The sequence below is a fragment of the Crocodylus siamensis genome, chromosome 5, assembly GCF_052110815.1.
Source record: "Crocodylus siamensis isolate JL-2025a chromosome 5, ASM5211081v1, whole genome shotgun sequence".
Lineage (NCBI taxonomy): Eukaryota > Metazoa > Chordata > Crocodylia > Crocodylidae > Crocodylus > Crocodylus siamensis.
Window position 1 is genome coordinate 203,696,791 of NC_143399.1, and position 60,948 is coordinate 203,757,738.

General features: G+C 45.5%; 2 protein-coding genes across 8 annotated transcripts; one reads left to right on the forward strand and one right to left on the reverse strand.

The window, feature by feature from the left end:
• Positions 1-5,038: 5,038 nt before the first annotated feature.
• On the reverse strand, positions 5,039-46,431 carry SNAP47 (synaptosome associated protein 47). Of its 7 annotated transcripts, none has more exons than XR_016442409.1 (6): positions 41,615-41,633; positions 37,280-37,841; positions 28,237-28,721; positions 23,001-23,128; positions 6,766-7,628; positions 5,039-5,948 (listed from the first exon to the last, which is right to left on the reverse strand). XR_016442409.1 is itself a non-coding variant. In XM_090047960.1 (6 exons), exons 2-6 carry the CDS (start codon positions 37,774-37,776, stop codon positions 7,482-7,484), a joined length of 1,362 nt encoding a protein of 453 aa, XP_089904086.1. In that variant the 5' UTR covers positions 37,777-37,841; positions 41,615-41,634; the 3' UTR covers positions 5,039-7,481. The 7 variants fall into 7 exon arrangements, 6 of the variants coding, with proteins under 6 accessions (XP_089904086.1, XP_089904083.1, XP_089904085.1 ...); XM_090047960.1 differs by adding an exon at positions 19,413-19,517 and having other exon boundaries at positions 5,039-7,628; positions 41,615-41,634; XM_090047957.1 differs by lacking the exon at positions 41,615-41,633 and adding an exon at positions 46,353-46,431 and having other exon boundaries at positions 5,039-7,628.
• A 107-nt stretch (positions 46,432-46,538) lies between these two features.
• JMJD4 (jumonji domain containing 4) lies at positions 46,539-60,731 on the forward strand. The gene is made up of 7 exons (XM_090047962.1): positions 46,539-46,713; positions 48,896-49,600; positions 52,750-52,915; positions 55,290-55,415; positions 57,219-57,486; positions 58,552-58,698; positions 59,565-60,731. Exons 2-7 carry the CDS (start codon positions 49,336-49,338, stop codon positions 59,874-59,876), a joined length of 1,284 nt encoding a protein of 427 aa, XP_089904088.1. The 5' UTR covers positions 46,539-46,713; positions 48,896-49,335; the 3' UTR covers positions 59,877-60,731.
• Positions 60,732-60,948: the final 217 nt, after the last annotated feature.

The following is a 60,948-nucleotide window of genomic DNA, read 5'->3' on the forward strand; positions in this document are numbered from 1 at the left end:
AGGACCAGCATCAAAGGTAACTTTGCTCACTGTAGCCTGTCGGATTATATATATATGGGCTTCTCAATTAGAAAACCTAGACCCTAAAGCCTGGTGAATGGTGACATCACAGGGATCATAGGCAAGCTGTCTCAAAATGTTGGTATGCATTTGGAGGGGACCAACATATAGGACCCACGCCAGCGAGCCAATTATTTTATCTGCCTGTTCTTGGAAAAGCGGCCAAAGGACTGGATGAAATCCTTACCACCTAGAGCCTTTAAACTGAGATGTCTTGATGCCTATAGGAGCAGGCTCCCTGCATGTGTATGTACTGCAAATCCAGTGCGTCAGAGCAGATTTAATTAATAATGTCTGCTGGAGTCTGGAAATTAACATGCTCCAGCAGCCACTAGCATCACATACATCAGCATCCCCATGCTTAAAAATGGTGGCGGGGCACTTTAAACTAACGCTTATTCGATGAGCTTTAGTTTAAAGCGCCCCACTGCCAGATTGCAGCATGGGAATGCTGAAACACATGACATTTTGGGCACTTTTTAATTAAAGCACCCCCGCATGCCACCTGGAGCCCATATATAAACATCCAGAGGTACTACTTTTAATGCACATTAAATAAAGTGCATTAAAGCATGGGTAGAAGTTCTGATTTATACTGGAAGTCCATGTCTGAATGATCAGAATGGCTCCCTTCTAGCCTCAAAAAAACACTTCCTATGAGGCCATGAAAAACCAGGTTGCATATTTAGACAAACAAATATAAATATAGATGTCTAAGTAGAGGCACCCTTCAATTTTGACGCGCTTCACTTAGGTTATTTGGTACAACAGGGCAACAATTTTAACATAGTTCTGCAAAACACTCTGAGGACCTGTATTGCATACTCTGGGCTGCAGTAGTGTAGAAAAGCTAAATGCTCTTCACCTAGCACACAATAAATACAAATGGATTATTGTATACGTTTTTAAAATATATTACAAGTTTGTGGTTTGGTTTGATTTTAACTAGAAGTTACAAGCAAGGCAATGGAGGATAGCTATTCCTCCACCAGCCTAATAGATTTTTCTTCACAAGGAATATGAAGGCCTTAAAGTTATTTTACTTAACACTGTCTCTTTTTTTCCTACCTCTGGCACACAGGGAGTTGGCAGCGTCGTAACTGTGGAATGGAAGTGCTGTAATGGAAGGGAGTCCTTGGCTTCACTACATACCCACAATTACCTGCCCCGTCTCTATCTGTGACTTCATGGCGGTAAACAACGTTCACCACGATTAAATTAAAAACACATGCAACGTGGAACAAATCAGAACACAGCCGAGGATTTCTCCCCCCCCCACCCAAAACCTTAAAATCAACAGGGTGAAAGAATATTTCATAGATGCTTGCACACTAAACGGATTTCATTACAGTGAAATCAACCCAGTTGTTGCCTAATCTCCAAGCAATATTTCAAACTGCAGACACTGATCGCTCTTAGGGCAAATTCTACAGAGAGAAACAAAAGAGTATTTGCTGAAACTTCATCGCTAAAGGGAGGAAAAATGGACGATGGCAATGGTCTCCAATCTGGGCTGCGGGCAATGCTGTGTTTTGTTCTGCCGACTTCCGTTTTACCTCGTTAATTTTTTATGGCTACAAGCGATGATGGAGGGCTCCAGGGTAGGACCTTCCTGCAAGATGCGGGTCAGAATTCACTTTTTTAGGGGCTAGAATGCAGGATTGAGATGCAAAGAGATCTGACTCAGCCTTACTGCAGTATGAGCTTGCACCAATCCCTTGATCACTTGACCTCGGTTTCCTGACTGTCAAGCAAACAGGGGCATTTCACTGATTTCACAGTACATCTGCATGGCACAAATAGGAGGTGGCAAGAATACTTCCCCACTGTGACTCCAGGGCCTGCTTGTAATTCTCATGTCAGTTCAAAGACAGTTCCTGCCTCAGCAACATCTACTCCAGTGAGATCCAGATTCCCTTTATGAGGTCCTGTGCCAACATAGAAAGAGGCTGCCAACTCTCCTGACCATGTAGTGTCTAAATAGATGAGTCCCTCCTCAAAGAAAGCAAAAGACCCATTTTACAGATGGCAGCTGAGGCAGAAAGGGGCACAAGGCTAGATGATCAGCACTGGTAAATTCACCTATTTCTAATGAAGCACAGAATTCAACGGATCTGTGCTCAAAACCAGATCCTAAGCAATCTGCCCAGGGTCATATGGGGACCGCTTGCACAGCCAGGGATTTAACCTAGATGTCCCATGCCTAGGACCTGGCCTGTCCGCACTCCACCCCGACCCCAGACGCTGCCTGCTTTCTCCTCTTTCTCTCAAGCACTCTGTTCCCTCTTTCCCTAGAGACACCAGGTTTCCTCCCCAATCCTTCAGGAGCCTGTTCTCAAAGAAGACTCCTTGAGATTCAGAGAGTCATAGAAAATGAAGGTAGGAGGGAACCTCACATCTAGTCCAAACCCCTGCTCAAAACAGGACCAGCCCCAACCAGATCATCCCAGGCAAGGTCTTAACAACCCCGGTAGAACTGCCTTCTCTCCCAAATCCTCCTGGAGCTGCTAATGCAACCCACCTAGCGAAAGCTTCCCTCAAATCTGTGAGTTTAAGATAGGGACTGGCAGTACACGAGATGGTTGTAGCTCCAATTTGTCCTAAGCGCTGCTTCCCCCTTCGTCATTCTTGGCAAAAACTCTACCATCACCCCATACATCCCTGAAAACCCACAGATGTCATAACTGTGGTTCAATGGTCCAAGAGGTTGAGCCATCAACTCAGAAAGGTTAGGAGAGTGCCAGTGCTACCGCCAATTCCCTTCTTTATTAATAGATACTCTAATTGCACAACATTGGTGGTAGGTGGCAGGAGGAGGACTAGACCAGGGTGCACGGCTAGCATTTAGGTATCCGCAATTCAGTTGAAGGGTTAACGAAAGGCCCACCCCGAATCTAGGGGCGCATTGAAAGTAAGAGGCTTAACAACATACGAAGGGGCTAGACATCACATCCTCTTCAAACGGCCAGATACTCGGTCACGATTGGGCCAAGCCTGAGTTTGGAGCAAGGTTCGAACTCATCCCTCTGGATGCCACAGTGAGACTTACTTCTCCGACCTCCCAGGCTTTATCAGCCAGTTGAAAATTAAGCCATTTCTCAGAAGCCTGATGGACCGCTAAAAGGTTATGCAAACTGTGCTCCATTTAATGAGGACACAGATGAGCTGCTCTTCGAGCCAGGTGTTACTCATTTTTATCTTCAGCCCCCTGGCAGCTGAACAGCTGGACTCATGCACCACTGGCCTTCACGAGGCAAATGGGTCTTCAGAGCGAGCATGTCCTGGCTTTGTCCACAATGGGCTTATTCATACACTGCTGCTGCTGTCAAGTGATAGGCAGGATGGATGAAACCCAGGAAACTATGCAAGTTGGGTGACAGCTCACGCGACAAGGGGAAAATTGAAGCTGCCCTGTTAAAACAGTGCAGCACGCCATGAGCCACACAAGCTGACTGTGGTAGGGGAGCCAAGAGCTGTTTATTTTACAAACCCTTAGCTGTTAACCTTATGAATCAGGACAGTTACAGAATTATTTTTCATCCACCAAGCTGAGGTTTGACATAATTCACACGCACAATAGAAGGCAAGCGATGCTGCTGCTGAGTTTGGCTGGATTAAACATGCATCAGGACAGCGATGTCAGACGCCGTCTCTCATAATCACCGGTCCTCTACCCAGACTGAAGACTTACTCTGGGCAGACTTACTCTGTTGCCTTTGATGGGGGAGAAAACTTGGTGTTTTCAGAATATGTAGCCACAGAGAAACAAGGAGCCATTGTGGCTTAATTAATTAATTGCTTGTTAAAGCTCTTTGCAGCCCTCAGATGCGAAGTGTAAAGTGCTGTGTTTATGACTGGGGTATTTCACTGATTCCACAGAAACTTTAAATGGGTTTCCGCATGAAAGTCATTCTCCAGAAAAATAAAATCAGTTAGTGTGCCCGTGAACTTGGGAGCCAGCTGGCTGCATGATTTGGGGAGTTAAAACACACAGCTGAAGCACACTTGTTTTTCAGAAGGGATTCGTTACTCTTAAGATATAGCTCAATGTTTTGAGTAAAGTAATGGCTCGTTGCTCTCACTTGGGGAGGGGCTAGGCGAGGTAGACCCTTAACGACATGAAGCAGCCCCTGCTTCACAGAGCTCATGAACTACATGCACCATTTATGTCCCAAACAGCCTCCTTCTGCATAGTCTGAATTTATTTCAGAGAAGAATGAAAAACTGTTTAGTTCATGAATCTTCCTTTGGGTTCCACACTGATTTTTGGGAAAAGAAATCAATTCACAGTATTTATATCCATCACGAAGGGAAGGGGACTTGAGGGGGCTTCTTGGTATTACTTACCTTACTTCTAAGACCCCTTGCCAAGCAACAAGCATCGTCACTCACTTCATGCCCCTCACATGCTGAAAGATGTTGCATGGCTGTCAAAAGTGGGGCTGGGTGTGACCAGCCTCGCGTTAAAAGCCAGACCAAGGCCCAGATGCCGGTTGTGTGACAAAAAGCAGCCCTGTAGCACTTTTTAACAAGTAGCATATCCAGGATGGGAGCACGTTGGTGGGAAAGTGGTTTTGGGACTGCTGCGGTGGTGCTACAGATGCATCCGAGGAAGCTGAAGTGGCTTTTAAAGATGCAAGCTAAAGTGGTAAAAACCCTTTTCATTGCATGCCCAGTGAGGGTTCAAAGGACTGAAAATCTGAGTAAAACCTGTTGGTTAAGAATTCAAGTAGCCTTGAAGCATTACGCTATGGGACAGACAACCAGGCAGATTGTACATTGTGCCATCTTCCTTTGACCGAAGGTGGTTCAGCTCTATCTGGATATGAATTCATTTTCGAATATTTGGGATTTTCTTTGAGTAGGAAGGAAAAAAAAATACCAGTGTTAAAATAAAATTCTCTATTACACTGCGGTACGCATGATAAAAATAACCACTTATACAACCTTGGTAAGACCAAATGACCAGAGAAGCAGCTTGCTATTCCAAGATATTTTAATAAGAGTAAAGAATAAATTACAGAATAAAAGTGTGCTCCAAGCTGACGAATTCAACCAAACAACAAATATCCAAGTCTACAACGGTTCACTATTGTTGTGATATCAGAACGATTGTGTTTACGTATGATCACAGTAAACCGATGCAAACACACGGTACGGAATTAAGTGCTGCAACTTAAGTTAAAGAGTAGTGAATGATACGCCATGACAAAAAAGAAAAGAAAAGGCAGCTGCAGTTAAATACAAGTACTCCTGATTTTGGCAATCCTGATTTGGAATCCTTCAGGCGAGAAATCAACTTCAAATCAGCACCAGGTCCAAAATTCCCTAACGCAGAAAAGTACGTTTTGTGCAAAGTGCGTTTCTAAACTAATTCAATAAAATAGTCTTGTAAACATATTTTCCTCTCACGTTAAGACAAGGGTGACTTGGGACATTTAAAAGGAACAAGAAACGGACACCTCGGACAGTATAATTTACCATACGGTATGTACTTCATTTATCCATTTCACGTGGCCTAAATATCACTATATTCAGAAACATGTAGCAAGGCGTAAATGCATGCCACGGTCACAACTTAGGAAATGATCAAAATAGTTTCAATGCAAAAATACAAGTCACTTGAAAATTAACAAGCCATTACATTGAAGTATGTTGTCTGCAGATTTAAGTCTAGACCAGTTACTAGTTAATCCTTCAAAGATGAGCAGCATTACTCTGAAAGGTGGACAACTCCCTCCTTCCAGTATCCAGTTCAAAATGTCTGCATGTAAAAGATTGCACCTGTAAAACTGCACGCTGGATCTGCAGAAATGCATTGGGTTATTAGGAATCCCTTTGAAATCACAAGGTTTCACAGTTTTATTGAAAGCAAAGTGACTGGTGGGCTGTAGGAGAGAGAAAAGTGAGATGCACAATGGTAAGAACAACTCAAGCGCTCCGTTATAAGCAACTGATAAACTACATGGGACCTAGTTTATGCAATGCTTCTGCCTTGAACTGTAATAAATAACAGCTATATCATATATCATAAATTTACTAAAACCAGTACAGTTTAGATACAATATTTACAACCGTTCCCTTTTTATTTTTTTAAACACATTGCAGTAACACCAAAGACTTTCCTTTACAGGAACTCTTGTCCCCACACGTCATGGCTATTAAAAAGAAATAACAGACCAGAGGAAGGGCTGTCCGATCACATTATTTCCCTAATTATCAAGGGGCACTTGGAACATCTTCAGCATTGACCAGTTGACATTGAACCTCCAGACCTGGGATATAGTAATGATGCTCCAGATCTTTAGGGTCATTAGGGTTTCTTCTTCTGTATTCAAGATGGGTTAGAGAAGACAGAAACAATGTCCCTTGTGCCAAGGAGAGTCTGTGTCAATCCATCATATGTCTGAAGGGCAAAAGACCTTATGGCAACCCAGACTTGCTCTACATAATCCAGGATCCCTGTGGGCAGACACGATGTGCTCCAAGAGACTCACAAGCTAGACTGGCATGCTTCAGGCAATCCTAATACAACTCAATTATAATGCTCTCTGTCCTCGTGACGATGGCAGCAGGCATTCAATGTAAAGGTCAAAGTAGCAGTACATGAACATGAAAAGGTCAGATTTCCCTTTTGGGAAAGGGAAGCACCTGCTTTGCTTCAACACTTGTGCTCGGTAAGTACCTCATTAAATAGACACTTACCTGGGGATAGCGCTCAGCTTGATTTTGCACTGAATGGAAACCTCACCGATTCATGCAGGCAATGTGTTCATCCCTACTCACTTCCCGAAGAGCTGAAAGGTTGTGGTGAGCTCTTGTTCTGCTTAGATTTCTCTACCCTTACCAAACACTGTACCAGGAGGCAATTAAAACCATGCATGCACAACACACAGACAGTCTTCAGCATCTTGAATCATCTTGTTCACTTAGCTGCTAATCTGTGAACACGCAGTAATTTGCAATGGGGCACCTGACCTTTAGTGTTATTTAGCGCGCTCTGCATTCATCTCTTGGACAGCTAACAAAAGTTACTGGGGTGGCATTGTCTCAAATAGCCTCCTTTGTGCCTCTTCTACTCTTAATCTTCAACTCTGGCCAAGTTACTTTCCAAATGCAGTAACTTAACCTACAACACAGTCAAATCTGATGAAATCGCAGCCTTTTATAACTATTTTCTCCAGCACGGATTTTACTGTCACTGTTTCACCAGGATTCAAGGTTTAGGCCTTTTTCATCCTAAAACAGTCTTTAAGAATGACTCGTCTGAGTGTCTGCATGATGCCCTCCCCGCAGAAACTCCTCACTAGCAGCATGATTATTCGAGACAATCAAAGACTCCCTAAATAAACAGTCTGTTTAAGATGTGACTCCCCTATTCATCTGTCTTGCATTACCATCCCCACTGGCTCCTTGTAGGCCTACGTCAGCTTCCTGATTCTGCGGTTCTGCTTGTCTATGGTCCAAGTTGCCCGGTCCACCGAGGAAGTGATGGTGTCAAGAGTTTCATCGTGCCTTTCCAGTTCCGTCTCTGTTTCCAACGCAAGACTCTTCAGCTTCCTCAGTATCTATCAAAAGAATATGTCAAGAGTGGAAAGACTCTTTATTTCTCTTTGGACAGGAAGAGCAATGCACAGTCAAAACATTAAGCAATGATCTCCTACCTCCATGTTTCTGGCAAAATGGCTGAGCTAAACTGTCCGTCATTGGACACGCGGGGTGACAAGGCCATTGCCTTGATAAACTAGACATGATGCAATGAGTGATCTTACAAGGGAAGAGGGACAGACTGAAAAGAAAAAGGGGTTAAGAAAAGCAAGGTTATGAAGATCCTAAGTCAAGGCATTTGCTCTTCCTGTTGTCTCAGTTACAGCTGAGTTGCTACGTGTAGTTATTGCGGAAGCAGCAAGTCTTAAGCAATGATTTGAAAAGGGACAGGAGCGTGGCTTGACAGAAGACATCTGAGAAAGCAAAGGTGTGGAGATGGCTGCAGAAATCAACTGAAGAACTGCGGTGGGAGCAGCAAGACAGTGGTCACATGGCAAAAGACTACATGAAATGGGGAGGTTGGATGAAAGGAGGATGGACAGATAACTGGCTGGGGTATTATGATCCCAGCACTCGTTCCTGCCCAGGGCAGGGGGTTGGACTTGATGATCTGTTCAGATACCTTCTGACCCTAAGAACGATGAAATATTTAGGTAGGAGTGAGGAAAGATGGAGACTCCATGCCCTAAAAAACCTTGGTAGGAGTAGAGTGGATGAGATCTTAGGAAGATGGGACAAGTTGTTCAACCATGATGAAGTGAAGAATCAGAGAAAGTGAGGGCTGGAAGGGACCTCAGGAGGTCATCTAGACCAACCCCCTGCTCAAAGGGGGACCATCCCCGCCATGTCATTCCCTTCTTGGTGCTGCTCAAAGCAGGACCAAGAAGGGAAATGACATGGGCAGGGATTTGAAAAGAAAGAACATCAATGTTTTAATATAAGCCAGGAAGCTTGTACTCTGTGGGGTGGAAGGTGAGGAACTACGGACTCAGAGAGGCCAGCGGGACTGAGGTTGTAGTCATCAAAAATAAGAAACGAGTGACTGCCGTGCTACACCAGGCTACAAGCTAGAGACCCACACAAGCATACGATTACAAACAAGCTTCAGTTAACTCAGCAAATTACTATTACCATGTGTGACGGCACTCAAATACCCACTGCGACTACACGATAACCCCTTTGCGACCCTGCTCTCTGTAGTGCCGGAGGAAGCCTGGTTCAGATGAGGCAGAAGGCTCTGAGGCGAGGGGGAAAAAGCCAGGCTGAGGCAGGTTTAAAGCCAGAAGGCGTCATCTGAGATGACCTACTATGGCTTTTTCAAGCTCCAATTTCTATGATCTCAAAAGCAAATCCCCCAAAACAGTGATCCAAGCAGCAAAAGTATTCAAATCCCCTTGTCACTGTCCTAGCTCTTCTGCAGCCATCTCAGAAGGAAAATTACTTCCCTGCCTCTTCTATCCTCCTGGAGCATCTCCCTTCACAAGCCATCTGTTCAGCCTGGTTGATTTGTCCGACAAGACACTGCTTCCTTTCCTTGGACGAATGCATCAGCTGGAGGTTTGGGATGCTTGCTTCAAATCGCAGAGATTGAGGACTACATTTCTCATTTTCCCAGTATTAGAAAGTGGTTTCCTCTGCTGTTGTTGCCTATCCAGACGTACCCTGACTTCTTGTATAACAGCAAAGCTATCACAGCTTGCCTTGGTTGTAAAGGGTGAATTATTTGATCTTTTTTAATAGACTACTCTCTCTTTTTGGATTCTTTCACAATGGTATGCAGCCACTTAAATAATGGTTTCTTATTTGTAATTATTCTATTGGTACCTGTTGAATGTAAGGCTTCACTGTCGGGCACAATGGTTATAGCTGTGTTGGTCTAAGGGCATAGGCAAACAAGGTCCTTTGGGTAAATGTGATATTTTTTTATTAGACCAACTAAATAGTTTGAAAAATTGTTCCTTGCAAGCTTTTGGGTACAAATACCCTGCTTCGGGCACAGGGAGAGTCTGCTGGTGTTTGGGTGGCTTTTGCAGTATCAAGCACATGGGCAACTGGTGCCTCCTGAGTCTGGGGAGGCACCAGATTACCGATGGAGCGGGGGGTGCCCTAGAGAAACTGGAAGTGCACTTCCAGTTTTGCAGCTGGCGCTTCCAGGGGGTGCACGGTCAATCTCAGTGGGTGCGTGTGCACCCCCTACGCGTCACCAATGATCAAGCTGAAGGAGAGGCCTGGAGAAAACAGAGAGAGTGGAAGGAGAAGAGACGCTTTGATGATCTAAAATGTTCATTCCTAACTGGCATCTCTAATGACCCTTTAATCCAGAGCTCTTCATTTTTAAAATGAATTTTAATTTATTAACTAAAGGGATCAAAGGGAGCAGGGCACAAAAGCCCCCATGGCTCACCAAAAGCATCCGGGAATGTCTCCTACCTAAAAGGGAGGCGCACACCCAATGGCGGAGGGGGGGGGCCATCCCCAGGGAGGACTATACTGCGGTTGCTCGGGGCTGCGGGGGGGTCAGGAAGGCCAAGGCAGAGATGGGACTGGGACGAACTTCCCAGATCAAGGACAACAAGAAGTCCTTTTTTAAATACATAGGGGGCAAAAAGGAGGTACTGGGTAACGTGGGGCCCTTGCAGGACACGCTAGGACATTTGGTCATCAGACCAGACGACAAAGCCAACATGTTTAAAGATTTCTTTGCCTCCATTTTCCTGAGCAGGGACCGGATCACCCCCACCACCAAGCCCCCTCAGGCCCCAGGGGAGGCGCACCCAGGCCCAGGGTCAGGGAGGATCTAGTCAGGGAGCGTCTGGAGGGACCGGACATATTTAAATCAGCTGGTCAGGACGATCAAGAAGGGTGGCTGTGCCTTAAGGAAGCTATCCTTCGAGCACAAAGCGAGACGATCCCCGTGCGAGGTAAAAGAGGGAAAGGGGCCAGGAGGCTTCCCTGGCTGACCAGAGAAATCCAGGGCAGACTAAGGGCCAAAAGGGGAGCACATAAAAAGTGGAAACAGGGAGAGATCACCAAAGAGGAATATACCTCTTCTGCTCGTGCTTGTAGGGAGGCAGTTAGGCAGGCCAAAGCTACCATGGAGCTGAGGATGGCAACCCAAGTAAAAGACAATAAGAAATTGTTTTTTAGATATATAGGGAGTAAAAGGAAGGCCCAGGGAGGAATAGGACCTCTGCTAAATGGGCAGAAACAATTGGTGACGGACAGAGGGGACAAGGCTGAACTCCTCAACGAGTTCTTCGCCTCAGTGTCCCTAAGCGAGAGGCATGACAAGTCTCTCACCGGGAGTGCAGGGAGGCAGCAGCAAGGCACCAGACCTCCATGCGTGGACCCTGAGGTGGGGCAGGGTCACTTGGAGGAACTGGATGCCTTTAAGTTGGCAGGCCCGGATGAGCTCCATCCGAGGGTACTGAAGGCACTGGCCGACATCATTGCAGAGCCACTGGCGGGAATATTTGAACGCTCGTGGCGCACGGGTCAAGTCCCGGAGGACTGGAAAAGGGCCAATGTGGTTCCCATTTTCAAGAAGGGGAGGAAGGAGGACCCGGGTAACTATAGGCCAGTCAGTCTCACCTCCATCCTTGGCAAAATCTTTGAGAAAATCATCAAGGCTCACATTTGTGAGAGCCCGGCAGGACAAATTATGCTGAGGGGAAACCAGCACGGGTTCGTGGCAGGTAGATCGTGCCTGACCAATCTAGTCTCTTTTTATGACCAGGTCACAAAACGCCTCGACGCAGGAGGAGGGGTGGATGTCGTATACTTGGACTTCAGGAAGGCCTTTGATACGGTATCCCACCCCATACTGGTGAACAAGTTAAGGGGCTGTGACTTGGATGACTGCACAGTCCGGTGGGTGGAGAATTGGCTGGAGGGTCGCACCCAGAGAGTCGTGGTGGATGGGTCGGTTTCGACCTGGAGGGGTGTGGGCAGTGGGGTCCCGCAGGGCTCGGTGCTTGGACTGATACTCTTTAATGTCTTCATCAGCGACTTGGACGAGGGGGTGAAATGTACTCTGTCCAAGTTTGCAGATGACACTAAGCTATGGGGCGAAGTGGACACGCCGGAGGGCAGGGAGCAGCTGCAAGCAGACCTGGACAGGTTAGACAAGTGGGCAGAAAACAACAGAATGCAGTTCAACAAGGAGAAATGCAAAGTGCTGCATCTAGGGAGGAAAAATGTCCAGCACACCTACAGCCTAGGAAATGACCTGCTGGGTGGCACGGAAGTGGAAAGGGATCTTGGAGTCCTAGTGGACTCCAAGATGAACATGAGTCGGCAGTGTGACAAAACCATCAGAAAAGCCAATGGCACTTTATCGTGCATCAGCAGATGCATGACAAATAGGTCCAAGGAGGTGATACTTCCCCTCTATCGGGCGCTGGTCAGACCGCAGCTGGAGTACTGCGTGCAATTCTGGGCGCCGCACTTCACGAAGGATGCGGATAACCTGGAGAGGGTCCAGAGAAGGGCCACTCGTATGGTTAAGGGACTGCAGGCCAAGCCCTACGAGGAGAGATTAGAGGAACTGGACCTTTTCAGCCTCCGCAAGAGAAGGTTGAGAGGCGACCTGGTGGCTGCCTATAAGTTCGTCGGGGGGCACAGAAGGGAATTGGTGAGTATTTATTCACCAAGGCGCCCCTGGGGGTTACAAGAAATAATGGCCACAAGCTAGAAGAGAGCAGATTTAGATTGGATATTAGGAGGAACTTCTTCACAGTTCGAGTGGCCAAGGTCTGGAACGGGCTCCCAAGGGAGGTGGTGCTCTCCCCTACCCTGGGGGTCTTCAAGAGAAGGTTGGATGTGTATCTAGCTGGGGTAATGTAGGCCCAGCACTCTTTCCTGCTTATGCAGGGGGTCGGACTCGATGATCTATTGAGGTCCCTTCCGACCCTAGCATCTATGAATCTATGAATCTATGATCTCCACCCCCGAGTGCTGAGGGAATTGGCTGCGGTCATTGCGGGACCCCTGGCACGGCTGAACGAGCACTCGTGGGGCTCTGGTGTGGGGCCAGAGGACTGGACGAGGGCCAGCGTGGTTCCCATCTTCAAAAAGGGGAGGAAGGAGGAGCCTGGAAATGTAGGCCAGTCAGTCTTACCTCAATCCTGGGTAAGCTTTTTGAGAGAATTATCCTGGCGTATGTCCACAAGGGGCCGGGGGGGAGGTCATGCTTAGGGGCAACCAACACGGGTTCATCAGCGGCAGGTCCTGTCAGACCAACCTGTGGCCTTCTACGACCAGGTCACCAAATCCTTAGACGCAGGGGTAGCAGTGGACATCGTCTTCCTGGACTTTCAGAAGGCCTTTGACACTGTCTCTCAGCCCGTTCTCATTAAGAAACTGGGGCTGTGGTGTCAACCCCCCCACAGTCAGCTGTGTCGTCAACTGGTGGGAGGGCCGCACCCAGAGAGCGGTGGGGGACGGGTCATTTTCAGCCTGGAGGGATGTTGGCAGTGGGGTCCCCCAGGGCTCAGTCCTGTTCAACATCTTCATCAGTGACTTGGACATGGGGGTAAATAGCACCCTGTTCAAATTGGTTGATGACACTAAGATGTGGGGAGACCTGGGCACGCTAGAAGGGAGGAATAGGCTGCAATTGGACCTAGACAGGTTACAAGGGTGGGCGGATGAGAACGGGATGGGATACAACACTGACAAGCGCAAGGTGCTGCTGCACATGGGAAGGAAGAACCAGCACCACACCTACAGGCTGGGGAACTCCCTTCTCATCAGGGCAGAGGCAGAAAAGGAAATTGGAGTCATCATTGATGCCAAGATGAACATGGGCCGGCAGCGTGGGGACGTGGTCAGGAAGGCCGACCGCACCTTGTCCTGCATCCACAGATGCATCTCGAGCAGGGCCAGGGAGGTGATCCTCCCCCTCTATGCAGCACTGGTCAGGCCGCAGCGGGAGTACTGCGTCCAGTTCTGGGCACCGCACTTCAGGAGGGATGTGGGCAGCATGGAGATGGTCAGGAGGAGGCCACTCGCATGGTCAGGGGACAGCAGGGCAGGCCCTACGGGGAGAGGCGACGGGACTTGAACCTGTTCAGCCTCCACAAGAGAAGGCTGAGGGGGGATCTCGTGGCCTGTCACAAACTAGTCAGGGGGGATCAGCAGGCACTCGGGGAGTCACTGTTCCCCCGAGCACTGCCAGGAGGGACCAGGAATAACATTCACAAGCTGGCGGAGGGGAGATTCAGACTAGACATCAGGAGGTGCAACTTCACCATCAGGGCGGCTAGGATCTGGAACCAACTTGCAAGAGAAGTGGTGCTGGCCCCTACCCTGGGGGTCTTTAATACAAGGCTTGACAATCATCTTGCTGGGGTCATTTGTGAAACCACGTGTAACTACCCAGCTCATCAGTTTGGAACAGGAAGCCATATTTAATGGGAACTGCAGGGAAAGTGGAGAGAGACCATGCAGTTACTGGAACTGGATGTCAGCCAGTGGCAGGAGGTTTCCTCACTTCCAAAAAAAAAAAAAAAAAAAAAATTCTGGGACTATCTGTCACACGAGGTCTGAACCAGGGCTACATGAATCATTTTTGATTTGGTTACCAATTAAAAAATAATAATAATCTAATTACATTTCCCCCCACTTTTCCCCCCAAAAAGACTTTAAAAAAAAAAGTTTTGACCCTAAATCCATATTGCTTTGGCCTAAAGCAATGTCATATTATTGTGGGCCCTTTTTAAGGAAGAGACAACAAAATGAAGGGCTAGATTCACAAAAATCAGAGAGCGTGCAGGTAGTTAAGACATGGAGGCAGACTAATCAAGCTCAAAAACATGCTGTATTTGAGTGGTTCTCGATTTGTTTTGACTCAAGACCCCCTTTGGAAAATGCCAGCTCTTTGCTTTCATTTGGGTTTTTTTGGACTACAGAAAAATTACAGTGCCATTCTTCTGCTGCAAAGATCTTCCAAAGACCACAATGTTTTGGATCCTGTAATTTCTTTTTGAAAACCCTGGGTTTATCTTGTGAATCATGTTAGTATTTGCAAACCTAACTCTTCTAATATTACACAGCAGCCCCTAATTAAATTATGATGTTATTTAATAATTAATATAATATGAAAAGGCTCTCACAAAAGTCCAGGATGCCATGCCACCTTGGTTGACAATTGCTGTTGTACCTGATTCACGGAGAGCAATCTCAGAGAGTCCTAGCCATGGGCAACAGGATAATCTGTGACAGGTCACTCATTTAAGGTCTGTTACTAATTTATTGTCAGTGATCTTATGTACCAACCTGGCCGGATCCAGCTCAGTTGGCAGATCCACAGAGATCACAGCCCAAGGCAACATTGCTGCAAGGATGTCAAGCAGAGGCTTCAAATCACATCGGCAGTTTAAAAACCAAGTGATGTAAGAGGACTCAGAGGAAAGAATGGCATTTTCCAGATCTCAAAGAGATCATTTATATTAAAACTACGTTTGTATTAACTATAATTTTCATTTCATTTAATATTTCATTTATATTAAAATTACACAAAAGCAAACATAGGTCAAGCTATTATGCTCGATTTTGATACGCTTCCCCTTAATTAAAACACACTTAAAATGTAAAATATCCAAGGAAGAACGTCAGTGGGGAACAGAAAGCTTTTAAAATATGAAAGCATTAAAATGGAAAATTATCCTGCTGCAGTGCAGCGTTCAAGTTTAGCTGATAATTAGGGTATGGCTTGAACCATGAGAAATTATACGCTTAACTAGTACCCTCCCTCAAAAAGAGAGAGAGGTAAGTGGGTCATTTTCTCTGTCTGCATACTGCAGATGTGATAGCATCTCACTTAACCCTTTGCTAACAACCCTGACCATTCAAGTTGCAAGAGGGTGCAATTTGTCTTCTACAAGAAGGACCGAAATGGTTAAAATGCAGCGTCGAACACAGCCCGCAAAGCTGGATGGAAAGATTAATAGAGCTTGAAGTCTGGCCAAATCCTTAAGAAATGGTCGCTATTTTTGTTCAGCAAAACGACGACAAGATCTCTAGTCATCAATGCACACGTTCTGCCAACCACCAGAAGAGCTGTTGCCTTCTGGGCCAAAATGTTGTTCGGACCATGAATCAAGAACTGAAAATTTACAAAGATGCCCCCTTTTCTACTTATCCTGTGCATCATGTACAATGCTACTACAGGCTGATGTGTGAAGACCCATTTCTAAGCTACTTGCATCCAGACTGTCTCAAAAAAATTGCAGTGGCCTCACAGACAGCCTTTCGCTCTTCCCACTGCAGCAATAAGACAGCCTCAAACTTCAAGCACCAGAATCAACTCAAAGTCAGACACATCTTCCCACTCTGCTTGTGTCACTTTGGGCTTAGATTTCATAAATTTCATAGACATTAGGGGCTGAAAGGGACCTCACGAGATCATTGGGTCCAGGCCCCCGCCCCGCCATAGGGAAGAAGTCAGCTGCGGTCAAGTGATCCCAGCAAAAAATAAATCCACCTGTTTTTTGAAGGAGTCCAGAGAAGGTGCTTGCACCACCTCTGGAGGGAGTCTGTTCCAGACCCTGGACACATGCACAGTAAAGAACTTTTTTCTTATATCCAGTCTAAATTGGCCTTCCTGGAGCTGATGGCCGTTAGACCTTGCTATCCCTCGGGGAGCTCTGGTGAACAGGTGCTCTCCCAGGTCCTGATGTATCTACCCCTCTTGTGTAACTGCAGGCTGCCACCAAGTCCCCCCTGAGCCTTCTCTTCCCCAGACTGAAGAGTCCCAAGTCCCTCAGCCTCTCCTCATATGGCCTTCCCTCCCCTTCCTTGGATCATACGCATGGCTCTCCTCTGGACTCTCTCAAGCTTCTCCATATCATTCCTGAAGCGGGGGGGCCCAATACTGGACGCAGTACCGCAGCTGCGGTCTTACAAGAGCCAAGCAAAGCGAGAGGATGACTTCCCTGGTTTTCCTTGAGACGCATTTGTGGATGCAAGCCAGAGTTTGGTTTGCTTTGCCAGCCACAGCGTTGCATCGGTGGCCCATGGTCATCTTGTGGTCAGTCAAGACCCCCAAGTCTCTTTCGGCCATGGCGCAAGGGAGCGTAGCACTGCCGAGCCTGTAAGTGTGCTGGGGGTTTTCCCTACTGAGGTGCAGCACCTTGCACTTCTCTGTATTGAGGGCCATCAGGTTTCCATCGGCCCACCTTGAGAGTCTGTCCAAGTCTGCCAGGATCCTTAGCCTGTCCTGCGGTGTGACCGCCCTCCCCCAACAATTTGGTATCACCCCTGAACTTGGTGACTTCACATCCAATTCCCGAATCCAGATCATTGATAAAGATGTTAAAGAGTAGTGGCCCAAGTACCGAGCCCTGAGGGACTCCACTGGTCACCCTGCGCCACGTAGATTTGCTCTCTTCAACTAGTACTCTTTGGGTCTGACTCCATAGCCAGTTGCCTAGCCATCGGACTGTATGATGATCAAGGTCACAGTTCCCCAGCTAAACCATGAGGACGCTATGGGGAACTAGATCAAAGGTTTATTTTCACTTGACCCATCCATGCCCATGGTTTTCACTGTGAAGCGTGTATAATATTTCCTCCTGCCCCTGCAACTCTCTTCTACTTGAACTGGGAACAAGTGTCTGTCCAGTCTGTTCTTGACAATTTCTCTGGGCAGCCTGTTCAGATGCTTGGCCACCCTCATAATTAGAAAGTTCTTCCCCATCTCTAACCTAAATTTTCAGCCTAATTGATGCCAACACAACTGTGGGACACTGATGAGAAGTAAGATATTAGACAAACAGGTGGTACTCGAAGGCACTTGACAGCCAAACTGAGCAAAAGGCAACATGGTGTAGAGTATGATGAAGGGAGGCAATCCTCATTCTAGATTTCCTGAAACCCTCAAGCAATTAAACTCTGTGTAACAGAGTTATGTATGCCTCATATCCAGCAACAACTCAGATGCTCAGCTCCCTGCTCAGTTAAATTTGCCTGCAAGCTTTTTTTCCTTTGCAAGCTTTCGGACTCGGACACCCTTCATCAAGTAAAGGGAAAAAAAACAATGATATTAAGATTTCTACCTGGGAGAGCAAGTCCAAAAGCTTGCAAAGAAAAAAAAACAAAAACAAAAACTTGCAACTATTTAGTTCATCTAATAAAAAATATCACCTCTGCCCCAAGAGTTTTGTCTGCCTATGCGTTTAGACCAGCACCCCTACAACCAATGTCCCTGCAAGCTTTTCTAATTTTAAATGCAGTAGTTGCTATTACGATCTGAAGCTTGATACGGATAAATCACACCCAGAGAAGGAAGAAGGCATGCATTTATGGCTTGACGCATCATGGAGATGTACATTCAGGCTGCTTTTATGGGGCATAGGAGTTTTGGGTATGCTAGGCCACAGTTATAGTTAAGCTAAGACACTACAAAAGACCTCGGGAGTAACAGGATTCACTGACCACTGGATGACTTGATAAAAAACACAGGGAGTGAAAACACTAATTCAAAGTAAGAAACAATAGCTAAACAAGTCGAGGAGTAAAAAGTTAGCTGACCTCTTGTTATCTATACTCAGCAGGGGTAAGCTGAAAATACTTAAATTCAATAAGGGAGTGAGCTAGAAAAACCCAAACTCAGCAGGGAGTGAGCTCTAGCTGCCCAAACTTGGAAGGGGGGAGCTGCAGTTGGCAAGGAATGAGAAAAAGGAAGAAACAAGTAAAAAGGGACATCTAGGCAAAGAGAGAAATAACAGTTGGCACAGAGTAGGGGCATCTCGGCTATAAATACAGGGTCTCGCCCTTTCGTAGCGACTTAGCACACGTAACGTGTCAGTGTACATAACGTGTCGCTTACCATCATCTGGGCAGTTTGCCGATTGCTATTCAGACCTGCTAGCTACTCTCCAAAGAGACAATAAATCTCTCTGAGCTTTTGCCACCGAATGCAAGTTGTTCTTTTTGTGCCGCACCCAAGCCCCGGGAGGCCAGCTGCAGGCATCGGCCTCCCCAGGCAGCCTGAAAGCCAAGAGCAGAAGCAGTCAGGCAAGGTTCTTTGGGTAGATACAAATATCTTTTATTGGACCGAGTAGTTGGAAAAAATGTTCTTTGCAAGCTTTTGGGTGCAATCACCCTTCTTCAGGCATAGGAATTGTCTGCTGTTCTGAGACTCCAAAGAATGAAAGAAGTGTGACAGGATCAGTGAGAATGTAAATTGGTGGAAATTAGGAAAACAGATGGTAAATAAGGGAAGGGAGGGGTTGGAACAAGGGGGGAAAAAAGCCAAAGGTAAGTAAGGGAAACTCTACCGTAGTAGTTTTCCAAGGCAAAAAAAGAGGCTGTCTGTGAAAATAATATATAGCTGAAAATTAGGCAGATATTGTTTGCCTCATTTATTTAATCTCCGATTATCATTGTCTCCTCTATATCAGACTGGCTGGGGAAGAGGAGGGAAAGATAAAAGGCCCAATGTTCAGAAGGTGCCAAGCATCCGTCGCACTGTCTGAAGTCAGTGGGAGGTCAGTACCTCTGAAAAGTCAGGTATTTCATCTGGACTGGAATAACTGACAGAGCCCAAATAGTTCCTCAGGATATCCTGCATGGGTTGTTTGTCTCATTAAAAGTGAGGGAATGCTAAAATTGCAAAAAGAGGAAATTAAAAAAAAGCTATGTTTGCACTTCAGAGGAACGGGCCTATGGTTAACTGCTGTTCCTTTGGCCTTATCATGGTTGGGCTTTCCCGAGACGGAAAACAAAGGCAACACAAAGGTACACTGACTCTCAGGGAGACATACAGGTAGCACCCAAATGAAGGTTAGGATGGAACCCACCAAAGAGGGACTGAAGAAGGACATGCATAGAAAACCATGGTCTTCGCAAACCTTCTGGAAATGAAGGTCTTTAGAAAGTATCTTCTGTTTTATGGTATATGCAATCTGCAGATGTAGTAAACAGAAGGGTAATAGCTCTTTGGCAGGAAAAGTTTAACAGAACGGAAATTAGAAAGCATTGGATGTGCTTTGCCAAACCAAGGCTAGTGAACAAAATCCCACTCCCACTCCCGAACCACAGTCCTTAAGCTAATATTATCATATCCCCTCCCACACCCAGTGACATTATGTTAGCCATGGTTTGCCGTTAGACAGAGGCTCAGCCACAGACCACAGGAACTCAGTAGGCTTCTTTCTGCAGCTCTATAGCACAGTTAATGGAAACCTGCCCACATAGCCGCAAAACACTGTGTTTTTAACATGAAGGTCCCTTGGTGAAGTCCTGGCAAGGCTTTTTGCTTAGGCACCCAATCACAATTCCAGACTGTCCCAGCCTTCCAGCTCTAATGAAAGACATTTAATACCACTCAGCTCGTTGGGTTGCAAAACATCTATGTCTACAACTGCGAGCGAGAATTGTGAGTGCAAGAGAGTTGCTTCTCAGGCCTATCCTATTGTTTAAATGTTTTCTTGCTTTGCCAAAGATCCCCCTCGTCGCTCCTAGCCTAAAATGCCCCGCTGGTTTCGGCCACTCCAGTAAAAGCTCTGCAAAGGCCTCTGATGTCTCTAGCATAGAAGCAAAGAGAGTTCAAAAATAAAAGGGAAAATTGATTCTCAAGGGTTGAAGCTATTTGGAAAATACGATCACTAAGAAATAACATCTGGACCCTAAATACCATAAACTAATTTTCAAAGAGGTGAAAGCCTAAACTAATTTTCAAAGAGGTGAAAGCCGTCGTTACAATCTCAATTGAAAACACATTAATATTTATCATTGTTTTCCTTCACGTGCTCCACAGAGGCAGTCAGTCATCCATTTTGCTGAGGAAGAAAAATGGACAAAGGTGAAATGCTTTGGTCCAGGTAATCTAGAGTGTGTCAAAACCGCAAGCAAAATACGAGTCCTGATTCCCAGTTCTGCACTTCAGTTATGGAGCAATGCTGCTTCCCAGCAATAAAACATGCTTATAGGGCAAAAATAACAGATTCCTGGCTCTTGAAGAAGTCTGCCAGATACCTTTGTAACAAGTCCATGCGCTGCATTCTTGAGAAGTGTCCTACAAAGGGCTGGGAGGAATTTGCTATGAGGTTGCTGCTTATGGACCCCAATGAAAATGCCCTCCCCTCCTCCCAATACCTTTCATATCTGCTTTTGTTAGTAGGCATCTGCCCCTTGAATTATTCCTGTGTTCCCTTCCTCCCTCGCCACATACTTCCTTCCTGTCTCATCTATCCCAACCACAACATGCCCTTCCCAGTGGGAAAAAAGTGTTGGCTAGCATGGGTTTCCATGCATTTAACTCTGCTCTAGAGCTCTGGAATAAAGAAAACCGGTGGACAGAAACATCCTAACATCAACAACGACTATTTATTCTTCCTAAACTGGACCTGGAGGAAAAGATTCCTAAGTGGCTCTTTTTGAAAGGCGCTGCACACACAGTTTTTTGAGGTAGAGGTGCAAAAGCTAACAACATAGTTACAGGACCAGTGGTTTAAGAGAGAAAAAAATTAACCCAGGTGTGTGCTAGGCCGAATTGCAGATAGACTATAACCGCACCAATGAGGATGAGGAACAAGCACAAAAGCAGTCTCCCTCAAAACAGGCCAATTTCATTTCAATTTCTGTGTTTCCCATAATTTGCACTCTTTCGCTCCCTTATCCTCTGTCAAAAACAGATGGTCCTAGAACCGCCAAACCATCTTCAGTTGCAAGACCCTTGTAAAATTCAATTTGTGTCATGTATTTTGAACGAAAAAAATGGCATACGTGGGAACCGATTCCAGGGGAGGGAAAGAGTGGGGTGCAGCTATTCTCCCAGTCATTCTGGGGAGCTCGTTTATTATTATCATGTCAAGAGATCTGAAAGGCACCTGATTTACAGAAATCGGTATTCAGCTTTTTCTGGGAGAAAAAAAAACATCCCTTGCAAAGCCTCTTAGTTTGACCTCCCCAAAATGAAAATCCCTCAAAAATCAGCACTCATGTTGCAAAATATTTGCTGGCTGGATTAGAAATCTCAGAACACTGCTGTTGGCAACTAGGTAAAAGCTGCTAAATACCAGATGGGAATTTAGTTTTTTGTTTTATTTAAATACGTCTTTAGCCTGCTTTCCTGCTGGGAGAGATGTTCAAAATCTTGGGGTTTCAGTATGGTTCACTTTAGGCCAGACTCTACTGAGCTTGTAATAGCAATTTTAATAAGCATCATATTCTCCCAAGGTTTTCATTCTCACCCCTTCATTAGGAACTGATGCGTTAACTAAAGGGGCTTGTTTTGGGGGATTTGGGGGTTTTGGTCTGGGATTAACAATGAACAACTGCAGACCAAAAAAGCAGAAGCAGAGTGAGTAGCCATTTCAAATGATGCTATCACTAAACTGCAGAGAGAGACAGGAACTGGAGAATGACAGGAACAGCTCCTAATACAATCTCCATGTTAAAGAGGAAGAAAAAAAAAATGAAACTTATGTTGGTCTAAAAAGGTTGCATTTATTAAAGTTATAGGTTCTCCACAAATAAAACACTTAAGTTTCCAGCTTTGCCAGTTTGCTTGTGCTTTTGATATCACCTGTACCATTAGTATCTGCCTTGCTCTACAAGGCTTTAATAATCATCAGGGTGTATGCATGTGTGGTGCTAACAAACTCTGTATTGAACCTTAAAGATAATATTAGGGGTTGGGATAGGGGTGGTCTTCTATTACATGCTCATGGAGCACCTAGCACAGTGATGCCCAGAGACGCTACTACACTATATAAAATGTTATATATGTTTCTTTAAAGAGGTCTAAGCTGGAGGTGAGGCACTGCTACACGACATGACTTGCAAAACCATTTAAAGTGAGCCTTCCATTTTCAGTGTAAAATGAAGACGGTGCAAAATTGAGAGGCTTCACTGTGTCCCACCCTAGATAGCAGTTAATGTTTTTGCTCTGACAATCATGGCTTTTTTAATAAGCTTGCCTGTTCATTAATATTCCTATCCCATGTCAAAGATGTGTGGCGTGGCAGGAAGCGTAATTGATCCCATCAGGCCTCATTGCCTGTGTAGAGGGAGCTCAGGATGACGACTGCAGGCTCCCCCTGGACTGAGGAGCATGCTGATAGGTTTCCCAGCCACAGTGGCTCCTGGACACACATTCGATTAACAGCATGCTAGGAGCAAGCCACAAAGTTATTCCACAACTTAAGACATGGTTAACTGGTTAATCACATCTTAAGCGTAGCGTGTGCTGCAGGCCGTAGAGACTGAGAGGAGCTAGCTTGAGTCTCGATAGAAGACCTGGCCTATAATACTTGACGACTGTCATGTATAAGAGCTGGTGATGAACCTGGCCCCTATTCACAGCACATACAATATGCGAGGAGGGCAGAGAAAGAACAAGCTTTATTACATGCCGTTTCAACCAAGGCTCAGCTTGAAGGTACCTGTCTCATTTCTTGCGTCTCCGACTCCGAGACCTGCTCTTGCTTTTGGATTTGAACCTGCCTGCTGCTGCCACCTTCTTCTCCTGATGAAGGTCTGGGTTGCGCCACACTTTCAATAAGCCCAGTGGCTGAAAAGAGAAATTCACAGTCATACACTGCCATCTGCTTGTACCAAGTGAAAAATACAGGCGACCCAAAAGAGAGCTGCAGTATTGTCCTGTGGGTGTCTCTTGAGAGGCAAATGAAAGTTAAAGGAGAACTGCCACGTTCACAAACCTGCCCTGCCTCCAAAAAAAAAAAAAAAAGAAAAAAGAAAGAAAACAAAAAGAAAAAAGAGAATCCTTGTCTACATTAGTCCCTACTTCGCAGGCTCATTGGGCGTGTCTACACATGTATTTATGCGTGCCTAAACTTAATGTGCCTTTGCCTAAGGTGCATTAAAGTGATTTAGGCATGCATCTACATGTGGCACACTAACGCGCATTAAGGCACATTCAATTTTAGGCACAAATAGCTAAGTCGCATTAGTGCATGTGTAGGCATGATAATGTGCATTAAGGCAGTGTGTACCCAGTGACGCACACCGCATTAATGCACATTAGCACATCTACACATACGCTAATGCACTTTAATTGCACTTAAATTTGATATTTGCTTTATGCGAATATCAAATTTAGGAAGGATTAGCCTAAAATGGCCATTTTTAAGGTGCATTAAGGATGCGCACATGTAGACCCACACCCTTAACAGGCCTTAAAAATAGCTAATGTGCCTTAAAATCGGCACGTGTAGATGCTCCTAGAAGAGCACCATCATCCCCTGGACGGGTTCCTTAATATCAAGGGACCAGAGAGCATTCCTCTTGGTTATCAGGCAGCTATTTGAGCCAGCAGGCATTTGAAGAAAAAACAAAACAACACAAAGTTTTTGTTTCTAATAGGAAAAGAAAGTAGTGTTGGCTCTCTTTAGCTTCTTCTTCACTTGCTGGCCTGTTCAGTTTGTAGAATGTCAATCCGGAGAACACCTGCGAATCCTGTCATCTAAACCTCGGAACAAAAGGCCAATACTGACGATAACAGCACGCCCCCAGCTACTCACTGCAGGAGCACGGATTTGACTCCCCAAGCAGCGTGCCACCTGTCCTTTATTTAAAGCCCTGGCTCCTATTGCAATATCTGATCCCTCTCAGCCCAGATCAGTGCTACAATTAAAGGCCATTCTTTGTCATGCAGATTGTCTCGGGGGTTTAGCACCGAGCATAGTTGCGCACGAAGACACTCCAGACATCCCCGAAGAGGTCCCCCCTTTTAAAGGGGCCCTGCGAGCGAAGGAAGCTGCTGCTGCTGGCTATCGCATGGCCTGACCTAGCGTGGCACGATGACAACAGCTGCTAGAGACATCAGGACAGAAAGTCAGCCAGTCGGAAGCTGGAGCTCGCTCCGGGCCCGAGGAACTGGTGCCAAGCTGGCTGGCCGCCTGACAGCACATACGCTACTACTTTGGATAGCATTACTCCTTAATGAAAAAGGAGACAAAAGCTAAACTAAAAGTACAAAAATCTAAATCCCTTGCAAGTAATTACTGCAAACTCATAATCCCTCGGAATTATTTGGTTATCAGTCTGTTAGTTTCTGGACTGAGACACAGACAAGCAACTCATTCACGGTGGGACTGCTTGCACTATCCAAGCTCCCCCCTTGAATTCTGATCCAAGAGGTATCAAGTATTGTTTTTTTTAAATACTGTTTGCAGTAAAATTACTACACTTATCATGCTTAAAGAAACATGGAGGGCGGGGGGGGGGGGGACAAAACCCCTCTGCCTACTGCAGCAAATGGCTAGACAAGTCTCTTTGTGTTTATAATCGCTCAACTGCTGCTTAAAATGAATAAATGCATTTCAGGACAGGAAATCTATGTATTCCGCTCTGTTTATCTGCAGAGAGAGACAAAGAGCAAGGAGACAGGGCAGCAAACTGGACAGAGGATGCATTCCCATCGGCCTTTGTAATAAAAAGGAGATCCAATTAAATGGAAAGACGGCACGATTCAAAACTGATCAATGGAAATACATTTTTCTTTATATAGTTCACAACTTGACGGTGGAGCTCACTGCCGTAAGATTTCACTGAGGTTAAGAGGCCTCAGAAGGTTTGGAACATTTCTGTGAAAAGCAAATATACCCCAGACACAAGAGTGAAGAGCTTTGGAAGGGGTAAAACCCTCATGCTTTAAGGCATAAGGAAACTTCTAAGTATTGGGGGATTAGGAGGACACTTCCTCTAGGAACAAGCTACCCCAAAAAACACACTACAGGACATCTCATATATTCTTCTGAAGTAGCTATCACTGAACTTCACTGAAAACAGGACTGGATAAGCCTCGAAGTCTAGTCCAGAGTAGAAATCTCATTAAGGAAGAAGCAGCAGGTAACAGTAGGTGGTTAAACACCAGTTATGGCTTTAGCCAACAGAATAAGGCCTCATGAGAAGATCCAATGCAATCTGAAAACTGGTTCAAGAAAGCTACAGTTTGTATGGGATGAGAACTTGATTTAGGACCATGTCAATGGTTGGTTTTGGGTGGGTATTAAAATGGCAGGGTGTAGGTTGTGTCCTTAGACCAACACAGCTACAGGCAGACAAGGTTCTTTGGGTAAACCGATATCTTTTATTACACCAACTCGAATAGTTGGAAAACAAAAATTAGCAAGCTTTCCAGTTTAAAAACCCTTCGTCAGGCTGAAGAAGCCTCTGCAGTTGGTGTGTGCTCTTCCTGGATGGAATGAATAGTATTAAAATGGCATTATTTTGTACCAAAAATCTGCACAGTCCTGAATACTCAAAACCATAGCATGTTATGGGGTAGCATCTGCTGTCAAAGAAGTTGATAAATGTGATCGTATCTCTACAGAAAATCCATCTAGTCTAGGAATTAAAACCTGACGTTCCTTCCCCCCCTTCAGAAAAGAAAAGAAGTCAGTATTTTTTCCATCACAGGAAGAAACACGAGAAAAAAAGATGACAGACTGAAACGCAGTCAGCGACTGCCATCTCGTGGCGAGAAGAATTAGTGGCAAAGGACGTGGACTGAACAAACAAGGGAGAAGTGTTGGTGGCATTGTAGAAGTCAAGATTTCCACAACTTCCAGTTGCTCTCGCTGGCGTTTCCAACTTAAACAGTGAAAACGCAGGTGGGGAGGGGGGAGGAGAACAACTTCTTCGAACTTACTGACTCAGATGCAAACAGAACAGAGTGGTGGGAAATGAGGCAAGTAAGGCTGTATACCTAATTATTTTATGTAACCAGCATTAAGTCCACCAGGAACTGAACACCAATTTGCCTGCGTAACTTAGTGCTGAGAAATCAGCAGGTTGTTTTCCCTCCAAGATGTTGTGCTGACATTTTGGTGCCAGGTGTCCAAGAGTTACTTCCTTAAAAATGAACAAGCTTTTCCAAGCCTCAGTCCTTGATGACTGGTCAGCAAAGGAACATTTTGCTCCCTGCTGGAATCCAATTTCAGTCTGGTGCACAGCAAGCTTTCTGACGGCTTTCTGTTGCAGTTCAATGCTTAATATGCTGGGAACGTATCCATTTAACAGGTTTGTTCCTTGGTTAATTATACGCTTCAAACGCTCCGGACCTAACTGAGTCTTACCTACTATTTTAGGATACTAATCCTTATCCCCCCATCATGTTACCCAAGGGCCATTTATGTTTGAAAGGGAATCAGGATTAACCCCATTTTTCTCCCACCCAGGTTAAAGAAGCTGGTGCTAGCAGAAATATCAAGAGGAGGAAGTACAAATGGCTAACTGTACTCTGGCTGTTGTGGAAGAGTTTTTCAGCATTTGTCTTAGTAGTTAGACTGAATTCATCTGGTTACTGTTACTGGTACATTTTAGTGCACAAAAGATTATGGCTTTTAAAATGAGCTCCGTGTTACAGGAAGCAGAATGAAGGGAGCTCTGCTGCTACAAGGTCTGTTATTACTGAGGTCAAGTTTATTGAAGTTGGTGTTTAACACCTTGCTTGTTTTAAGTCCCGCTGAGCTGGAAGTCAGCAGTTTGAAACAGGCTGTAATTAAGTGAATGACAGGTTCAGTGTACAGCTACTTGCTGTAATTGCCATCCAAAAGGAAAAAAGGCTAGGATACACGCTGGTGAGGCATGGACGGAAAACAACCCTAGGTCAAAAGCAAGGCACAAAGGCAATGGACTTGAAACAAAAAGCAACTAAAAAATGGAGACCAGAGGCTGAAAGAAGTTCACATCCCAGCTCGTCGTTCTTCAACACTGCCAGCAGCGAGTTTGGACAACTCAATTTCTGACTGTCCACCCTGACAAAACGTTTATCTGTTTTTGAAAAAACCCTTCCCTTTTAGGATGTCTCCAATAAGGCACCCAAATTCAAACAGCCCATAACTGCAAATGACATGGGAGCCTGGTTTTCTCCAATTTAAAAAAAATCCCCAATTTTTGCATTAAAAAAGTAACCCCAAATCCACATTTTTCCGTGATCACCACTAATATCCACACACACACACGTGTGTGTGTGTGTGTGTGTGTGTGTGTGTGTGTACACACTTACATACACACATATACAGTGGTGATCATGGAAAAAATGTAGATTTTGATATAGCGATGATCATGGATAAATGTGGATTTTGGGTTCAGTTACTTTTTTTTAAAATAGGTTACTTCCTTTGTGTTATTTTTTCCCCCGTGATCAACATGAAACACCACTATATAAATGGAGACATAGAGACAGAGAGAGATATTAGTGGCATTTCATGTTGATCACAGAAAAATGTGGATTTTCAGGTTACTTTAATTTTAAAAATTGGGATTTTTTAAATCAGAGAAAACCAGGATCCCTGCTAATGAATTCTGAAAACATAGGCCTGAGAACAGAAAAACATACAAAACCCGGGCTGAAATCATAATCCAAGCATATTCAGTGCAAGTTTGCCCATATCATCTCCATCTCCACACCCCACCCCTTGTCCTCGTACACAAGTGCCAGTTCCCCTCGAAGCTGGCAGATGATGATCTCTTCCTATCAAAGCTTTCTTTGTTATCGTTGGCTTGATCTCATCTCCGTTAGACTATGCCAAGAGTAGGAAGAGACTGGCACTGCAAAACCTACATAGAGTTCCTCTAAGTTTTGTCAACAATTAAAGAATGTTGTTTGTCGACAAACCGACTTCCTGGCAGATCGCTTTGTTTCTCATTTACCTGCTTGCCAAATGGAACTGCCCAAATCCGCCTGGGGAGACTTCCTCGCGGAGACAAATCCCAACGCATCCTCCAGAAACTGGATCTTCTTGCTAAACTGCATTTCCAAGATCGGGATGGCGTTTGGCATCTTTGCTGACAGCAGCTGGTAAGAGATGTCTGGCTTGCCAATAAACCTCTGACGAACACTGATCTCATACGGCGTATGCACTTTGATATCATCCACATCTTTCAATTCAAACCGGTGAATGACCTGAGAATTGCAGTCACTGATTTCCAAGCCAGAAACCAGGAGCGTGAGTTTTCCTGGCTTGACGCTAGCGTCTGTTCTGCGGGTGATGATAACTGGGATCCTGAGAAGAACTTCCTTTTGGTTCTTCGAGTTGGAAATTGTGGCAGTTTCCTTTGGCTTTGTTTCCAGTGGCGATTTCCAGAGTTTGCTGCTAAACGGCCACCAAGAAGGAGATTCGAGTTCAGTCAACAATCTAGTGATGAAAAACATAATGTAAAAAGAAAGCAAGTCAATGGACAGTCCATACCATCCTCCTAATCCAAAGCAAATCAACTGTTTTGATTAAGGAAAACAGATTTTATTCTTATAAGCAAAAAACCAAAAACAAACAAAAAAAAGCCAAAAACACTTTGCATGTTAGAGCATTAAAACATCAAAAGATCTCTAAACACTATAAAAAAAATAGCTAAAAGTCTTAACATCCCTTAAGCAAAACAGAATTACACAGACCTATCACGACGGATCCTGGTTTTCTCCTATTAAAAAAAAAATCCCCAATTTTTGTTTTAAAAAAAATAACCCAAAAACCAATGTTTCCATTATTAAAATGAAACACCATTGTATCTATATTAGTGGTGTTTTATTTTAATCATGGAAAAAAGGTGGATTTGGGGTTACTTTTTTAAAGCTGAAAAATTGGGAATTTTTTTTTTTTTTTAATTAGAGAAAACCAGGATCCCTGCTTATCGCCCTCAGAATCCAATCCTCTGGCAAAAGCAATTGTATCATGTAATCCAGTTCACAAACTTCATCTGCAAAGTAGCCCATCCTGCCCCTTTTGGAAGGCTGTTTCAGAACCTCACTGATCTGAGCAGAAGAAATTTCTGATCTTAAATGTATTCACAGCTACTTTGAACCCATTTATTCTCATGCCAACAATGTCCTTTATCTTAAATTCCATTTTATTCAATTTAGAAAGTGGAAAATTCAAGAGAGAAGCTGCCCAAGACAGGTCCATGTCAGAGCTGGGAACTGAACCAGGGAAACAAGCCTCTTACTTTGGACTACGGGTGTTTGAGTTTGTTATCCACCAGCAAAAGGGCTGAGTTTTGCTCAAAATTTGAGAATCAGTGGGTAGAAACAGGAGAAGATGCTCCTCGTACATTTTCCCTCAATGAGATTTGTTCTTTTTTTGATGTTCTTTTCTAAATAGGCTATTATTCCCTCACCATTAGCCACTGCCTTTTTAAAAAAAAAAAAAAAGGAGGAGAGGAGAAGGGTACAAGACCAATCTCCCCTCCATTGCCTATGATAGACCCTACCAATGAAGGGAAGAGATCTCCAAGTCCTCCCCCAGGGGGGAGAACAGGTCAAAATATAAGATCATAGGAAAGTAGGGCTGGAAGGGACTTCATAAAGTCATGTAGTCCAGTCCTCTCTGCTCAATGCAAACTCATCCCAAATGAAAAATGTTGCAACGAAGACGTGCAACACCTTCTCACGCATAATAAATGCACAATGGATTGCATCTACTACTGAAAAACTTCAAAAGGCATCTTGAAACAAGAACTCATTTTATAAGCTTTACTAGTTTATTGGAATTTGTGGGGGACGATTCTGAATTAACGTATCTGTTGCTTTTTCTGTCCTCTGGCAGAGGTGCCACCCAATGAAACGATACACTGTGCTGGGGCTATCCTGGTACAGATGTTTTAAAACAGGCACTTGCACAAGTAGAAATGCTGCTGAGAATTCGAGACCCTGATTAGTTTGGCAGCAGACCCAGTTTAAAAGAGGAATATTCACTGAATATTCCTTGTTCACTAGCCATCAGACTTCTACTCAAGATTCAAACCCTGCCCAGGGGGTAAAAAACAAAATTAAGAAAAAAAATAAATAACAATAAAATCAAGCTACTTTAAGAAATTAAAAAATAGAATACATTAGAGAGAAAGAAAGAGAGAGAGACTGGGAAAAAGTCACTGAATTTAGGAATAAAAAATGGTAGTTCAATAAATTGTTGCAAGAACCTGCACCCAACTACAATACAACCATCGTGTATTGGCATGCGCAGCATGGAAGATAAAGCAATGGACCAGGAGCTTCAGATGACGGAGGTACAGTAAAACATCTCAAACAAAAAATGCACTGAGAGATGCAGAAGTCAAAAGAAGTAAGAGAAGTCAAAAGTTTCACACAACTGGTCCTTCAGAGCCCATGATGTTCCAGGCAGAGAAGAACTGGGCCTGCAAGTGCACCCAACCTCCCCAGATCAAGGCCGGGGTGCCGCAAGTCTGATTTATGATCACAATATGCAGTACTAAACCTACTGCAGGGTTGGAGCAACTCTTCTTGGCTTCTTGAGAGTTCACTGGTAGTGCAAACTGCAGGATCGGGGCTGGGGATTTTCCTTAGAGCTGGGACCTCATCTTGTATCTAAAGCACCTTGTAGTACAGGAACAAACGGATAAACTTGCTGGTCTCTGCAATCCCTTGCTCACATGCCAGACTTAGCTTTGCCCCCTGAAACCTCTATGCTCAGGCACGAGAGCAGCATTTGGTATCTAATGACTTAATGGCTACTTATATCTAATCTACCTATTCCCTTCCCCACTCTTCATTAACGACCCTCTCTTCTTCTTAAAGGTCTTGATGTTCCACCAATCAAGCTATCCTTTGCTCTGCAATTCTGCCATCTGTTAGCTCCTCCTGGCAACAAAGCTCCTATTTCACAGCCCTGCAGATCACTTTTAACATTTTCTAAGGAATTTGGATTTGTTTTCGCTTCAATATGAAACAGAATAATACAGCCCAAGGCCCCTAGCATATTAGTCAAGTGCCTAATTTATGCTTAATTGCAGAAAAATGTGCGTTTCATAGATTCCATAGACATTAAGGCTGGAAGGGACTTTGCGAGATTCACTGGGTCTAGCCCCCTGCCCAAAGGGCAGGAGTCAGCTGGAGTCAGATGACCCCAGAAAGATAAGCTGTTGTTTTATGCGTGATGATGAGGGATCCTGGTTTTGCCTGATTTTTTAAAATCCCCAATTTTCGGTTTTAAAAGAATAACCCCAAATCCACATTGTTCCATGATTAACATGAAATGCCACTAAATCGACATCTATATATTAGTGGCATTTCATGTTAATCATGGAAAAATGTGGATTTGGGGTTACTTTTTTTAAATTGAAAATTGGAGATTTGTTTTGTTTTGTTTTGTTTTTTTAAATCAGATAAAACCAGCATCCCTGGTGACGATGTGCCTCACTATCTGCACCTCCCATGCTGGTTCACAAAACTTCATTTGCACAGAGGGTAAAAAAACCTAACTTCATAAAATATCTGGGTTCTGCCATCATCCAAAAATGTGTCACACATGGGCAAAGTGAGATCAGTCTGAGTTTTGAGTGTTTATAGGCGCTGCTGTGCGCTTCTTGTATTTTATAATGAAGTTCTGTTTCTTAACAAAAGGAAAGCAAATTAATATCATTGATCTCTTCACTGCTTTAATAGGGTGCCCCCGTAGTACAAAACTTTCACAGCCACCGATACTCCAGAATAAAGAGCAGCACAAAAATCACCATTGCCAACAGATTAGTCCATAGTCCTTTAAATAGCATCTTAACTCTTAGAGTCCACTTTTCATGCATCTTAAAGTCAGAAAGGTCCTTATAATCTTCTTGTCTGATTCGCTGCATAAGGCAGGCCTGGAAACTGCAACGATTTTTTTGTTCCATCAACCCCACAACAGTTGTTTAATTTAGAGTTTATCACCAAAATAAAGGAAGAAACTAAAACCCACCACCCAACCTGGGTTCAGAGTTCAAGTCAGGCAGACTTCAACAGACCCCAGATAATTGTTCCAATAGCTCGGTGATTCTCAACAGGGTGTTGCATCACCCTGGGGTGCCTTAAGATCCTTTCAGGGGTGTTGCAGGGATGCTGTACACCATTAGCACTGTAAGGTATGCAAATATGATTCACAAGATAAACCAGAGATTTAAAACAGGAATGCGTAGTGGTAAAAATATTCTCTCCTGCTGTGATCTTTCTGAGTTCTCTGCAATGGAAAAATTGCTCCAGTATTTTTTGTAGTCAAAAAACAAGTGAAAAATAAGAGGTGCCATTTTCTGAGGTGTGCCTTGAGTCTTAAAAGGTTGAGAATCACTGCAATAATTAAATATAACCACTTATAAAAATGTCTCAAATACTCTGAATAGTCCAAAGAGATTTACTCTAAATCAACAAGAACTGGTAATAAGTCCAGGGATCCTGGTTTTCTCCGATTAAAAAAAAAAATCTTCAATTTTTAGTTTAAAAAAGGTAACCCCAAATCCAGTTTTCCGTGTTTAAATGAAACAACAATAATATATAGATATTAATACAGCAGTGTTTCTTTTCAAAATCATGGGAAAATGTGGATTTTGGGGTACTTATTTAAACCAAAAATTGGGGATTTTTTTTTTTTTTAAATCAGAGAAAGCCAGGATTCCTGGTAATAACAATTTAAAAATGGGCCTGAGAGTATCCCTGATTAAAGAACTAGCCCTCTAGTAAGGTTTCACTGAAATCCTCCTGGTTTTTATACACGTGCAGTATAAATATACTCGCAGCAACGCCAACACAAGGGTTTCCTTTCAACCGAGGAAAGTTAAAATTAATAGATCAAAATCTGCTCAACTTCTCAAGATGCTCACTCTTGAGCCGAGATCAAGTATGGACACTTTCATCACACGATTATTTTTCAAAAACCAGAATTAAAACAGATACTTTCTTTCAGTTGTCATTTCTCATTGTGTGCCTCAGTTTTTCTGTCTGAGAAACGGGGATAAAGACGCTAACCTCTATAAATTGCTTTGGGATCTACTGGTGAATACTGCTAGGTAAGAGCTAGGTAACAAAGTGATTAGAGTACAATACAGCTTCTGGCAAGTAAATAGCAACATTTCTGGTACTTCAGGATGTATAATTCTAATAGGATGATCAAAACACTTTTAATATGATAATTACTGAAAACAACGGGGTCTACTAAAGTGCACCTACTAATTCTTTATAGAAGAAAAGTCCAGCTATACAAATAGTGATAGTCTACGAGCATAAGAGCAGTGAAATATCACCTAGGTATAAAACTAGATCTGGCAAACCTGTCATGTCTAGTCAAAGGGGATTATTTTCTATCTACAATGAATTATTTCAGTACTATTCTATTTTACGTTTCTAGAAGGCGCCTCTGATCCACCTGTTTATTGGAGGCAGTCATTCATCCTCTCAAGTTGCTTTAAAAAGTAATGAAGCGATCAGGGTGCAATTCATCCATTGACGCAGGTGATCGCTGTACCACTGTCCCTGAAGATCGCTCCTACCTTGGAATTTTAAATACGTTTTAAGTAGTGCAAAAGCCTTGTGGGTGCAGAGATGAACATCATCCTATACTCCCTTTGGTGAAGGTAGAGGCAGATCTGTTGGCTCATGCGATACCCCATAGTGACCAAGCTACCTGCCCCACCCTGCCCAACGGGGACAGCAAGTGCCTCGCTGCCCCATCTGCCGCACCTTGATGGATGTTGTAAGTCTACCTTAGGAGGCGATTGATTCCCAGTCCCCGAGCGTGCCCACCGGATCCCCACTTGGCCTAGCTTCACCAATTGGCCAAGCCCCAGTCCAGCTCACAGCACCAGATCCAAAATCCACTACAGCTCCATGCCCCACTGGCACCTGTCTCACTAACAGATTGGTCCCTATCGGTGTCCTCAAGACACTAACTCACTTTAGGGGCATGAACTGTGGCCTCCAGCCTTCTCCATAGCCATGCCCACTCCTCACAGGCCTTACTCTCAATTCATTCACCAGCTTGCCAGACCCCTGGTCCTACTAAGGCACTGTTTATTTCTCTGGGCTCCTGGCCCCATCTTGATTTTACCCCTGACCTTAGCCTGTTTCGCTCTGTTCAGCCCTTGGCCTGGGGCCCCTTCACACCCCCTACCTCTCTGAAGGTCCTGAAACGCCGCGGGCCCCGAACACCCTGCTGCATGGCCCCCAAATCTCCGCCACGGCCACAGCCGGGTCCTCTGGTCAGGAACAGTGGCCAGCAAGCCGTTTCCCACTTACTATGCCGGTGCAAAAGCTTTTTCCCCCTGCTCCCTCCCAGCACCATGGGCTGCTTTCCAGGCTCGCAGCTTCCATTCCTTTGCAGCCCAAGCTGGCAGGAGCTCCCCTCCTTGCAGAGTTCAGGGCCATGCTGGTCCTTCTGCCCAGGTGTATATCCCCCAAGCTCCCCTTCTTCTGATCAGGTGTCCCCCTCACCAGCCACAGGTGTGCCCACCCTTTTTGCTTAATGAGCAGCCTACAGCTGCTTCTCTGGCTAAGCTGCTATGGTTTCCATCCTGCCTCCCCTGGGCTCTACCCTACTGTTTTATTGCTAGGGAGCAGGTACTTGCAACCCTAAAGATCCCTCGTTGCCTCCTACAGCCAGCCCCTGCTCAGCTGCCTGCACCTGCCTGTGGGTCGTGTCTGCTGTACTCTCTAATGCCTTAAACAGGATCCTCTGGCTCCCTGTTGCAGCTTGCTCCTCCCAAGCAAAAAATCCTTATGGAGATGATCAATACCTCTTGCAGAAGACTCAAAAGCGATGGCTACCATGTACTTCCAGGTCTTAAGTGTTCTACGCTGGGCGACAGTGAAACTATTGCTCTCTTGCAAGGGCAACATCCAAAGCTGACGTTGTTCGTGCAACCCCATTTATCCAGATGGCAGCAAATATGAAAGGGTTAATGCAAAACAAATACATCAAGGTCTCCTTCTGCACAGAACCCCATAAACCCTGAAAATAGCAAGCAAGAAAGATGATCTACACAGCTACTACTCACATAGCAACTTTCAAAAGAAGGCAACTGGCCGAGAGGGAAAAGTTCTTGTTTTCCCTCCATCTCCGGCCATTTGAGTGAGAATGTACCGTAAGAGTCAACTGATATTATAATCATTATTTCAGATTTAACCACCAATCAGAATTTATATTTGGTTTCCCTGCATTGCAAATGTGGATTTCTGCTTGTATTCTTGCAGTTGCATGAAAACCAAAAGAAAAATTAAATGAACAATGAAGGAGTCCCCAAAAAGTGAGGTGGGGCCTTGAAACACGATTCAGCTGAAGTGTGCTGTTTTGGGCTGTAAAAGATGTGAGCTAAACCCTAAAAAAGAATCTCAACTAGCATTTGTTTGTCTTCCTTTATTCTCCCAGCTGTAAATCTAAGATTCAAAAACTTGTTTTTCAGATTCACGACGACAAAATAATACCTCCCAATGCATCTAAATCAAAAACAGGCATCTCTTCCAAAAACAATGAAGGCGTATTTACTTTCTGGATCATTGTTTGCTACTACATATATAGCTTTAAAATCTGCTTCCGAAGCCTACAGTTTCTTTGGCTTCTCATTAAAGGATGTAAAGAATATCATCATGGATCATTAGGAAATCAACACTTTCCCTTATACCCAACATCCTTTCAAAAACAGAGGTTTCATCCAAAAGAAACTAGTTTGAACTCTGTTATATCAGTTACTTTATGCAACTCTGCCTTCCAGAAATAACCTTGTAGTGGCTCATCTTCAGGGATCCTGGTTTTCTCCGATTAAAAAAAAAAAAATCCCCAAGTTCCGGTTTAAAAAAAAGGAACCCCAAATCCACATTTTTTCATGATTAAAACAAAACACCACTATATCTATATATTAGTGGTGTTTCATTTTATTCATGGAAAAATGTGGGTTTGGGGTTACTTTTGTTTAAACTGAAAATGGACGAATTTTTTTTCCAGGAAAAAAAAAAAAAAACAGGATCCCTCCCATCTTTAACATGCACATCAGCTTCCAAGCTTATTTCATGTTGACAATGGATTTTTCTTGTACTATACAAACTACAGGACGCAAGGCATTAACTTCAGGTTTCAGTAACTGGTAAAACATCTGAAATAGTGAAGCAAGCCTGACCTTTCAAATTCAGCTGCAGATATGGTTTTAAACATCTGACTTCCTACAATATTTAAAGCAAAGTATTTCTGAGCATTGCAAGTACTCCAGCATCTGATAGAAGAAGCAGAAGACATGGCCCAAGCTCTCTTATCACCTCAACTAGAGCATGTTTTGCTGGCAGAATTTAGCAAGTCCTTCAGTGTTGCATACAATGAGGCAGGATCCAGCAGCTAACTATTCCCTAAAGCCTGCTGGGATCAAACAAGAGTGAGCATTTTAGCTGCGTAATAAGTAGCTGTGCAATGTGAAAATGCATATGGAGAATACAGGTGTTATTTCTACAGTCGATTCTCTGGCTACAGCTATACTACGGCTAAACTACCTTCCATCCCAAACTGCAGGCTTTGCATACGAGGGGAAGAAATCCTTCTCAGGTCCAAAGCCCTTACCTGTCTCATCCATAGCCGGATGATACCTCAAGTTAATTTTCCAGCTTTGTCCGCTTTGTGCAGCAACAGCAGCTGAGCTCAGTCCTGCAGTCACCCATCCTTTGGGGTACAGGATCCCCTTATGACAAAACTAACCCTGAGATCCATGTGAATGACGCAGGGATTGACTTTTACCTGGCATGAACATCTGCCCTCAGAAATCATTTGTGGCCACCAGACCAGCGAGGACGTTCAACTTTTTCTAATCAAGGCAGGGAACTGGAAGACCGGAGAATTGCGTCGTTAAACAAGGGGGCATGAAAAGCAATGTGCAAACTCTGAAAACCCCATGATAAAGTTTCAGACAGGTACAATGCATATCATCAGTCACCGTTCAAGCTGAAATGAAGCTACCATACCTGTCGGCTACGTCCATGTCAGACTCGATCTTGTTCAGTCCTTTCACGATATTATCAAACTGCTCGCCTTGGTACTGCAGCACCTTGGCCGTGTCCTCCAGCCGCTGCTGGGATCCGGCCAGCAAGCCGGTTAGTTCTTTCCCCTTGGTCACCTCCAAAGATGCTGCTTGGGCTCCAGCTCCGTGCTGCGATAGCAGCTGCTCCCGCCAAAAGTGTTCAAGGATGTTGAAGACCACATTTCTACTGGGCTGGAGGGAGCTGAACCAGTGCTTGGTGTTCTTCTCCAGGAGCGTGAGGGAGCTGAAAATTAAATTGGAAGACTCCTTCTTGATCTCACTGATGCTGGACAGATGGAAGTGGACCAGGAGCTCTCCCGTCTTGTCAGCTGTAAATTTGACTGCGACAGGAGTCAGAGAGAGTCTGCCGGAGACCCATCGTTTCTCAGTGTCCAGGTAATAAGAACAGGGCCAGGTATGGATGCGTATGTCCTCGTTCATCAGCTCGCCCTCGAGATTCACTTCCACTAGGACAAGGGATCTGCCACCTCCAAAGCAAGGAGAAACTAAAGTGAAAATGGGAGGGAAAAAGTACAAAGTGATCTGTCAATTAGCACGTACGTAGGTTAAGGACATCCCTAATGGCATCTCTCTTGAGAGCACCCAATCCAAATCCCTTTAATGCACTCTAAGAAAGTGAGGTTATAAATGATACCCAGTCACAAAGCAGCCCAAAATGTCTGAGAAGTGACCCTGGATGGCAAAGGAACTGTGACGTGCTTCATGGTCTAGTCTCTACCCTGTGGCAAAGTGCATTAGGGAATAGGTTGGTCTGCCAGCATCCCACAGTGCTTTGCGCACGTTCTCACGCACACAGTGACCACTCTGACTTGCTCCCAACATCACTGCTCTGGGCTCACCACCCCTGCCCCGGAAGTGACCCCAGCACCAGTGAGTACCAAGGTGGACATCATCTGGACCACCCCCGTGGAGCTTGGCTTTGAGAGTGATGCAGTCTCAGGCACCCTCTCACTCACCCACCGCAAGGACACCAGAAAGTCTGCATCTGCAAAGCTGGAGGCAAGAAAAGGCCATGGACCTGCTCTCTATCCGGGGTGAAGAGACCACCCTGAGGCCCCTAAGAGCCATTACAACCAGACTACCTATGACAGTCATGATAGAGATGACAACCCATGGACATGACCTAGATTTACATCCGTGCCAAGCCAAAGTGGACGTGCTGAAGGCACAAGAGCCCATGATGTTAACTGTGTTTTGGGTGCTCAGCAGGTGATGCGCTCTTAAAGGAGCTGTTGCTTATACTGGCCAAAGGTGCCTCTGCTGAGCCCCGCTTTGTTGCTGGCTGTGGCATGGAGGCAGAAACGTCTGACCACAGCAACATCGCAAACCTGGAGGACTGTGAGAAGCCTTGGTCAAAGCCCTAGCTAGGGCAGTGCAAGGGCAAGCAGGACCGAGCCATTATGCTCCTGATAACTGCCGAATACGACGTACCTGCCCTCGGGACAGGGCAACATCGATGACACCACGCTTGGGGAGCACCAGCCAACCATCCTGCCAACACCCTGACTGTCCATCCCACCGTGACGGCACCTGGCTATTCCCTTATCCCTGCCCATGTCCCACACTAACCTCCCACCACTTGCTCTGCTAATCACCTTGCCCTCGTTTCAGCCACCTGGAGGAAACACCTGCCTCACTGGACGGGCCCTGCTACACCTGTCCAAAGCATTCACAAATAAGTGACGAGCATGGGGAAAAGCACCGCTAGACTGGCAGCCGCCGAACACATTATAGACGTAATATATCTGCGTTGGTAGATTCAACCAAAAATAAATTCAAAATTCACACATGAAGATGCAACACATCCACATCTCTCTCATACTCCGCTGATGAGGGGCCTCCACAGTACAGCAGCTCTGGGCGCCCCACTTCAGGAGGGGTGTGGACAGCATGGAGAGGGTCCAGAGGAGGCCACCCGCATGATCAGGGGGCAGCAGGGCAGACCCTACAATGAGAGACTGGGGGACCTGAACCTGTTCAGCCTTCACAAGCGAAGGCTGAGGGGGGACCTGGTGACCGTCTATAAACTCTCGAGGGAGGGACAGAAGGGTTTGGGAGAGACCTTGTTTCCCCAGCGCCCCCCCGCCCCCCAGCGTAACAAGGAACAAGGGCCACAAGCTGTTGGAGAGGAGGTTTAGATTACACATCCACAAGAACGACTTCCCGGTCAGGGTGGCTAGGATCTGGAACCAACTTCCAAGGGAAGTGGTGCTGGCTCCTGCCCTGGGGGGCTTTAAGAAGAGGCTTGATGCCTACCTGGCTGGAGTCACTTGAGCCCAGTTTGTCTCCTGCCCAGGCAGGGGGTCGGACTTGAAGATCTACAAGGTCCCTTCAACCCCACTTCTACGACTATGATTCTATGATTTGCTACTGCAGGCAAGTGAAAACCAAGTGTATTCTTGGAGCAATGCGAAAGCACTTGCCAATGGCAACGATACCTCCAGAGCCCAAAAATTGTGTTTCCCAACAGTGCCAACCACACCTTTTTTATGTCATTTATTCCTACTCCTAGAGCTTTTTATGCCTGAATATTACAACCTCTAGCGACACTAGAAAAACAATCTTATTGACAAATGCAGAATGCCATGGGCAGAAAAAGAAAAAAAAACAAAACAAAACTCTAATGATGGTAGATACTGGGGAGGACTGATGTGACATGAGACCTTGTCAAGCCAATTCAGAGAAGGGAATTAATGTTTTTCAGATGTGCTGTCAAAAAATAAAGGGAACTGCTTACAGAAGACAGGTCTTCAAGGAAATGCAGAAGGAGGATGAGGTGGGGGAAGAAGAGGGTAGAAAAAAGGACATAAAGGAGTGGACAGAATTAGCCAAGACAATTAACTAAAAAAATTACTGATGAATAAACTGTGGAGAGAACTGGTTTATCATGCTGCCAACCCTCAGACTGAGGATAGCTGATGACGAGATGATGATCATGATGATTAAAACTACCTACATTCCCGAGTGACTTCATCTCGACATTACGTTCTGGATGGTGATCTATCACTTCCTTATGAGCATGCATTGAACACTAATGATTTAAACACTTGCACGTTAATTATCTCCTTAACAACTTGGATGCATCCTAAGAAAATGACAGCTCAGTGCTGCATTAGGTATTCAAGGTGCTCTGGAGCATTATGCAGTGTTATCAATGAAAGATCAGAAAAAGAGACATAATCCTCCTCACTTTCCATCAGATTAATCCAGACAGATGTTTACACCGTGATCCTAGCTAGTAATTTGACTTTTCCTCTGCGGGAATCCTAAAGGAAGAAAGAAAAGGTTTTCCTCTTGGTTTGGATTATCAGTAATCTGTAATTCCCATACTCTGCAGAACTCCCTGCATTTAGTAGTGACCAAATCATTTATACTCAAGTACAGGAATTCATAAGCCCCTCGCAATGACCTTTCTGACCTGATTATTTATATTGCTAGTCACATTTAAAGCCAAAGGGACTACTCACATTAGGATTACTCACACAGGGCCATATTCCGACACCCTTACTCAAGTATAGCTCCTTATTCCACAAGTATCTGATGCAAACAAAGGTGCCACATACAACTTCCAAATTTACAAGTTAGGCCCTGGCTTTATGTTCAGAACTGTAGCAGTTTAACCCTAGTAGGATTACAATCACACACACACGTTTGTTGGTTTTTTAATTATCATATTTTATGGCATACAAAACACATCTTTCCCCTGCAAAATTCAGCTGCTGAAAATTGGGATTGCATATTAGTATCATATTATAATTGAGGAAGTATAGTTTCTGAGCACCTTGCACATTTCTCCTATAACCTGTGTTCAGTCAGGGATGATCAATATCAAGAAATTAAAGGCACACAGAAGGTACACAACTTGCCTAAAATCATACTGAACATGTGCCAAAGTCTGGAACAAAATCAACATTTCCCAACTCCAGTGCTGTCCCTACTCACGGGAACCTACTGTCTCTCGGATGAAAACGCCTTCAAGACCAGACAGTAGCAATACATCATCCTACGAAGTACACATTTGAAAGAGACTGATTCAGAATTTTTCCCAAGTCTCAGACTGACTGTTAAAATATTTTTAAGGTTTGAAAAAGTCCTCAAGACTGTCCTTTCCAGTGCAATCATCCAATAGCTTCCCACCCAGAGAGTATTTTCTCCCAGCTCCTTTACATAATTAAGGCTGCACCAAATTCAACTTAATTGCAGCCCTGCAGCCAGGCTGGCATAACTGGCACAAGAAAATACATCTAAAGTTATTTACCTTGAACTGCAGGCTCAGGATCCTCAGGCTGCCATCGTAGGGTTGTCATCTTCCTAAAACTGTTTGTCCCTATTCAAAACTTTTCTTGCTCTTTAAAGTCTGAGAAAAACCAAACGGACTGCAAAAGTGGCAAAATTCTACTAAACGCAAATCCAAAAAGGAAAGCAAAAAAATGCTAAAAAATAAAGACACTAAAAAACCATACGTTCGAGGCAAGCACCTGTCAAAACACCTCTCTCCAGCTGAAGAAAAGAACTGACTACTGAACACATATATATGACCTCTTATGTCACAAGACTTTTGACTCACCCTGAGGTTTACAAATTCTTTCCAGGTCCTGTGCTCAAAATCAGAATGTGTAAGCGCGAATCTACTGCTAACCATTCCTTCAGAAATTATATTTTTATAATATGTGGACGGATGGATGGATGGATGGAGGCACACAGAGATACCTAGAGACATACACACACATATATACAGATAGACATACACACACAATATTATACACACCGACATTATGTACACACACATTTATAGATATATGTAGATACACACATATATACACAGACACATTATGCATACACACATACACATCTATAGATATACATGTCGCTCATACATATTATAGATACATACAGACACATTATACACACACGCGTGTGCGCATAAGCATGCAGACACACATATCTACACCTGTGCACTTAATAACAGTCATATTTATGTAGCTTTTTTTCCTTCCAGGTGATGCTAAAACGCAGTAAAAATGTTAAAAGGGCATATATTGATCATTTAGAAATGACTTCACTCAACAGCAAAGGAGAGTCAAAAACAGCACAGCCCATGGTTACTGTTTAATAGAATATAACAATTACAATAGCTGAAGCCAAGGCTGCAAACATCTTGATGACCATATCATAAGACCTGGCCAAAATACAAGAAAGAGGAGAAAAACAAGTGGGCAGCTTCAGGGGGTGGGGATACTGGGAAGCAGGCATTAAATTTGTTTTTAAGCAAACAGCTCCAACCATGCACTATGCGTTTATAATGGCAGGAAAAGTGATGATTTTTGATTACTGCTCCTGAACTGCTAAGTAGCTGATAATAAACCCCTGCTCCCCTTACTTCTACCCCAGTCTATTTCTCTCTCTCATCCACCAGTTGTAACAACCTTTTTCCCAGACTGTAGGCAGTCTGAGGCGTGGACTGTCATTTACTGTATGTTCAACTGTACTGGACACAATGGAGCCCCCTGATATTTGTTCTTTAGGTGCTACCACACTAGACATATAAATAATAAGTGCTATACATTACTCCACCAGGTATATCAGAGGTGAAAGAGGCTGACTAAAATCTATTTGCCGCCCTCCAGGATCACACTGAGATTGTGTCCCATAATATATTTGCTGGTGACTTCTAGTAAGATATGGAAAGCCAGCTGCCCCCTCCCACTCCCACTCTACATGTCCTCCCAGATCACGACTGCCTGACTTGACAAAACCCACTTGGTAGCCTGACTTGGCATGATTTAGGCCACTTATTCAAGTATTAATTTGTGGTTGAAATATCAGGAGTCCCGGCCTGAAATTCAGCATGTATTTTCCTTTCATTTGGGCCTATTATGCTGCGTTACCTGATTACATCCCAGCGTATCACACTAAGTGTTACTTCATCATTCATAAGCATCAGGCAAAGGACATCCAGTAGGCAAAGGAAAGGATTTAATGCTCTAGTATAACACTTTGGTGAGACCTGAAATAATACGGACAAGAATGAAACAGGGGCAGGGAACATCTAATTTGATGTCCAGGGGAATGACTAGCCCATCACGTGACAAGGGGTAACAGTGTGGGGGGTAGACTAGCAAAGGACAGGCTAAGAGCAGATATGATCGCTGTCTATAAATACATCAAGGGGCAAATGGCACGGAAGGAAAAGCATTATTTGCACTACAGGACAACGTTAGCACAAATACAAATGGACATACATCAGCTAGGAACATAGCGGGAAGTTAGAAGAAGCCTTTAGAAGATCAAGGCTGTACAAGAACCGGCCAGGAGATGTCAGGGCAATCCAATCTAAATTGTTCTAAGGTTAAACTTGATCTGTTTTATAGCAAGAATTGTATGACATGATGGTCTGAACAACGGGGGCTCAACTTGATGACTCAGGACTGGTCCCATCCAGTCCTACGATCCCAAATCTTTGCATACTACTACCACCCCTACCCCGCCGTCTTCTCCTAATCACCCCTTAGTCACCACTTCTTCCAGTCACAAGTCGCACACATTTTACCCTCAGTCTTTCCTAACCACCTTCTTAGTTACGCTGCGAGTCTCTTAACCCCAGGCCACTGTAACTATTCCTGACAATTAACACTCCCTCCTCAAACTGAACACAATACTCCACAGCGAGCTGCATGAGAGTTGGACATAATCGAAGAAAGGGAACCTGGATAAAGAGCTGAGACACAGGCTGCCACTGCCACTAAGTCACTCTATGGCCTTGGTCAAGTTCCTTAACGCATGACTGAAGTTCTTCTTTTACATAATAGGGAGAAGGCGAGTCACTGACCATTGTCAAGTGCTTTGGCATCATCGAATGAAACACATTATGGAAGCGTGACTAATTTTTCACAGCCTCCGACACACGCCGCTCCAGCAGACTGCTGATGCAAAGTTTACTGGCAACTTACAGGGCACTCTTCCAGCACTGAGGTACAGCACATTTCTCCTCTCCCTCCACCTCCTTTTATTTTTAAATTAATCTCTCACCCCAAACAGATCCACTACCTTTGGCAGGGGCATTTATTTTTGCCTGGTTTTGAGGGGGGTGAGGAATTTGTTTAGTTCTTCTGTTGCATTTCTAATCACCCTATATCTCCGTTTCATTGCCAGCCGCACTGAAGTGTGGATGGCAGGAAGTCAAGACAATCGAGTAGCTCTTCTGAAAGCCACTGCTAGGCTAAAAGAGGCTCGGCATCCTTATGGATGCAAGCCTTACAGAGCTGCTTTAAGCGCAGCTCTAGAGACACGGGAAGGGTCAGAGGACACGGGAAGACAGGACAAGGAGCAATGGGCTCAAGTCGAAGCAAGGGAAGTTGAGGTTGGATATTAGGAAAAACTCTCTCACTAGGAAGGTAGTAAAGCACTGGAACAGGTTACCCAGAGAAGTGGTGGCATATCCATCCTTGGAAGTTTTTTAGACCTGAGTAAATAAAGCCTTGACTGGGATGATGTACTTGGGTCCTGTTTTGAGGAGGGAGTTCAACTAGATGTGACCTCCTGAGGTCCCTTCCCACCCTCATTTTTTTATGATTCAAGTGCATGCTCTCCGTTGGGGAAAAGGTATATAAGCAATGCCCACTAACTACTCAGTGCTGGGCTATGGCATCCCTAAAATAAAAAGGCTCCTGGCACACTCAATAAATATTTCCCCACGTGTCCTAATATATACTTTTATGCTAAATACATCAATTGCTCCAATGCCTTCTCATTTATAGAGTTCATAGACATTAGGGCTGGAAGCGACTTCACGAGATCATCAGGTCCAACCCCCTGGCCCAAGGGGCAAGATGTCAGCTGGGGTCAGTGGATCCCAGCAAGATAAGCATCCAAGCATTTATTTATTTTTTTCTAGTATTTTAAAAGTCCCTTTACATTACTCATTTGTTCTTCTAATACATTCTTCTAATTCTAAATTATGCTACTGTATTCTAATATATTCCCTATACATGAGGTGGAGACATTACAACAGGGGCTGGTTAGTTTTATTCTAATACTTACCATGCATTCCTCATGGACTCCTCTACTGACTTCATTTGCCACTATTTTATAAACTCCTGTGCGTCTCCACATACTTTGTTAGGCTGATTCATTACCCTGCTCAATTCAGAACTGACCATGCTAATTAATTATCCAAATCCTAGAGAAGGAGGGTTGGAAGGGATCTCAGGAGTCCAACCCTCTGCTCCAAGCAATTAATTTGGAATTGACCATTCCAAAAAATTATTCCAATCATTCCACAATTATCCAGGCTTGTTAATCATCTTATTTCAGAAATGCCCGCCCTTATTCATTACCCTAATTACTTCTGAATTGTCCACCCTTATTAGCACAGATCCTGTTTTGTCTCTGTTTTAAAAAAAAAACAACTGCAATTTTTGGTTTAAAAAAAACCAAAATCCACATTTTTCCAAGAATAAAATGAAACACCACTAAGATATAGATATAGGGGTGTTTTGTTTTACACATAGAAAAATGCAGGTTTGGGTTGTTTGCTTCAACCCAAAAATTGGGTTTGGGTTTTTTTTGGTTTCAACCCAAAAATTGGAGGGGTGGTTCAACCCAAAAATTGGGGTTTGGAGGGGGTTTTTTAATTTTGGTTTCAACCCCAAAATTGGGGGGGGGGATTCAACCCCAAAAATTGGAGGGTTTTTTTTTTTAAACCAAAACTTGGGGATTTTTAAATTTAAATCAGAATCCCTGCGTATCAGTTACCCTAATTATTTCATAATTACCCATTCTGATGAGTGATCCTAATTAACGCGGGCGAACTCATCCCGGCTGTGCTCACCTGTCCCGGGTCCGGCGGCCGGCGCTGCCCAGCTTCATAGACCTCTAGCCGCCCCCCCCCCCCCGCGGGAGGACGTAGTACGTCCCCCCTCCCACCCCAACAGGTGCACAGGGCTGCCGGACCGAACCACCCCTGCCCCGCGGGGGGCGGCGCCGCGCGCACTCACCCCCGCCGCTCAGCCTCCCCTGCGCCCACCCGGCGCCGACCAGAGTAGGCAGGTAGACTGGGCGCCGCGTCCTTCTCCGCCTGCGCCTGCGCCCCTCGCGCGCTCCCATTGGCCCGCTGCGGGTCCGCCAGCGCGTTGCTTCCTCCCCCTGCAACGCGCGGTGCACTCGGGGGTTCCGGTGCTATCGCGTTCCGCCCGGCGCCTGTTCCGGGCCAGTCACGAGGTGGCGGGAAGGAGCCACCTCTTCTTCTCTTCTCCCCTCCTCTCCCCCAAACCGGGCTCCAGGCGGCGGCGCGAGCGGTGCACGGCGCTGGAGGGCGGAGTGCGCCGCCCTATGGCGTCCGGGTACCCCCGAGACCAGGTGGGTGACTGGAAAGGTGCTACGGGGTCCCCTTCCCCAACCCCAGGGGCTGTTGGGGGGCGAGTGGGGGGGGGGGGGGGCTCTGAGCCTGCCTCAGTTTACCCAGCGCCCACAAAGACCCCCCCCCCAATTATCAGGGGGTCTCTTATTGTGCATCGGGGAAAAACAACCCTGAAAACAAGTGAGATTGGGGCACAAAATAAAAATAATCCACAAAAAAAGCATTTTGGGGGGTGAAATTTTAAGATGAATTGTTATTTATTATTGCTGTTACTTATTATTGCTGTTTATTATTATTATTGCTATTCGTTATGTTGTTATTGTTGTTTCTGCACACGTGCTGATAGTTTCCTCTATGGACGCTGGCCTTTTGCTTTCCAAGTGGGGGAGCTGTGGGCTGACACACCCACTGGGGAAACTATCAGCATTGAGGTGTATAGCCATTAAGTTCAGAGGTTGTTAAGGACACGGCGATTGAGTTCCACAGAGAAATCTTAAGAAAACAGGGAAGGGAGCGAGGTCCCTTTGGGGCCCGATGATCTCACGAGGTTTCTTCCAGCCCTAATGTCTATGAAATCTATGATGTCACCAGTGAATAAGGGAACAGGAAGGGGACACCAGGTAGGGCGCAGTGGCTGGACCCCACTGGTTCAGCGGCAGAACAAGGAGCAATGGGCTCAAGCTGCAGCAAGGGAAGTTGAGGTTGGATGTTAGGAAGAATTTTCTCACCAGGAAGGTAGTAAAAACCTGGAAGAGGTTACCCAGAGAGATAGTGGGTCTTAAAAACCTGCAAGAATGGAGAGTCCAACTAGACAAAGCCTTGGCTGGGATGATGGAGTTGGGGCTGGTCTCGCTTGGAGCAGGGGGTTGGACTAGGTGTGACCTCCTGAGGTCCCTTCCCACCATCACTGTCTAGGATTCAAATGAGTCCACAAAGCCAGTAGATGCTGCCCAGTGAAATTCTGCCCAGAGATGTGTACAGATAAAGGACAGACTTTTTCTTTTCTAAATTTGTATCCAAGGCCAAATTTGCCCAAACTAAATCCCTATCCAAGAGTCCAGACCCATAAGTGGCCATACTAACCTGCAAACATCCTCCACCCGCACCAGGGGCTTCAGATGTTTCCAAAACCTTTGGTGGGTATCCTATTAGCAGTCCCAAGCTTGGGGTTTGGATGCCCCCAAGGTTTGCTTGCCCTTAACCATAAGGTCTTCAGAGCCAGCAAGGGAGGAGACTCCCATTTCTATAAGCAGGGCTTAAAGCTGCTGCGCCTCAGCAGGTAGCGAACCACGCCAAAAGAGCAATTCTCCTGTGATACGGTTCAGGAGAACTGCCTTCTTGGACACAGATGCGTGGTGTTTCCCCTGCCAGGTTAAGAAGCCACTGCACTTGTTTTGAGCCTTTGAGTGGCTGAGAAGCAACAGGCTTTTTCATATGCCCTTCTGTGATGTGGGCCAAAGCCCACCAAGTAGAACTGTAAGTCCCCTTTGGCAATGGGGCCACTAAGGGCATGTCACTGATGGCTTGGGGCAACAACAAACAGGGATGGGAGTGAGAATCATAGGTTAAAAATGAGTGCATCAAGGAGGGACACTGAGCAGACCACACCAGACGGTGCCCACTAGCCCTCGAATGAATCCAGGGAACAAGGGGACACTGCCCAGTGAAAGTTTGCCTGGAGATGTATGTGGGTGAGGGACAGGAAAACAGCCCTGTATTCCCCTTCTGCCAGAGCCTCCTCCCTGGTGAGACAGAGGGCTAGCTTAGCTAGGGCCAGGAGGAGTTTTTTTAACGGGTCCTGGGACTTGGTGGGGTCATGGATAGGGAGTGCATAAAAAAAGGAAAAAAAGTGTGTGGAGTAGTGCAACGAGAATTTCAGCAAGAGGTTCCTGAGGGGGTGAAGGAGCTGCAGCCTGGTGCACTCCAGGTGGGCATATGCCATGGGTCTTCCTCTGTTGCCAGAAAGGACAGATGTTGGGAGTGTCCATAAAACATGACAGATGGTGACAGCTCTATTGAGGACCCACATGCTGAGGTCTCTGGCTCATGAGATCAGGGGACAGTATAAGCTTCTCCATCAGGGATGCATGCCCTCACCTAGAGTGTCCTGCCACTGGGTCTGAACAAGTAAATGGCAGTTCTGATGTTCTCATGGTCATCATGCCTGCGGTTCCTTTCCAGGTACAGCGCAGGGGCCACCTACACTCGGTACCCATGGACAGCACCAGGCAGGAGCACGAAGAGAACATGAGGCAAGATGCTGGTCGTCCTCCACCGCTGACACAACAGGCTGGCAGGGGACTCCCATTGCTGTGACAGGTGGGTAAATGGATCTATTCCAGATCCATTCCAGGTGGCCCTGAACCTCAAAAAACACAGAAGAAGATCACTAGCTCTGTAGGGTGAGGCACAGCAAGGAAGGTTAAGGCCTTTGCTGCAGCTACATTTTGGAACTGGACTTTATTTATCACTTCTTGGCCTCTTGAAGGCTCAGATCAAGTATTTGTTAGTCTTTACACACAGAAAAGACTTGCAGTCAGTTGTGCTGCTTCGTTAGCATCTCTGCACGTTGTCCAGTCGGCAGTTTTTGATTTAAGTGCTGGAAAAGCAACATCATCTGAATGGACAGGGCAACGTTCGCCTGTTCCACCGCCTACTTTCATGACCGCAGCAGAGCCTCTTGTGGCACGGCCTGCAAGCCCCGAGAACACGTGGACTTCATTGAAAAGGTGGAATCATTCAACTACTCTGATTTTTTCAGGGATTATCTAATTCCCAACCATCCTTGCATATTGTCATCTAAATTCACAGAGGGCTGGGGCAGCAGGAGAAACTGGGTTACCCGGGATGGAAAACCAAACTTTGATTACCTCCTACAGACCTTTGGTAAGTTGCATTCTTAATATATTCATAATTATCCTGAATGTAAAAATGACAAAGATTTTAGTAATTTTCCTTCCCCCTGCACCCTACTTCAGGCTTTTAAGCCTAGGAATAAAAAAAATGAGTCCGAAGGGTGTACTCAGACGTTCACTTGCAACAGCTGCAAATTGCTGGCCTGTTGTGTTAATATGAAGTTAGAGGATAGTTGGAGAAGCGCTGAGGTCCCGGAGGGGAGCCAGGTGTCCAAGGAGAGTAGTCGCTCCTTAAGGAGACGATCCTCCAAGCCCAAAGGAAGGTAATCCCAACAAGGATCAAAGGGAGCAGGAGAGCACACAAGCCTCCGTGGTTCACCAAAAGCATCCGGGAATGTCTCCTTGCTAAAAAGGAGGCTTACACCCAATGGAAAGAAGGGGTCATCACCAGGGAGGGCTATTCTGCAGTTGCTCGGGGATGTATGGGGTAGTTAGGAAGGCCAAGGCAGAGATGGAACTGGGACTAGCTTCCCAGATTAAGGACAATAAGTCCTTTTTTAAATGCATAGGGGGCAAAAAGAAGGTCCCGGGTAATGTGGGGCCCTTGCAGGACACAATGGGAAACTTGGTCATCACAGCAGACGGCAAAGCTAATATGTTTAACGATTTCTTTGCCTCCGTCTTCCTAAGTTGGAACCAGAACAGCCACCTCCCTGCTGGGCCCCCCTCAGGCCCCGGGGGAGGCACACCTGGGCCACGGGTTAGCGAGGATTTATTTAGGGAGCTTCTGGAGGGGTTGGACGTATTCAAGTCAGCCGGCCCTGATGATCTCCACCCTAGAGTTCTAAAGGAACTGGCCGAGGTCATTGCAAGTCCCCTGGCACGGCTTTACGAGCACTCGTGGTGCTCTGGAGAGGTACCGGAGGACTGGAAGAGGGCCAACGTGGTCCCCATCTTCAAAAAAGGCAGGAAGGAGGACCCGGGAAACTATAGGCCGGTTAATCTTACCTCAATCCCAGACAAGCTGAGAAAATTATGCTGGCACACATCCAGGAGGGGCCAGCAGGGGACCGCATGCTTAGGGGCAACCAACACGGGTTCATCAGTGGCAGGTCCTGTCAGACCAACCTGGCGGCCTTTTACGATCAGATCACCAGATCATTAGATGCAGGGGTAGCAGTGGACATCGTCTTCCTGGACTTCCGGAAGGCTTTCGACACTCTCTCTTACCCCATTCTCATTAAGAAACTGGGGGGCTGTGGTGTAGACACCCACACAGTCAAATGGGTCATCAACTGGCTGGAGGGCCGCACCCAGAGGGTGGTAGTGGATGGGTCCTTCTCAACCTGGAGGGATGTGGGCAGTGGGGTCCCGCAGGGCTCGGTCCTCGGGCCCGCACTGTTCAACATCTTCATCAGTGATTTGGATGATGGGGTAAAAAGCACCCTGTTCAAATTTGCTGATGACACTAAGATGTGGGGGGACATGGGCACACTGGAAGGATGCAACAGGCTACAATCAGACCTAGACAGGTTACAAGGGTGGGCGGACAAGAATAGGATGGGCTTCAACACAGACAAGTGCAAGGTGATGCACCTCGGGAGGAACAACCGGCACCACACCTACAGGTTGGGGAACTCCCTTCTTGTCAGCACGGAGGTGGAAAAGGATCTTGGGGTCATCATTGACTCCAAGATGAACATGGGCCGGCAGTGTGGGAATGCGGTCAGGAAGGCCAACTGCACCTTGTCATGCATCCACAGATGCATCTCGAGCAGGTCCAGGGAGGTGATCCTCCCCCTCTATGCGGCACTGGTCAGGACGCAGCTGGAGTACTGCATCCAGTTCTGGATGCCACACTTCAAGAGGGATGTCGACCGCATGGAGAGGCTCCGGAGGAGGCCACTCGCATGATCAGGGGACAACAGGGCAGGCCCTATGAAGAGAGGCTACGGGACCTGAACCTGTTCAGCCTCCACAAGAGAAGGCTGAGGGGGGATCTTGTGGCCTGTTATAAACTAGTCAGGGGGGATCAGCAGGCACTGGGGGAGTCGCTGTTCCCCCGAGCACCGCCAGGAGTGACCAGGAATAACGGTCACAAGCTGGCAGAGGGTAGGTTTAGGTTAGACATCAGGAGGCGCTACTTCACGGTCAGGGCGGCTAGGGTCTGGAACCAACTTCCCAGAGAAGTGGTGCAGGCTTCTACCCTGGGAGTGTTTAAGAGGAGGTTAGATGCACATCTTGCTGGGGTCGTTTGACCCCAGTACTTTTTCCTGCCATGGCAGGGGGTCGGACTAGATGATCTGCTCGGGTCCCTTCCGACCCTAGAAACTATGAAAGTATGCTAGATAATCCTTGTCTGAAAGGGAGCAACTTTGCAATGCCTGGATGACACTTAACACATACTAAACTGCTTGGGCATGCATTTGCTCCCATTTTAACTGCACATAGTGTTAAGTTGAACATGTGACACCACCTTCACATACTTTACGTTCCATCATGTAATTCAAAGTTGTCCAATTGGCAGCCCACAATGGCTTAGTGTGGCCCCTGGACTCCTGCCTGCTGCCCCCATTGCTCCTGCACTGCTCTAGGATCTGGTGACAGCAGCTGGAGGGGGCAGGAATTGCCCGCATGGTGGTGGATGGTAGCAGGGAGACTTGCATAGTTGGGGGGGGTCCCAAGAAGTCTGTGCAGCGTGTATCCTGCCTGGGCTGTGGGCCTGCAACCTATGCAGCATTTGGCCTTCTGGCCTCTGAAGTTGGACAGTCCTACTGTAATTTATGCAACTGCTTCTCTTTAAACTTGTGAATTGTCCTACACATGCTCAAGTGCTTGTCTGTTTATGTGAGTTGGAGAGAATTAGACTCCTGCTATCATGCATCTTCATACTCTATCCTGCAAGAGTCATAATTTTTTTCAGCAACCCATATCTCATTCCCGGTCCTGTTTACTTGGTAAGACTTGCTGAAAGGTCACTACTGCAAGCATTGTTAGGACTTCCGATACTCATGATATAAATAATGCTGTTGATCTCAGGGAAGTGAGATGGATGAAACAATCCGTGTCTTCATATATATTTATACAGCACCTACCACAGGTGCAGCCTAGGTGCAAAATACAGGAGGTTTTAGATTTGCTGTCAATTGTTTTTTTTCCCCCAAAATGTTTACATTTCAGGGGAGGCTGTAGTACCTGTTGCCAACTGTGAGGTCAAGGAGTACAATGCCAATCCAAAGGAACAGATCCCTTTCAAAGAATATGTTAGCTATTGGAAAGAACACATTGCACGTAACTACTCCTCACCCCGGGGGTGCCTCTATTTGAAAGACTGGCACTTGTACAGGTAAGAGAGCACTTTGATTCCCTCTGCATGCCATAACACAACAGTAAACTTCTTACTCATTTACACTACTCTCTCCTTACTGTAGGTAGTGTCATTATTTAGCAGCTGTCCACTGAAATACTACTGCTGCACTACACTGAGGTACCACACCTCTTGGAGTTCTTCCAACCATTCTCATAGTGTGAGACACATCTTATAAAGACAGTGTCTCCTGGATACCTCCCATCTCCCTCTCACAGTCTTTTTGTGTGAATATCCCAGGGGCAACTTCAGGGATGTCACAGTGGCTATCATTTTGGCCTTTGGCTTATGGTAAAAGTTTACAAGGAAAAGATATGTCGGGATCATTTGTGCCATTAACCGTACCTAAGTGAAGTAAGCACTTTTGTCCTTTCATTGAAAAAGTTAATTGTAAATCTCCTTTTCTGTTTGTTGCATCTTCCCATCCTGGATGCTTCTTTCCCGTTTCCCCAGAGAGGAGTGGAGAAGCAAGCCTTCACATGCATCCTGGGCTGCACTGGTGGTCTTGTGGCTATGTCAGGGGGCTGGTGCTCCCAGCTGGGCAGAGTGTTTGCTGACCTGTCAGCATGGCTCTAGGTGAAACCAGAGAGGTGGGGAATGCTGACCCATCTGGCTAGTGGCCTGCAAGTGCCACACGCAGACTCTAACTGGCTTAGGGACCGCACCCAGAGAGTGATGGTGGATGGGTTGTTCTCAGCCTGGAAGGAGGTGGGCAGTGGGGTTCCACCAGGTTCGGTCCTTGGACCGGTGTAAATATCTTCATCAGCAATTTGGATGAGGGTGTGGAGAGCACTTTCTTCAAGTTCACAGATGATACCAAGTTATGAGGCAAAGTTAACACGCCAGAGGGCAGGGAACAGATACAAGCCAACCTGGACAGGTTGGATCAATGGGCGGAATGAAGTAAGATGCAGTTCAACAAAGATAAACGTAAGGTACTCCACCTAGGAAGGAGGAATCCTCAGCACACCTATAGGTTGGGGGATGACCTCCTCAGCAGCTCAGAGGCTGAGAGAAATCTTGGAGTCATAGTTAAGTCCAAGATGAACATGAGCCACCAGTGTAACGAGGCCATCAACGAAGCCAGTCACACCTTGTCGTGTATTAGCAGTTGCATGACCAACAGATGGAGGGAGGTGATGTTCCTCCTCTATGTGGCATTGGTCAGGCTGCAGTTGGAGCACTGTGTCCAGTTTTGGGCACTGCACTTCAAGAGGGACATGGAGAATCTGGAGAGGGTTCAGAGGAGGGCCACTTGCATGATTAGTGGCCTCCATGAAAGACCCTATGAGGGGAGGTTGAGAGATCTCGATCTCTTCAGCCTTCACAAGAGACACCTGACAGGAGACCCTGTAGCCACTTATAAGTTTATCAAGGGAGGACAACAGGGAATTGGTGATGCGCTATTTGCCAGAGCATCCCAGGGAGTAACTAGGAACAATGAGTGCAAACTAGTGGAGAGCAGATTTAGGTTAGACATTAGGAAGAATTTTTTTTTTACAGTAAGGATGGCCAGAATCTGGAATGGGCTGCCAAGAGAGGTGGTGCTATCACCTACCTTGGAGATCTTCAAGAGGAGGCTTGATAGACACCTAGCTGGGGTTGTCTGACTTCGGTCCTCTTTCCTGCCAGAGACAGGGGACCAGACACAATGATCCATTGTGGTTCCTTCTGACTCTACAATCTATGAATCTGGACACTTGCTCCCCTCTTCATGCTGTCCGCACCTCTAGTGCTCCTCTCCCCCTGCTGTAGCTTCCCTTCCTCCCTGGCTGACTCTGGCCGCCGATTCTAGTTTGCTGCATTGAAAGTGGCTCCTGTTTCTCTGGCCCTGTCTGCAGTGGCAGGGACTTCTAGGATAAGCATCTAGACAGGGCCTTCCTGTTGGCCTGCATCTACTTTTATAGACATGGAGGTTCTGCTTTGCTATGAAGAGTCTGGTTGGTTGTAAAAAACAGCTTTTTAAGACCGCCAAGAGGCAGCAGCATACTAACTGATATAATTCTTCAGGGGCAGTCAGGACATCTATAAACTGGCTTTGGCTTCATATACATCTGCTAGGAGGTGACTCAGTTGGACAAATGACTAGGCACAGAGGCTTCTTACTGAGGGAGGACACTTGTTTTCTAAAGTACTTTTCCTTCCATGTTCTGCAAACAATGGTTGACCATCCCCCTGTTCATGTGGGTGGGCAGATAGAGGACCCGGGACTGTTAACTGACTTGAAGAAGATGACAGTAAGGTATCAGCGACCCACTTCCAACACCGGTCTAGCACTCTTAACTACTGGGAAGCTGAAATTCTGACTGAAGATTGCCTTCCTCTGAAACTCTTTGCTTTGTCTTTTTTTAAGAGCTTTCCCAGAGCAAGATGTCTATACAATCCCTATCTACTTCTCTTCTGACTGGCTAAATGAATACTGGGATGCCTTAGCTGTGGATGACTATCGCTTTGTCTACATGGGACCTAAAGGGTCATGGTAAAAGTACCTTTGTTTCTCCTCATTCTTATGTACTGCTCAAAAGGTGTTATTATTAGCATTCCAGTAGCATCCAGAAATCTCCATCACCGCTGAGGGCTATTGTGCTGGGTGCAACACAACATAAAATAAGGCAACTTAATCTAAGCAGAGCAGTAGTTCTTAACTAGAGTGGCACAGGATCCTTTTAAGGGTGCCATAGCATATTTGTACTGTTCACTGTGCAAACAACTACATATAATTCACAAGATAAACCCAGAGGTCGTGTCCAGATGAGCTTGGACATGTAGTATGTGGTGCCACGCACCGCACATGCAGGTATTCCCCGTGCTGCTACCTTGCAGTCTGTGTGTGGGGGGGTGTTAACCTTGGGAGATCCTGGGGTCAAAAAACGTGTACCTTAAAAGATTGGGGTGGTGCACATGTGCTGCCCAAAACCACAGCCTGGCCAGCCAAAGCCACACTCCAGCTGCTGGCCAGGTTCCTGGCTGCAATAACACTACGGCTGCAGCTCTCTGGGGCCCCAGGACCCCAGGTAAGGCTGCTGGGGCCAAGACAGTTGCTGGCCCCAGCTTCACCTACCCAACCTGGGGTAATCTACCATGCTCCATAGTTCCCCGAAGACAAGTAAAAGTGGCACAAGGTGTACCACTGCTGCTTGTCCCCAGGGAAGCAAACGACCGCGCTCATCTGGGCAAGGCCAGAGATTCTAAATGGGAATTCAGAATATCAAAAGCATTTTGATCTGTCATGGACTTTGAGTTCTTTGTCACACAGGAATGGCTCTCTAATATTTCTGTAGTCAAAAGATGATTGAAAGCTAAGAGCATCATTCTCCAGCAACACCTGGAGTCAAAAAAGTTTGAAAAACACAAAGTAGAGACAAGGTCTAACAGGCGGGTATAAAGCACAAGAGGAAATGAGGTCAGAGAGAAGGAACTAAGTGCCACCAGTAAGATTGCCTATCCTAGCCAAGTGTACAATTTGTGCAGTGGAAGTGCACCATAGTACCATTACATCTTACTGGGGCTAAAAAAATGGAGAGTGAATAGGGAAAAAGCAGCAAACTGTAGTCCTTCCTCAGAAAAAACAGATTTGCCTAAGCAGAGCACAACAGAAACTATCAACACGACTGATTTAGAATACAAGCACACACAAAGCAGTTAGAACTTGCGCTTCACATTAAGACCTGCAGCTTTGACATATCCAGGGGAGGAAAATACAAGTGAGGATTTCTGCACTGAATATCCTAGCAGCTTGAGTAAATGCACAGAGATTGAGCAGCAGTGAAGTGCCTTTGCTTCAAGTATTGAAGCCTTTCATGTATTGAGCGTGTAGGGCCAGCAAAAGCCTCACGAGGGAGCTGATGAGTTAACTAAGTGCTTTGTAGGTACAAAACAAAGTCCAGCTTTGTATTGTTCACTGGTGATAAACCAGCCCTTTCCATATTGGCTTCAACCTATACTGTAGAACCTGCTGCCCTCAAATGACCTGAGATCTAGATTGAAAACTTCTCAGCAGGGAGAAAGGGTGGGTATGAAGGGGAGAGGGTGCTTAAACTTGGTTTTGACCAACAAAGAGGTGATAGGAGTTGCATGTCTACACTGTGCCTCCAGCGTGTCGTGGGACAAATGCTTGTAGGTGCATTCTGCTCCTGTTTGTCTAGCTCAGTGGTGAGGCCATGTGCATGGGAGCTGCATTGTAGAATTTTGGAGATCTGTCTGAAGCCAGAAAATGCTCTTAGCTTTGAATTTGCTTACGGGTTTTGTCTCAGTTTGCTGAACCCTCTGTCTTGGCCCACAGGACTCCATTTCATGCAGACGTCTTCCGTTCCTACAGCTGGTCAGCCAATATCTGTGGGAAAAAGAAATGGCTGCTCTACCCTCCAGAGGAGGAGGAGTACCTTAGAGATCGCCATGGTAACTTGCCTTTTGACATCACTGCGCCTAATCTTCATGACAGCAGCATTTACCCTCGCTGTGCCCAAAGCTCCCCCCCTGTTGAAGTCATACAGGAAGCAGGAGAGATCATCTTCATCCCTAGTGGATGGCATCATCAGGTTTACAACCTGGTAAGATAACTGTGACCCTCAGCAGCCACATGCTTCCTGAAACCCTCTGAAGAGTTTCTTTAGGCAGTTAAGGCATCGCGTTTGCAGAAGAGCAGCAGGTAGTATGCAAGAACTAGGGGAAATGCACTCACCATGAAGTTAAATTAGCCCATGCTGAGCCCCATAGCTGTGTCCAGACAAGCTCAGCCATGTGGTATGTGGCACTGGTGCACATACTGCATGTTCAGCTGTTCTCCACACTGCAAGGAAGCAGTGCAGGGGTTGGAGGGAGGTTTGACCCCTGGATATCCAGGGGTCACAACCGCATAAAGAAAAAGTGGAGCAGCACGCATGGGGGCAGTGTGTGCTGCTCAGAAACAGAGTCTAGCCGGCCAGAGCTGCACTCCAGCTGCCAGCCAGGCTCCAAGCGGCAGGATCACCACTGCTGCAGCCCAGGAAGCCCCCAGGACCCTATCTAAGGCTGCTGAGGCCGGCGTCCTTGACACCACCCAAGGTAACCTGCTGCGCGCCAGAGGGCAAATGGCACAGGCGTTCCCTGGGAACAAGTAGTGGCAGCACAAGGTGTCCCACTGCTAGTTGTCCCCGGGTAGCCAAATGCCCACACTTGTGTGGATGTGGCCCATGCAACCATAGCTGGAAGACTTAGAATCAGTTAAACTATAAAGTGTCACCTTGCCTTCCTTGAGGAATGTAGTCTAGATATATCCTGACTTACACTGCCCAGGAGTTTTGCAAACATCAGCACATTAGCTAACTTAAACCACACTTCTCTTTTTAATACATAGATTTACAGCAAAACACAATTGGTTCTGGTTGTATTCAGGAAGGGGGAAGAAATAGTGCAAAGACCAAGTGTCAGAGAGGAAGCCTGAGCAGGGGGAAATGTGGGCAGGAGGTTTTTAACAAAGAGATGGTCTTTGAAGATGAGCGAGTCGCTTTGACATTACAGGGGCCATTCCACTCACTGAGGGAGGGATAGTGGGTGGGATTTCATGTGTCTGCACTCTGTGTGCACACACTCACAGGCTGAGGTTAATAATTAGTTAAATTCACAATGTCTTGCAGGAGGATACCATTTCCATTAATCACAACTGGGTGAATGGCTGCAACGTAGCTATCATGTGGTGCTTCCTGCAGGATGAATTGGCAGCTGTCCAACGGGAAATTAGTGAATGGAGAGAGACTATGGATGATTGGCACCTACAATGTCAGGTATAACAGCTGGTCAAACTATGAACGCCACTTTGCATGGTCCCTATCAGCTTTAAGACGGATAGGGCCTTATGCTGGTTCCTATTCGGAGGTTTATGCTTGTTTCCAAGTTGGGAAACAGCATGAGCAAGTCAGTTTGATGGTTAGAGACTTGTGCAAGCACATGTGCTTGCACCATTCATTTCAGAATAGGTGACTACAGAGCTGAAGTTTTGTGTGTTGATCCTTGCCCACCAATCCAATTTCTAGACCTTTTCATTACTAGTTAAGTCAAGTTTCATGAAAGGCAGTCAGTGGTACATTTCCCTGCTTGAAATCTATTGCCCTTGGGAACAGTAAAGCTGATGTTATAGAACCCTAGGCAGGACGATTGCTTGAATACGATGTTAAAATCCCTTGAGATCCAATGGAGTGTGCTGCTTAAGACCAGTTTAGAAGCACTGGCTGCAGCAGGTCTTACTTTTGCAAGTGCCGCTTTGAGAAGGAATAACTGTAATTGAGTGATATTCTCTATCCAAAGCTCCAAAAACCTTTATGAAGCAGCCTGTAAAGGTGGAGGAAGTCTTATTTAAGGAAACTACTCTGCAGCTGGCAGAGAGCAGCTCCGGCAAGTGAACACATACAACAGAATGGAAACAAGCCGGCAGCACCACGGCAATTGATTGTGGCATTTGGAAATAATCAAATTTCCTATCCATGACAATACATTTTACTCTTACTAGGCAGCAGGAAACCACAAGAGAAAGGCTTAAATGTGGTTACCATAAATATTTCAGCCACTTACTGCCTTGATAAGGGTGGGTTTGTTTTCACTCTTGCTCTAGTTAAAAAGGAGGCATTTAAGCTTAGCGTGGCTTGTTCCTTAGGTAATCATGAAAAGCTGCACGGGCATAGACTACAAAGAGTTCTACAACTTCCTGAAGGTGATTGCAGAGAACAGGATTTCAGCCTTGAAAAGTGTCCTGGATGACGAAGCTTTAGCAAAGAACAGTCCCAAAGCTGCCATCTCCACTCTAGGCATGCTGCACTCAGTGTTTGACTTAAAGAGGACTGTGGAAGTGCTAACTTCTTTGAGCGCTAATGAGGATTTCAAGAAACTGGACCTCAAGTCTCTTTCCCCACCTCCAGAGGCATTACTTCACCACTTGAAAGCAGCCATAGACACTGCTCTGTTATAGTTTCCTATTTTATTCAGCTATTTGTAAAATGCACCTGTTGCAACAGAGGCACGTAGGGGAAGCAGAAAATACCTGTATTTACAGCTATTACAGTTTAAGCACAATAAGCCTTAATGGAGATTAGGGAAAGGGAGTATATTAGGATACAAGGCACACTATACATACTCTCAAGAAGGTAAGGAAGTCCATAGGATCAGACTCTGTTGGCGCAAGATAGAAATGGCTCAACTGAACATTCAAGGACAAATAGTTGCCTTCCTGCTTTGTATTCTTAGCTTAGGGTCATGGGTCCTTAGAATTTACCATCTACACTGTTCATCCATTTGAGTCATTCACACATGAAGATATACTCTCTAACTTGTCTACGCCATTCAAAGCATGCATGTTATATCCAGCAAAAGTTGTTCTCTGAGCTTTAATCAACTAAAAAACAGCAAGTTTTAAAAAAAAAAAAAAGTTTAGAAAACTAAGCAAAGACAGTTCATCATGGCTGGCTGGATGCAGCCTTAGCTTATTTTTCTAGTGGAGGAGGAATGGTTTTAAACAGGCTGATAGGAAATTCTGCATGATTTCAGAGCACAAACCACAAATTTGGTGCTACCACATTAAAATGTCTGCATGGCACTGAGAACAAGCATTTTCAATAAAACTGAAAAGCATCCTTATTGCTGTTAGCAGTTTGCACCTAAAGAGTTGGTGTGGAAATGTAGTTGCAACCAGTGTTTCTGTGAACAAACTCCAGTCTTAGGGATTAGTTTTTAAATTATTGATCGAAACTTCCTCAATCTTTGCCATAGGTGGCCACTGATGCTGCTATGTTTCTAAAACTGCACATTAAAATATTTAAATACCTTGGCTAAAATCTCATTCTTCTAAGAACCTTCCTTCAAATATGAATTGTATACATGGTTTAATCAGTATCTTGCAGTTGAAGTTGTACACTTAATAGAAAGCAACCCTACCCCCAGTATTATTGTCTTCAGTGAAAAGCACTGGGAAAGCAGCATAGAGAGATCATATTAAGTTTGCGTTAATTATAAAAGATGACTAAATTGCTTGCTGGCTGTTTCTT

Excerpts from the sequence above, each read along its gene's own strand:
- SNAP47 (XM_090047960.1), bottom strand. The coding sequence starts at position 37,776 with ATGAACGAGGACATACGCATCCATACCTGGCCCTGTTCTTATTACCTG. Across the intron at positions 28,722-37,279 it reads GACATGGACGTAGCCGACAG|ATTGTTGACTGAACTCGAAT; the intron begins GTATGGTAGCTT and ends TTTCATCACTAG. Across the intron at positions 19,518-23,000 it reads AGACGCAAGAAATGAGACAG|ATTGCATATACCATAAAACA; the intron begins GTACCTTCAAGC and ends CTACATCTGCAG.
- JMJD4 (XM_090047962.1), top strand. The coding sequence starts at position 49,336 with ATGGACAGGGCAACGTTCGCCTGTTCCACCGCCTACTTTCATGACCGC. Across the intron at positions 49,601-52,749 it reads TTACCTCCTACAGACCTTTG|GGGAGGCTGTAGTACCTGTT; the intron begins GTAAGTTGCATT and ends TTTACATTTCAG. Across the intron at positions 55,416-57,218 it reads ATGGGACCTAAAGGGTCATG|GACTCCATTTCATGCAGACG; the intron begins GTAAAAGTACCT and ends CTTGGCCCACAG.